At 36.7% G+C, this 72,089-nt stretch overlaps 1 protein-coding gene and 2 long non-coding RNA genes across 3 annotated transcripts; 1 reads left to right on the top strand and 2 right to left on the bottom strand.

The window, feature by feature from the left end:
- Positions 1-12,283: 12,283 nt before the first annotated feature.
- On the bottom strand, positions 12,284-15,028 carry LOC115920979. Its single transcript, XR_004062643.1, has 3 exons — positions 14,905-15,028; positions 12,986-13,152; positions 12,284-12,298 (listed from the first exon to the last, which is right to left on the bottom strand). It is a non-coding gene; the product is annotated as an uncharacterized LOC115920979 (long non-coding RNA).
- A 2,054-nt stretch (positions 15,029-17,082) lies between these two features.
- On the top strand, positions 17,083-29,578 carry LOC115918422 (cell surface glycoprotein 1-like). Its single transcript, XM_030977821.1, has 4 exons — positions 17,083-17,504; positions 26,754-27,534; positions 28,259-28,327; positions 29,199-29,578. Coding segments are annotated over exons 1-4 (855 nt in total). The 5' UTR covers positions 17,083-17,501; the 3' UTR covers positions 29,201-29,578.
- A 24,559-nt stretch (positions 29,579-54,137) lies between these two features.
- Positions 54,138-57,328, bottom strand: LOC115920978. The gene is made up of 2 exons (XR_004062642.1): positions 57,193-57,328; positions 54,138-55,648 (listed from the first exon to the last, which is right to left on the bottom strand). It is a non-coding gene; the product is annotated as an uncharacterized LOC115920978 (long non-coding RNA).
- Positions 57,329-72,089: the final 14,761 nt, after the last annotated feature.

The raw sequence follows: 72,089 nt of genomic DNA, 5'->3' as shown, positions 1-72,089 counted from the left end.
GAAAAAATAGAATCTTTATGTAAATTATTATCAAGAAACATTGGTTTTCATACATCATGTTAAAAATACGTTTCCTTCACCGGTTTTATCATCACTGTATACAACCCTTATTTTGCCTTACCTAAATTATGGGATTTTAGCTTTGGAAATCCTTGTAAGACTTTAATTGATCGAATATTAATTTTGCAGAAGCGTGGATTAAGAATAATCCATAATGCCTACTTTCGTTCCCAAACTAACCACTGTTTTTTACAAGACCTAGGCCCTTGAATCATAACTGACAGTAATGAGGATTAATGCCTCATAAGAGGGCACTAATATATCACATCGACACCGTTTTGATCCCGGGGCCTAACACTTACGAGGCCACACAAATAAAATTAAAAAAAAAGAAAGAAAAAAGGAACAGGCAATAAACTATCAATAATTTATTGCATTTTCCCCCGGACCCGAACATGACAAAATTCCTGTGTACGGCCATGCATCATGATGGTTCAAGGCATGGCCGGTTTTGTGTTGCTAAAAATGTTTTTCCACAATTTCCCCAAACAATATCACAATAAATTAGGTGTGAATACACTAATGCAGACCATGTAGACCATTATTAACGTCTATTTATTCATTAATTGCGTGATACTTTTGAGCATATGCAATCCCGAATTCGTTTTCTTTTGTACCCGTTGATTTGATCACGCCAAGAGAAATTTTCATCAGTCATCACCCCAAGATGTCTACATGTGTGAACTCTTATTAAAGTTAATACAAAGTTTTGGCATGGGATCATGAATTTGGTTCAAATGAACATAATGAAGTATATGCAATTTAACAATATTCAGTGATCGTTGTCGCGGTTGAAATCGAGTCTAAATTGATCATGAAATTGTAAAAAATAAACTCTTTATGTTGTATAGCGCCCTCTCAAGATATCACTTTAACCTTAAAACAATGTTTCTAGACTACAATTGATTAATTTGCTTTTTCCGTTTAGAAATTATATATCAGAACTGCATATTCTGAGATTTACATGGTCGCAGTTACCATGGAATGGCCTCAGGCGCTATTTGAAATACTTGAAATTTACCGGAAGCAGCTGCGGTAAATTGTTATTATTCAATTTGCTCGAAAGCAGAAGTGTTTTAGGGGGCTAATTTGTTGTGCTTATAATACATCCACAGGGGCATCCAACTATTTTAGCATTTTAAAGAAAGACCATCCATCCAATTTTCTAAATTTACCAAAAATTTGCATTACCTTTAATTTGGTTCAATCGTTGCTTTGTACAAGTCACAATAAATTTAGTTTTGTTTACATTTAAACTGAATTTAATTGTGATCAGCCATCTCCTAACATATTCAAGGTATGTACCAAGTCCCTGGTATTGGCGTACATATATCTTTTCAATACAAATACAGCAATGTGTCGTCAGCATTCATACTTATTTTACAAAAACAGAGTCATTTGGGTAAACTATTAGTATATAATACAAAAAGGAGGGGCCCCAGGATTGACCCCTTTGGGTATCCCACATTTTAATGGCAAAAAGTCAGAACAGGTACCATATATCGCTTGTGTTCTATTACCTTCATAACTTTCAAACCAGCGAAGAGTTCATTATTCATTCCATACCGATCTAATTTGTCTAAAAGAATATACAAATTTACCATATCAAATGCTTTTTTAAAGGTATAGACCAGTTTTGAAAACGACCCCTCTCAAAAATGAAATGGAAGCTCTTATTACCAATCATGTGAAAGAATACGTAATAATACAAATGTTGCCTGGAAACTGGCCGCCTACTAATTGATATATTTGACAATTATCATATCGATCTGGCCTAGATAGATATCGCAAATACACTTCAACATTGAACACGAATTTAGGTTGAAGTATTGCCATCTACACCTCTGAAGGCAATATCTAAACAATATTGAATGGATATTTTGCACCCCAAACCACAATTTTACCACTGCCGGTCTATATCTTTAAAGTCAAGCATTTTATAATGCAATTACTACGTTTTTATCATTGATACCCTTAAGCCAATCATCTGTGACAATCGATAAGGCTATGGTTGAAGAGTGTAGATGCCTTAAAGACCGTCAATACTACTGGGCCAGAAGGGATTAGACCACACAACGAGGTCACTGACAGGTGGCTATCTCATTAACTCAGCTCTTAACTAACATGAGAAAAAGAGGATCATGGGGGACCAACAGGCACCGATTGGGGAAATCTTCTACATAGAGGGAGCAAGTACCTACAAGTAGGAAAGTGGGGCTTTAAGTCTGATTGATATTTACTTATAAGACAATTGAGTATATATATATATATATATATATATATGATCTAAAGCAATTCTTTCTAATATTTTGGATAAAATTTGTAGAGCCGAGTGTGGCCTGTTAATACACTGATGCCTCTCTCGTTCTCCCTTTATGTAAAGCAAGTACACGTGTAATCTTCCATTGATCAGGAACAACCCCGGAAGTAATAGAGTTCATAAAACCATCGTGTCAATGCAAGCAGTGTAATTATATCTGTCTTTTTAAACATGAATTTAATGTAAATGCAGTTGCTTTGTATTTAAAAACTCTCATATTGTCTAAACATCTTTATTTTTTAACAGAGGGCAACTGATTACCTTGGCATTCTCAGAAGTTCAAAAGTCCACGGGTTTAAAGGATGATAAGTTGGAAGATACCTGTTTTCAGCAGTTGAGTAGAATGATTGCATGGTAGTTGAAAGGGGCAAATGTAAAAGGGCACACTTCTTACATTTAATAGAGATGGTTTAAAATCATTTGAAAACGAGCATGATTATATTTTTAAAAGGGACACGATTCGTTCTTATGTCATCTGGCCCACTGTGCCCCCCTTCAGCTCCACTACCTTTTACGTGGTTATAGAAAAAAGGGTTCTTGTTACTACACTAACTGCTTCGATCCTTTGAAACTAGATATATACCTTTTTAGATGACCGAAAAAGAAACGGGGAAATATATTTTACAATCGAAAAGTGCAGGGTACTCAAAATACTCATAAAATATTAAAAGGGGCATTCAAAAGAAGGAAAGGGCACTTTATGAAAAAATGCAATTGTATGTAAAAGGGGCGACTATCAGATTTTTGAAATTGGACATTTATCAGAGTTGTAAAGGGGCTCCACCCCTCTTTAAAAATGCAACGAGATTTTGGTTGGCAGTATCTTAGAAAGCATTTTATAATCCTCAATTAAACGTCGCAGGTAATGTGTTGGTAGTATCTCCTAAATCGTCTTTGAATTTTACAGGGATATACGTCAAAACTAATATGATAATCCGTGTAAAACGTACCATTTTTCAAATGTTACGCAGAGAGCGTGCACAATTGAGTAGCATCAGTCCACCACCAGTGTACTCTTGTCGCTTCTTTTCGCAAACTCAAGAGAAGGGGGAGAGAAAGAGAGAGAGAGAGAGAGAGAGAGAGAAAGAGAAAGAGAGAGAGAGAGTGAGAGAGAGAGGAAAAAAAGATAGAAAAAGAGAAAGAGCAAAAGACAATTACAGAAAATAGAATGAAATGGAGAGAGAGAGAGAGAGAGAGGAAGTGAAAACAGAGAAGGAAAGAGAAGAAAGGGAATGCGTATGAATACAGGATTGAGCTTGGAAAGAAGAATCAGTGGGCATATTTATCTACAGTCACGATTCAACGAGCAAACAAGCTTTTTAATACCCCTTTCTCTCGTTCATGGGGTGCATTCCTAAATTGAAAGATTCTATTCAATACATACCATTGCGGTTTAAGGCTGTTAAGGGTTCATATGGTGGGCGGGGTAGGCACAATCTTTTACTACTCTACTTGAAAGTTGAATTTTTCATTACCATACAGAACAACATTATTTCGACAAACCAATTCTGTCAAGGATGGTTTATATCTGAACGGCGGTCCAGAATACCCTTCAATTAGGACCCTAATATTTTAGAGGTAAGTACAGCTTGATTTGAAGATAATTTATAATTATGCTAATGATTTTACACTTAGCCATTGGCGATGTCATTTAGACGATATGTCATACGTGGCATCGTGGTTTTCAATTATTGTAACAGTATAAGCATATTTGCGTGTGATTTTTTACTCATAATTATTGTAAAAGAGAGCAAGGCGATATTGACAAGACCATCTGACTACCTATGGCTATGATTTAGTAATTTACTCGATTTTAACAGATTCAGTGTGAACATAACTGACAGAGAGAGATAAAAAAAAATGTCATCATGATAATGGAGACAAAGAGAAAGAGAAAGTGACAGAGATAGAGAGAGAGAGAGAGAGTACATAAAACAAAAAAGAGGAAGAAGAGAAAAGATAGAGAGCGCTCACAAATGACCCGTTTTTCCAAACAATTGAAGAAGTTTGGAACTTAGTATAGTTCAGGTAATGTCTAGGTATCAAATTTACATCAATAAAAGATAATTTACTAAACCTTTGCTTGAAGCAACGAAAATTCGCTGGAGGTGTAACCTTGGATTTTTGCACTTGAGGCGTCAGCTGCCTGACGTAAGTGTGCGTCAGGAAATGACGCAAGTTTGACGCGCCGTGTACGTGAGGGCAATATCGTACACAAAAGTGCAAATATGGCTTGTACTGTATATTTACTCATTGCCTTCACAGCATTTATAAGCGCAGGTAATAACGCAATACAAATTATGACTTATGTATGAAGGGCGTTATGTTCACCACAGGAAAAGTGAATCCTTACAGGGAAAGTTTACTCTTATATTAAGTTGTAAATAGAAACAGAAATATGAGAAAAGTGAAGGTTTGAGCAAACTCCTATTTAACAAAAATTGTTATGAATGTTTGAAGTTGTTATCGATGAAACACAAATTGGCAACTTTACCCTGTGACGTATATTGCGAGTTCTCCTCCCATTATAGCTAAATCAATCGCAAGTCCTCCAATCACAAGTTAGCAGTCTCCCATCTCTTATGTACATAGGTACGATTGATATCAGCTCCTTATAAGACGGGGCCCTGTACTAACAATAATACAAAAATATTTTCCCTCAAGAAAATTTTCAATCATACATGCACCCTAAATATAACTATTGCAAATATTTTTCTACACCACCCCTGTATGAAAACAAAAATGTATTCCGGCATCATTAACTAAGAAAATGAATGGAATGGATCTGACAAGATACGTCACAGTGTTGCCAATTTATGTTGGATTGATTGCTCTTAATCTAAACATACCTAACTTTCTTACTTGTGTTCGCTGTGTTACGTCACTCGACCTATCCCGAGTGTTACATGCATTATAAACAATTGCATATCTCGATACAAGTTAATGCTAGCCCACCGAGACTTAGTCCTCTAGCTTTAACATCATACCTTAATAATAAATGAATACAATTTACACACTAAAATGGTTTGTATATCCTTTAAGGGTATGGTATTAAATATACATGACCTCTTGAGAAGACCTTTTCAAGGGGGAAATCTGGGGGGGGGGGGGGGTGGGTTAACAAATGAATGCAAGAGCTCTCAAGCTGTCACAACCCTCCAAAATGTCGTGGTCGAGTGGTTTAAGCACTTGACTTGCAATTCAAAGGTCGTGGTACGATCCCCGACACGACACTAATGTCCTTCGGCTAGGCATTAATCTTCATTAGCCACACTCGACCCAGGTGAGGTAAATGGGTACTTGGCAGGAATTAATTCATTGAAATGTTAGAACGCTGTAATGGCAGCTAGGCTAAAGCCGGGGTCATAAGTAATGCGCCTCGGAATATAATTTCTAGATAGACAGCGCTATAGAAATGCCTATAATTATCATTTATTAAAGGCCTCCTTTATAGAACCGCGGATGCCCTTTTTCTCAAATATCTAAATTATTTTTTCCAAAAATACCCCTAGTTTTTTGACATGCCAGTAACAGGCATTCCTTTCCATCTATAGGTATGAACATTGCGGGGATGAGGTGGGACAGATGTTTAGTCACAATTACTATTCTTTAACTTACATTCGGCAGGGAGATGGTTTTTGTTTATTTTTTTTAAAATTTATTTAAGATTTACATCATTCTACCTTAAATTACTTAATTACACAAAATGCGTTAAAACAAATGTTCGAAAACTTCTTTTAACACAATCAATTTGACTTGACAGAAAAAAAATTGATTGCCAATAACTAAGATTTTAACCAGTCACCAATCAGATGGCATTTTTTCAGGATTTAGCTCTCATCGTTTAGTCATTACAATTTTGTTATCTCGTTGCTGCAGCTCAAAATATTAAGAAAATGAAAAAAGCCCATTAATTTTTCGGATAGAAGAAAATAGCCCTTAGCAAATAACTATTGTCCCCAAATATGCCCGTGATGCTTTTGGAAGAAGTATATTCAGATCGGTCACGTTATAAGATAAAGATATGGTCGGGGTCATGGAACAAAACGATTCAACGTGCTAGCTTATGACCTCAGTTACACCCTGCGTCCCCTTTGACCAAAAAAACCGACCTAAGTTGGGGGCCATTCGGCGTAATGCGAGTTTTTGTTCGATCTGTTTTAAGTTTTGTGTCGGGCCTCTTTGGTGTGACTGAGGTGCGAGTGAGAAAAATGCAAACAATATATATTTTTTACGTGGGAGGTCATTCGGCTTAAATCCACCCTGATAATACAGACATTGTAAAGCCGCAAGCAAGGAATTCGATTGAATAAATGAAACACTTGTTCAAAAAAGTATTCATTCACTTGATGACCACTTTATGAGGTCGAGTTTCCTTTGAGATACCCCCATGCGGAATTTGGCCGATTCAGTGTATGATTTCTACCGTGTCGAACGACTGGACCTATATCACAGCTCACTTATTGTACATGTATACAGCCCGAACAAAACTGTAATATGCGAGATTGATTTGTTTGCCTTTTCTAAATTAGTTTTCAACTTGCTCGATTGGTAGAAAATGAGGTGGTTACGCGGGGGGGGGGGGGGGGGGGTATTACTTAGTTTCCTTTTTGGGGGCCCTATTACAGTCCAGTTATACGGCCACGGTAACACTTATTCACATACATAATGCATAGAGCGGCCATAGGCCAAGAAAGAGAAAGGGTGTTAAAACTGACACCATCGATAGTCAATTAGATCTTGAGCATGATTTAAGCAAGAAACACCAAAGTTTTTTTTCTTGTCTCAAGGCAAGATAACATATGCGGGCAAGGTGCTCAATACAGATACAAAGCATAATCCTTTAAAAGACACACCTCAAAAAGGAAAATAAAGAAATGAAAATTACCTTGACTGTAAACAGTGTTTACTTAAAGGAATATTTCCAGTGTTCTTGCTGTATACGAGATCAAGCTTAACCCATCATTCCCATATTTGGATACAGGAACCACCCGATTCCATCAGGCAGTGGTTTTTTAACGAGCTATTGAAGTTCAAACTAAAAGCGTGATACAGGAAAACAAACATACGTTCAAAGTTCCTATTTGGAGAACTAATACACATGTACACATACGCATACATATGTACACACACATACATGTAGTGTTGATGAGTGCATTTAAAGGGGACTTTGGTGTACATGATTTCTCGTATCTATCTCATTCCCCCAATATTAATTACTGTAATGACTTTCGTCTCCTCCCCTCTCTATCCCTCTCTCGATCGGTTTCTCTGCTAGATTGTTTTAGTCATTTACTTATCAATATATTTGCCTATACAAGTTAACTGTCATTTTCATAAAAGCGATAATGTATAATTAAAGATAAACTTGAGTTCTGGTAATGCGATTGAAAGAAAAGGTGTGGAATGGATCAGAAAAGTTGATCATATAGCATGTAAGTAATGGTGTGTAATGCAAGGTTCTGGAGTCATCAAAATCATCATAAATTTGGCAGAGTCTTGGTAAAGTAACAATCACTTACACAGAAAGATGTATATGGGACAACACACATGGTGTCGGGGCTAGTACTACTCTGATTTCCTTATCTTTCTATGCTCGTTACTCAGCCAGTATACATTTTCTTCCAAAATTGTTTGGCACATGATATTTATTTGTAATCTTGAACATTCAATGTAAGTTTCGTTAGATCCTGTAGGAATTCATTTTTTTTTTTTTTTACAAGAACTCAAGTTTATCTTTAAGCTCTAATATTTTGTACGAAAACGCTGCTCCGCAATGATATGATATAGTGGTATTCTCAATTCTGGACTCGCCGGCCGCTTTGCCTCACCCTGTACCTGCAAACAGGCCCTGTGTTTGATGATTATAGGCAAATCGACTTTTGAAACTCTTTTTTTACAAAAGGGCCAGCACCCTGATAGCAGAGACTGGTAAATATCACGTCATATTTACGTCTTGTACTACGTCTTTAAGACGACATAACACGACGTCAAAAAGACATGATTTTGCACCCGCGCACGTCGTCACGAGGACGTCATATTTTGACGTGATTTTTACGTCTTATTAGTCAAAGAAAGACGTCTTTAAGACGTCAACTTGTACTATAGGAAGACGTCACATGGACGTCATATTTACGTCTTTTAGTTAAAGAAAGACGTCTTTAAGACGACATAACACGACGTCAAAAAGACTTGATTTTGCACCCGCGCACGTCGTCACGAGGACGTCATATTTTGACGTGATTTTTACGTCTTATTAGTCAAAGAAAGACGTCTTTAAGACGTCAAGTTGTACTATAGGAAGACGTCATATGGACGTCATATTTACGTCTTTTAGTTAAAGAGAGACGTCTTTAAGACGACATAACACGACGTCAAAAAGACTTGATTTTGCACCCGCGCACGTCGTCACGAGGACGTCATATTTTGACGTGATTTTTACGTCTTATTAGTTAAAGAAAGACGTCTTTAAGACGTCAACTTGTGCCATAGAAAGACGTTGTATGGACGTCATATTTACGTCTTTTAGTCAAAGAAAGACGTCTGTAAGACGTCAACTTGTACCATAGGAAGACGTCGTATGGACGTCATATTTTGTCGTGATTTTAACGTCTTATTAGTCAAAGAAAGACGTCTTTAAGACGTCAACTTGTACCATATAAAGACGTTGTATGGACGTCATATTTTCTTTTTAGGTCTTATTGGTTAAATAAAGACGTCTTTAAGACGTCAACTTTCACCCAAGAAAGACCTGTATACGTTGTATGGACATCAAATTTTGACGTGATATTTACACCTTACTGGTCATTTCGATGTACCTTTTATCCTTACATGATCTTTACGTCTTTGTTGTCCTCTAAATAACATCTATACGACCACCTGATCAAGGAAGAAAGTGTAAAAGTCACTTCATGTACACATTCTGAACAATCACACAGTAAAATCAAAGCAACAAATATTGCATCACATAATATATATATACATGCCAAACAGAAAGTTATTTTCATATTTTTAATGTACACGTATATGGTATGAAAATGGATAACAAAAATATAAAATACGTATTTCTATACCTTCTTATTCTATCTAACTTTGTTTTCCATTGGTACAAAATCTTTTCATCACTATCCTGACACTTCTTCCAAAACATGCTGTATAAATACCTAGTGTATTTCTGTCAGTCTCATAATTTATTTTAAGAAAGTTAACAGGCCATCACAAAGATATCTGTTTCGTTATAAATTGTGCTACAAGAAACTATGACATATTGGCTAAACTTATAAGTCTTACGGTTGTGGGAAGCAGGTTAGCAGCATAGAGACTAGGTAAAGCTATACTGATACCCGCAGTATTTTAGTAGACAAGCAAACAGCACACTGGGGAAGTTCCTCATATTCAGCAAAACAGCATAGTGGAAAGCTAGGCATTCATCAGTGCAGCTCTACCTCGTCTCCATGCTGCAAAACCGCTCCTGACAACCCCAAGACTTTAATGCAGATAAAGACTATCACATAAAACAAAAAGTTGTTGGAAAGAATTTCTGAGCATGAAAGATCAATTCTTGTTACATACAAGGGGAATATCTAAGTTCATGGCAAGAATTCAGTATAAAGTATAAAACTATACAATCTAAATCACACACAGGAGAAAAATGGCACAAATGATAAACACATGGCTTAGCTAAGTTATTTCTTACACTCAAAAGGAACAAGTTGGCAGCAAGGGGAACAGGGAGAGCTTCACTGATACCTGCAGAGTTTTCTGATGATGGTTGCTTGCCCGTCAAAACCATGATGTTCACATTTGGCGATACAGCATATTAGGAAACTGTGCAGAAATCAGCTCAACTGTACCTATTCTCTGTGCTAGAAACCTGCTTCTTACGGGCACATGACTTAAATATAAGAAAAGGCATTAGTGGCAACATTCATCTTTATAAATATCAAAAAATTAGTTTTGTTGCAAATACAGAAGCTGAAGTTCAAGTATAAAATACAATTTATATCAGATAACATTCCCGCCAGTACGATTGGCTCAGTTGGGCAATTCCAAGGTGACGGTGGAATAATTATTCAGAAGATATTTCCCAGTTTAAGATAAAATAGCAAACATGCTGAAAAAGTTTAGCACAAAGAGATATATTCCATTGCTAATGTCACAACATTCATTTGGCAAGTCCCAGGAGTTTCACAAAAGAATTAAAATTTAACTTAAATTTTAACAGCAAATTCAATATACATGTAGGTAAGCCATATTGTGCTTTCAAAATCACAGATACAATCCAAGAATTTTTTACTTTTAACTACCAATTTTTTTCAAACCACAAGGTATTTATGGTTTTCATTGAAGGCGCTACTGTGTGTCACTCTTTAACAGTTAATTCTCCCAACAAAATTTTCAATTTTCCCCAACCGTTTTTCCATGAAAATAAGATATAAAACAGGCCTTTAAAAATCTTTCAACGCCTAAATTTGGAAAAGGTATTGGAGCTAATTCGTTGCTTTGTGATGATTTACACTCACTTCAATTTAATCAAATTATAAAAATATAGTTGGGAGAATTAAGGAATGGATTAGATCAGTTTTCCCAATTTTAATCATCAATAGTGGTCTATTTTTAACTCAAATGTTCAGATTATCTTTAAGTGTACATACAGTATAGCATTGAAGTCAATACCTTAGCATCATTTTCTCTCATATGAACAATGTTACCAAGTCCCTTTAAGGCTCGTTCAGATATGATGCTGCAAAACAAAATCTCAGAGTTTTTTTAATGTTGACATTCAATATGCTTGAGTTCAATATGCTTTACATTTCTGTATATTATTTTAAAAAAAGAGCTCACTGAATATGCGCAGTCCAAAACATACAAAGACTTGTTGCCATTCGCTTTACACATAAAACCAAACTGCATCATTTTCGAAAATTGTTGGCGGTTCACGTTCCGTATCTGAACAAGTCTTAGTTGCTTAATAATGGAATCGATTTGTATTGTATTTAACTCACTCAATTTTTCTCTATTACCAACTTATATATAATTTGCAACAGGTTTTAAGAACTGATAAGAAGCGGATGGGGGGTGGGGGTGAGCATGAGACTGAGCATATCAAGTCTACTACATTTAAGCATTATGAAACAGGTCAACCTCATAAATAGTAATTACAAATATATGCAAAATACTGGAATCTTTTACTCAAACTGTTATTATGTCAGTTCGTACACCCTGTAATTCATTAAAATTGTAAGTGACATGAATGGGAATTTTAGTTCCACAGCTTAGCCATTCAGGTTTGTGGCTACACCTCACCTCTCCCCCTCCCCAATCTCTCTCTATAAATTATAATGAAGTGAAAAAAAAACCTTTTTTCTAGCAGTTTAACTATCGGGTGAGTGTAGATCTACATGTAATTTTGGACATATTCCTCTTCAGCTTGGACTCATGGGTTAGCTTTTGGGTGGAATCTCTGGCATTATGCACTGCTTTCAGATCCAGGGAACATAGACGCAAGGAATTCTAGTGCATGAATAAAGCAAAAAGAAAGGAATACAATTTGAGACAAACTTTTATATATTTTAAAACTGGAACGTAAACAATGAATTAAATAATGAATTATGTCAGAAAAGTACTGCTTGGTGAGATTTATCAGAAATAATTTCTTATTGCTCACAAACATAAAGTCAACACACCTTTGGATTTTAAACATTTGTGGGCAATGCAAAACGTGATTCAGGATTTCGTTTGGTAAATTATCAATACAATTGTAGTTTGCTGATGAGGGCCATGACTCACCAGTCGGATTAGTGGAGCCATCGATTTGGAAATATTCCTCTTCAGCTTGGACTCATGGGTTAGCTTTTGGGTGGAATCTCTGGCATTATGCTTTGCTTTCAGATCCAGAAAACATAGACGCAAGGAATTCTAGTGCATGAATAAAGCAAAAAGAAAGGAATACAATTTAAGACAAACTTTTATATATTTTAAAACTGGAACGTAAACAATGAATTAAATAATGAATTATGTCAGAAAAGTACTGCTTGGTAAGATTTATCAGAAATAATTTCTCATTGCTCACAAACATAAAGTCAACACACCTTTGGATTTTAAACATTTGTGGGCAATGCAAAACGTGATTCAGGATTTTGTTTGGTAAATTATCAATACAATTGTAGTTTCAGGGATGCCAGTTAGAATTGATCAGAGGGCCTGAAAAATCACCTAGAATGTGCTAGCTTGTACACAAAAAACCTAAACTATGGTATGAAAATAACTCGCCAGGGCCTGAATTCAGGCTATTGCCTGAAAACTGGCATTCCTGTAGTTTGCTGATGAGGGTAGAATGAAAGCTCCTTGACCTATGCTGAAGGGTAAAAAAACACTGTTTGAAACTCACATAATATTGTCGGTTATTGCAACATACCTGCAGGTTTTAGTGATCTAAAATTAATTGAATTATAAATATATTTGAAACTCATGACAAATAACTGAAATAAGCCTTTCAAATGAAATGAACCATTATGTAGTGTCTAATTGGTCAGTGTCTCAGTGATCATGCACAATATGACAAATAAATGTACAGAAATAATACAAGTACATGTACACATTTACCGATAATGGCTTCAACTGTTTCAAGAGGCTGCTGATCCTTAGGGAAGTAGGGAACATCCACAAGGTTGAGAGAGAGTAGCATTTTCTGCATGGTTTCACATCAATATACTGAGGCCACAATGTGCTTTGAATCCACTTCTTTGACGAAAGATGTTAAAAAAGGATGCCTACAAATAAATGAGAAAATGAATAAAGAACAAAATGAATGGTTGATAATGTATGCATGTGCAACACATATACTACAAACTTCTTTGAACAGCCTGTGGGGAAAGAATTTTGTTTACCATTTACAGGTCTAACCGATTATTTCCAGATAAAGATTTCTGTATACGCGGTAGCCTATAAGATAAATTTGCTGTCTAAAGACTATAGAAACGACTTGTTTAAGGTTACATGTTTGTGACACAAGTCACTGCTTTATTCCTCTACGTATCGACACGTAATGCTCAATTTCCAGACATCTGGGCCCGGGCCGGTAGTACACTTTCTCACAGGTTTCACTTTCACTGCAAACCGCTGCACATTACAAGTGCATACCGATGGTGGTTGCGGGCGGGCGCACGCCTGTGTGAAGTTATCTACCGTACAATGAGGAGGTAGATCACTTCACGCAGACTTACGTGCCCCCGCAACCCTCCATCTGTATGCACTTGTATTGTGCAGCGGTTTGCCATGCAACCTGTGAGAAAGTGTATACTACTATCAATGTTTTTCCGAAAAAATACTCCCCCCAAAATAAGAAAATTGACCAGAAACAGGTTAGAAACATAACGACTTTTAAATCATGACCGGCATTATTTGAACATTTCATGAATATTTGCTTGATTTGGGGTAGGCCTAGACCGAATTTTCCGTCTCTTTCGTTCGTTAGCCTCTTATTGGGGTAGGGTCGGCCGGCTCTCTCTTTAGAGACGGAAACCGTCTATACACATTCCCTTGATAACGCCACGGCCATTTCAGGTCGTAGGGTTATGCCCCCAAAATCCCCCAAAATGTCATTTTACCTCGTCCATATCCAATTGTAAATTAGGCCTAGGCTATAATACATCGGTTCCACTTACTAACTTGATTGAAATAATCCGTTTAATGGTCCCTTTTAAGGAAATTATGGGTCAAAATCGACATCCATGTTGAAAATCTTGCAAGCCGTGTTAAACTCTCGCTGCCGGAGTCATCTAAATCAATCTCATCCTTTCTAGTCTACGCCGAAGGCAAAATGATTATGAAGGAAAAACTGTGCGCCATCTACACGTTCGTAATGGCGTTAATTTACATTAACGTTAATTTTTTACTTATTAATTTTTACTTTACTTACTAATTTTTAATTATTTACGTTAATTTGGCGGAAATTAGATCTAAACAAAGAAAATCGGGGAGAAAATGTCGTGGACGAAAATATGTACATAGCCACCCCCACGGTACGAGATCTCTGGGTTGCCATCTGTATTGGGGAATGACAACAAATGTCAGTTTTATTAAAGAAATGACCCAAATCAGATGGTTATTGCTGTCTAATCTAGACGAGTCTACCTAGATCTAGTGCCAAAGCTTTCATCAGTTTGCTTCTCTTATTTTTCTGCTTTCTTTTAGTTTTAGTCTTTTAGAGCAGTTGTATATTCGAGTTAGATTTCCCTTTAAAGCCATGCAGCCCATGTGTAGGCAAATGAGTAAACTGTTTTGCTTTAAATGATGCCCCATGCCATGCATACCTTCAATCAAGACCCTACATAAAAATACATATATGGGATCATACATTCCAAATCTTGTCACCAAGTGTTGAAAGTCCGAGCTCACTATCACTGACATTATAGTGACATAAGATCATACATTGAGTCTACATATCAACTTTTCAGAACAAAAAACAGTAACTATAGATTTATGTACTTTTTGTAAATAAATTAGGTAATTCTAGGACTTACCCATACTGTAAATTTGCAGGAGAAAAGGAGAGTATTCAGGAGGATGATAATTGATGCAACGGCTTTTTTACTCTGAATTCAAATACATTACATACACATCGCATAGTGCATGTAGTCCTACGCCTTGCATGCCTTGATTACTATGCATCTGTACACACACGTACACACTCCCGTTTGAACTAGATGCGAGCATGTTTAGTCTTGATCGATATTGCAGACCTTGGTGCGTGTTAAGATGTTGCACAATCTATAATGACTAATGACATTTGAGGGGGGGGGGGGGGGGGGGGGGGAGTTGTTCCCTAATTTCAATTCTGATAATTGCCCTATTTACTTTGACTTATGCTCATATTAGATGTTGTAGTCTTTACCCGATTATTATCTTGGAAATGATTAGGTTATTAGAGACGTCATAATGACGTCGTTATAACGTCGTCCTTACGACAAAAAATATCTTGGAAAAATAGTCTTTAAAAGAGGTCATAATGACGTCGTAATGACGTCGTCAATACGACAAAAAATATATTGGAAAAAATAGTCTTTTAAAGACGTCGTAATGACGTCGTCGATACGACAACAAGTATCTTGGAAAAAATAGTATTTTAAAGAGGTCATAATGACGTCGTAATGACGTCGTCAATACGACAAAAATTACATTGGAAAAAATTAGTCTTTTAAAGACGTCATAATGACGTCGTTATCACGTCGTCAATACGACAACATTTCATTGGAAAAATAAGTCTTTTAAAGTCGTCATAATGACGTCGTTAGCACGTCGTCAATACGACAACATTACATTGGAAAAATTAGTCTTTTAAAAACGTCATAATGACGTCGTCGATACGACAAAAATTAGCTTGGAAAAAATAGTCTTTTAAAGACGTCAAAATGACGTCTTTATGACGTCGTTAATACGACAAAAATTATCTTGGAAAAAATAGTCTTTTAAAGACGTCATAATGACGTCGTCGAGAAGACAAAAAATATCTTGAAAAAATTAGTCCTTTAAAGACGTCATTATGACGTCGTTATCACGTCGTCAATACGACAAAAATTAGCTTGGAAAAATAGTCTTTTAAAGACGTCAAAATGACGTCTTTATGACGTCGTTAATACGACAAAAATTATCTTGGAAAAAAGAGTCTTTTAAAGACGTCATTATGACGTCGTCGAGAAGACAAAAAATATCTTGAAAAAATTAGTCCTTTAAAGACGTCATTATGACGTCGTTATGACGTCGTCAATGCGACAAAAATTATCTTGGAAAAAATAGTCTTTTGAAGACGTCATAATGACGTCATAATTACGTCGTCCATACGACGTACGACGTGTTTACCACTTTACGACCAATTTATGACGTCTTTAAGACGTCAGTCTGCTATCAGGGCAGGCCTTTCAGAATGTTGGTCGTACCCCTGAAGATCACTTTGTACAACTGTGACGTAACCTTTTCCACCTTCAATTGCTTCATCTTTTAAGTACACTCTTTAATCCTCCCTGTACACACAGCCCACCTTCCTTATTTTTTTTTTTATAAATTCACTTTCATTTGTGCAGGCCTATACCACGCAATTTACACTCTACATGCGACTCCCCGCTACCCCCCTCTTTACCCCACCCCATATCTCTCTTTTTCTCTCCTACCGCTCTCTCCCTCTGTATCGTCCCTTTCTCCTAGCTCTTTCTCCCTCTATCCTTTTCAACTTTTTAATTTCTCCTTACCTCACTCTCCCCACCCTCTCTCTCTCTCTTTATATCTCTTCTCTCCCCCTTTCTCTCCACCTGACACACGCACCAGTCTCTTTCCTTATCACTGTCTTCCACACCCACGCAATGATCTAAGTCTCTCCCTCTGTCTATATATCCCCTTCTCGGTCTGATAATTCTAAACTATGCTTCTCTTTTCTCTCTCTCTCTCTCTCTCTCTCTCTCTCTCTCTTCTCTCTCTCCATGTACGGGAAAAATATCAAATTCTCGTAAGAACCTGTTCACTTAACCCGTCTAGTACTACTGGCAGCTATTACGTTATGGATAACGTAGGAGACTACCCGAATCGGCGGTAACAAATAGTTGGTAAACTTCCCCACACCCATGTTCTATTCAACTCATCCATGCCCGAATGCTCCTATTCATGACTCCTCGGCGATTTTAGCCCCGGCTTGTATTAAATCAGGGATCGCTTTCTTTAGGGACCGCAGAAAACGGTCACACAACGACTCTATTATACTCTACGAGACAGCTCACCCGGTGATTCATAAGATCTATTGATTCTTCGTAGTCCCGTTCTCCCACATACGTCCTCCACAAATATGCGAATATAATTTCTACAATAGAATATCATTTTTTGTTGTTGTTCTTGTTGACACACCTCTCTCGGCATAAACAACATGAAATTATCGAGCCGGTAATCTAAAGTTCAACTCGAGTGCTGACTTCAAGTAGTAGGTGCTTCTTTAATTGTAATGTGCAAATGCCACGTAAGTATTATACGTGAAAAGACTATACATACTGAGATATAGTACACTGCATACGCTAGACAGTAGGAGGTTGACACTAATCGGAATTCCATCTTTATTCTCGCAAGACTTTGCATAAATATGGTAAGTAAAAGACTGCTCTTATTGCATTTAACCTATTATTTTTTGTAAACGTGTTTAGTGTCATATTTTCTCTATTTATTCGTCAATTTATTTTCATTGTTGATTTTCTATGCGGTGATGGAATCAAAGAAATGTATTGGTGTGTCAGTACTAAAAAAGACCAACAACGTAAAGAAGAAAGCAGGATTAGAAATTGTAAGATGTTTAAGTGGGACGAAAATATAACCCTACAGATGAACGTACAATTGACAGTAGATGTGGTATTTGTGTGTGCGTGTGAGTGTGTGTCGGTCAATCAGGTCATGAACATTACATCTGCAGAACGACTTTGAAAGTAACGATCCGAGTGACGTTACTCAGGGGTAGTGATCCTGGAAACTTGTACATACAGATCAAATAGAGGTGACCACTATTCAAATCGGGATTCAAATGCAAGTATGAGGAGGAATATTAGCTGAAGAGCCAATATCAAGTTGCTTATGACTTCGAACACATCACCATAGACTCATGCAGAAACTTCTTCGCATTCTTATTCTGCTTGTACTTCTTCCATTTCTTCATCTTCTCCTTCTTCTTCTTCATCTACTTTTTCTGCTTCTTCACTTTCTTTGTATTCTGCCTCTTCCTCCTCCTCCACTTCTACTTCTTCTTCTTCCTACACTTCTGCTTCTTCTCCTCCTCTTCTTCTTCTTCTTCTTCTTCTTCTACTTCTTCGTCTTCTTCTTCTTTGCTTTTTCTGCCTCTTCTTTTTCTTCTTCGTAATTTGCTTCTTCTTCGTCTTCTTCTTTTTCTTATATCTGTTCTTCTTCTTCTGCTCCTTCTTTTTCTTCTTCTTCTTCTTCTACTTCTTCTTCTTCTTCTTCTTCTTCTTCTTCTACTTCTTCTTCTTCTTCCTCTTGTTTTTCTTCCGCTTCTTGTTCTTGTTTTTGTTTTTGTTCTTGTTCTTGTTCTTATTCTTCTGCTCCTTCTTTTTCTTCTTCTTCTTCTTCTACTTCTTCTTCTTCTTCTACTTCTTCTTCTTCTTCTTCTTGTTTTTCTTCCGCTTCTTGTTCTTGTTTTTTTCTTGTTCTTGTTCTTGTTCTTGTTCTTCTTCTACTTCTTCTTCTACTTCTTTTTCTTCTGCTTCTTCTTCTTCTTCTACTTCTTCTTCTACTTCCTCTTCTACTTCTTCTTCTTCTACTTCTTCTTCTACTTCATCTTCTTCTTGTTCTTGTTCTTATTCTTCTACTTCTTCTTCTTCTTGTTCTTCTTCTGCTTCTTGTTTTTGTTCTTCTACTTCTTCTTCTTCTTGTTCTTGTTCTTCTTCTTCTTCTACTTCTTCTTCTTCTTGTTCTTCTTCTGCTTCTTGTTCTTCTTCTATTTCTTTTTTTTTCTTCTTCTTCTTCTTCTACTTCTTCTTCTTCTACTTCTTCTTCTTCTGCTCCTTCTTCTTCTTCTGCTCCTTCTCCTTCTTCTGCTCCTTCCTCTTCTCTTTCTTCTTCTGCTTATTCTTCTTTTGTTTTTCTCCTTCTTCTTTTTCATCTTCATCTCCATGTTATTTATTTATTTTTCTTTTATTTCTTCTTCTTCTTCTTCTTCTTCTTCTTTTTCTTTCTTCTTCTCCCTGTACTTCTTATTCTTCTCCCTCCGTTGGAGTCGAAAATCAGTATTCCTTCTTCTTCTTCCAGTGCAAGTACAGTCCTCTGGGTAGAGTATTTTCGTACTGCTGTGTAGTTCTGTGAGGGGAAAACCTGCAAATTGACAGGTAAAGGGTAAAACACGAAGAAAGTACCAATGTCCTTTATTTTCACGATTGGAAGGATTGTAATTTGATACATTTGTTGAAGCTAGAGAGAGAGAGAGAAAGAGAGAGAGAGAGAAGAGTTCAAAACATTTGACAAATTTGACATCGATCATTTAACGAAAAGTTAGATAAAAACCTCAATGTGATCTGGTTAGGAATACATTTCTAAGTCTACAAAGTCCATACGCCAAAAAATAAGAATTTGGAATAGAAGGAACATTATGATCCAAATGAAAACAAACACAGACATTACTATTTTTACAAAATAATGAGCTCTGAGAAAAAAAAAACTTCTTGTTTGTTTAATACTTAAGCGCATGTTGGAAATATTGTTTTGCAAACATTTTAATGCGAATTTTGTTATAAGTAAGCAGAATATGCATCGCTGGCTCTTCTGAATACAATAATACCTCGTTAAATTGTATTTCGTGTTGCAAATCATGTGATTAGTATTAATTAGAGGCTTGATCTTGGGGAACGGTAGAGTGATGCATTAAAAAGGTTTCATCAGAGGCTTAGTTATTTGGTGATTGAGGTCATTTCTATTCCCAAACAATTGGTATTAACAGAAACAAAATGGAAACACAAAAAAATAAGAATAGAAACCCCCAAAAAAAAAATCAGACATCTAATTTAAAAAGTGCTTTCGGGAGGAGTGATCGATCAGACATCAATGGAATTACCTTAGTGTCTACCTTACCAAAGGTCATTGGTTCGAACCCTAGACTTGGAACAGATCGGTGCAAAGAAGATCCAACCTATGGTGATCAATTATACATAATTCTGCACTGTTCAATTCAATTCAATTCAATTTTATTTCGCAATATAAAAATCAAAATATACAAAGTAACAGTAAATTTTAACTATGTTTACAAAGGTTATATGCGGGGCTTTCCATGAAGGATGCGAGAACCTGTGAAGTTGGATCGCCCAACTGTTAAATGTACAATAAATGATTGAACAGTGTACTTTTTAAATCAAACAAAGACACATATCGCATTATATCCTTCGTTTCCTACCTCAAATAAACAACCAATGTAGATTATAATCATTTCATACACAAAAGAGATGAAAGGATTCATGAAATAAGGATGCATTTCCAGCCTTTCCTTGGAGTTGGATTTATATCTTGTGATTTAGAGCGTGAAATATTTAGTAACAACTTCTATATACACCGTGACCACGTGTGTTTAAAGCCTAACCCATGTTTAAAGATAAACTTGAGTTCTGGTAAAAAAAGAAAATGAATTCTCACAGAATCTAACGAAACTTACACTGAATGTTCAAGATTACAAATAAATGTCGTGTGCCAAACAATTTTGGAAGAAAATGTATACTGGCTGAGTAATGAGCACAGAAAGATAAGGAAATCAGGGTAGTACTAGCCCCGACACCATGTGTGTTGTCCCATATACATCTATCTGTGTAAGTGATTGTTACTTAACCAAGACTCTGCCAAATTTATGATGATTTTGATGACTCTAGAACCTTGCATTACACACCATTACTTACATGCTATATGATCAACTTTTCTGATCCATTCCTCACCTTTTCTTTCACAATGCAATCGCATTACCAGTACTCAAGTTTATCTTTAATGACCTGTGAAAAGCCAAGTTTCAACCTCACATCTTATGTAGGTCTATATTACATTAAATCGTGTTAAAAACATTTATTGTCCCAAACAGCCTATTGTTCATCCTCTCTGGAAAAAAGAGCAAGTAAGGTAACACACAGATACATATAAATATATAAACATGCAGATAAACAAAGATACAAACCAACGTACAATCCAATCGACCTACCAACCACCAAACCAACCAACAAACCTTAACAAAAAACACGAACCAATTACATCACAAGCCATATTGGAAAAGATTTAAGATATGTTGTATTTACTTTAGACCTGCGTCGTCTATAAAATGTATTTTATATGCTTTTTCAGAAAATATTTTGTTGACACTAATCCATCCTAAACCCATTCTTTTCAAAACGTGTTCTAGAAATGGAATACATGTCGGGGGAGATGTGAGCACATGTAAACATAGACTTTGAAAGACGCTTCATATAAATATGTAAACTATTTCTTCATTTGCGCATTGAAGGGATTTATTCTTAAAGGTGACATCATGTCAGGTTTTGACATCGCAATGCTATATTCTTGCTCAAATAATGAGCGATGAATGCGTTTTTTTGTTATCTCAGACAGCTTTTTATTATAATCATTCTACATATCCAGACAAACGATCATCTCCCATAAAACACGTCACTTTATGTTTTAACATTCTCGTTAAGGAAAACATTAGCAAAAGAATTTCAATACTGTAATCTTTTCGATATGCCTACAATTCTAATGTGTTAATCGTCGAGAAATTTCCAGATATTAAAGTTAAAGCACGACTAACATTCGTGTGAAGGTGCACTGGTTAACGTCTGAGGATTTATGGCACCATGCATATAGCATAAACTAAGTAAATTTCATGAAGTTTTATATTTTTTACAAATCAAGGCAGAGCCTCGCTTTCTGGTTAAGGAAACATACTAAGTAGTAAATTATAATGAGTACCAATGAAACAGTTCTGTAATAATCTTCTTTTTTTGGGGGGGGGGGGATAATGGTATATGTTTTAGGAAACTTTTGTTTTAATATCGTCGAGTCTATATGTTTTTATAAACAGGACTTCATCGGTAGACTGCATTGTCCGACAATACATCCTCTTTAAAATTATAATACAATGTGGTACATGTAGAGCAGGAATAGAATAATTAACTGTTATTTTCCCTTGCCAAAGATAATGTTGAGTTCTGGTCTTGCGATTGCAGTGTGAAAGACACTGTTTGCAATCATTTGGAAGCGGGCTATTATGTAGAAGATACGACTGTGTGTATATTGTTGGGCTTTTCCGTGATTAAGTTAAGGAATTAACTCAGTTTCGTTAACTCTCAAGAACTGTACACAGTCCTAAACATCTACAAAGGACTACACAAACGTGTGACATGAAATTGTGTTCTACAAACTCAAGAAATGTCCAATCATATTCGGACATGACGGCATTTGTAGAGCAGTCCTCTCTAGGTGACATATTCTACAATTTTCTTCAACACTACCATACAAAAGGATGAGAAATCCCACAATGTATTATTTGACCTTTCTCAGAACTCAACTTTCTTTTTCCTTACGTCGGTTCTATGTATAGAAACATGACTAGACGTTGCTTAAAGGCTTTGTTTAACAGCGTTAAATATGAGATGCATGGCTCTACGTGTCATCAGTGCCTGTAAAACATATTTGAGTGACCGGTTTTTTCCATACTCATTTTCCCCAATAGACAGCAGTAAAAAAAAAAAAATCCGTAAAAAGGTAACCTTTTTTTGAAATTTCGATTTCCAATCACAAATATCTTGATAATGAGAAAGGATCATGAAGTGCCTCACAAAAGTAAACATATTTGAGTGACCGGTTTTACCATACTCATTTTCCCCAATAGACAGCAGTATTTAAAAATCCGTGAAAAAGGTAAACGTTTTTTGAAATTTCGATTTCCAATAACAAATATCTTGATAATGAGAAAGGCGATCGGCTTGTACAAGTCATGGGGTTCCTGACTGACCTAAAGGTTTCTAATTATGATTGCAGCATGAGCAGGATTTTGTTTCAGAATCTGAGGCAATGTTACCGAGTCACTTTAATATTGCTCGACTGATTGTTGTCTAGTATGCGGTAACCAGTCAGGTGTATCCTATTGAGATGTAATCCAGTTGTCAATGAGAAATCCTTCTTCTTTCATTCATGTATGAATACATGCTGAGATTTAGTCGCTCTGTCTGGATCCTAATATGATCATCCACCATCAATCATGTCAGTGTATGGGGGCAGTATACAAATGACTTTGTCTCAGATTCTGAAACAAAATTCTGGATTTAAATCATGCTGCAATGATAATTATAAACCTTTAGATCAGTCAGGAACCCCATGACTTTCTAATTATCAAGATATTTATGATTGGAAATCGAAACCAAATTTGCGTTTTCATAATGATTTCCATAACTGCAGTCTACCGGGGAAATCTAGTATGGTAAAACCGGTCACTCAAAAGTTTTTACTCTTTTGAGGCACTTCTTGATCATTTTGAAGCGCAATTTCTTTTCTAGGGCTTCAATATTACACCATATCACACAAATTGATAACAAATAGGGCCGTGCATCTGAGATTTAACATTGTTAAACGATCCCTTTAATTTAAGCATGCCTTTTCACCAGAAACCCTGGCTACGAAATATGAACTGCTATTACTAAAGGCACGTCTATACATTTATTCCTCTTTGCAAACATTATTTGTTGGTACGGTTTACAACTAGACTACTAGTAAATTTGATGTGTTTTGTTTGTTTAAATGTTATTGAAAAATGAAAGGTGAACTGGTTGACTTAGGGCCTTTGTTGAATACTTGATCATGCAGAGCGTATACATAAAAGTGTACTTTGGAGGCTCCTGATTAATAAATTACTATCAATATGACCTTGGAATCTACATAATGATTTAAAATAACTTGTTTTCCGTTCTATGATTTTCTTGTTTATGATATTTCTGCCATGTGTGTCTGGACACTAGGGCTTTACAACAGTTTGATCAAAATCGCCTTGCACCACGTATGGGCTAATGGAACTAATTCGGGTCAGACCATCTGCATATGCTTTTTTGTTCTTAAACCCATTTCAAAATTAAATTATGTCCCGTGCTTCAGTGCTAAATTGGTCTTCACAAGGCTTTCACAGAACCTTGTCTCAATTTATAGGATAACCTTTAATTAATTTGAACAGCCTACTAACCTCTTGTCTCACGATATCTAAGTTCTCTCTGCTCACTTGTCCGCTGCGCCGTTTCATGCAAAAGGAGCATCGGGTGGTTATCTCGAATGGCGAATGAAAACTAAAATGCAAGCAAGAACGCATATAATAACAATAATAATAATAATCATAATAATCATAATGATAATAATAGTGATAATAAAAGTGATAATAATAGTGTTAATAATAATGATAGTAATAATTATAATAACAGTGATAATAATAATGGCAACAACACTTAAAATCCGCACACATCCAACCCAATGGAGGCTCAAGGCGCCTCAACAAATTTAGGAAATTATTACCCTGGCTTTAGCTGTGCTGAAAATACGGCCCTCTAGCATTTCAAGGAATTAATTCCTACCAGGTACCTATTTAAATCACCCTGGGTTGAAAGTGGCAAATGTAGATCAATGTCTTGCCAAAGGAAATTAGTGTCGCGGTGGGACTCGAACCACGGACTTTGTGATCGACAGTCCGGTGATGTATCCACTCAATAAAGACACCTCTTTGGTGATAATCATCAAAGAAATTGACAGTAGACTTTCATAAAATAGACAACATCCACACAATAATTATCCATTTTGTATCACTCCTTGAAAAGGGTAACCTTAAACAAGGGATGCGAACGAAGTAAAGATTTTAATCATCATAATGAAGAGATTATCATGAAATGTGTTTGTAATAAGCATTTTTTAAACATTTGAGTCTATATTAACACTTAACTTTTCACATTCCTATTAGTCAATGTAAATAAGTGAACAATTACTTTTGGAATGCTTCAGCCCAAACGTGGTTCAAGTAGATTTTGACAATACTTCTTGAAAAGCATGTTACTCAGTCATCCATGGCAGCACAAATACGAATATGGTTGTATTAGACAGGATATTAGTTACTCTTTATCGTGAAATACGTTCCAAGCTTTGTTATAACGTTTTAATTAGAAGCCATCAAATGTGGGTACACATTTTATTGATAAGCACTGTATAGCAAAAAGGTTGATTCAACCTTAGGGCCTTTTTTGAATGCTTGTAGATGAAAGCTTTATATGTCACATTCTCAAGAAGCATAAATCGAAACAAATAAATTTTCACATTCTTAAAAAAGTTATAAAATTTTTTGGTAAGGATATTACAAATCTAGTTGTTAACTATATGCCTGGCATGCAATCTTCTAGCGATTTGGAGTTGGGAAGGGAAATATTTCGTCAAACACTAATAATGAAGTTATACTACGTTCTACAACTAATGATACAGTTAACACCAACATTATTCATACCACTTGTAATTTTGACGTTTTTTAATATATGTTCCATATTTCTCAAGAAGGAAAGGTGGACTGGTTGAATAAGGGCTTTTTTCAAATACTTTTAGATAATCAACTTTAAAGTGTCACATTCTCAAGAAACATAAATCGGGACAAATTAATTTGTCACATACTTAAAAAAGTACACAACTTGGTATAAAGGGTATGAATAATATAACTGCATAGTACTGATTTCACTTTACGCTATAAAAAAACAACATAACAAAGTACTTCTGTTTAAAGGTAAAGACCAGTTATGGTCATGCGATTGCATTGTGAAAGAAACGTTGTGGAATCGATCAGAAAAGGTTGATCATCTAGCATCTAGCATCTGCAAGGTTCTGGAATCATCAAAATGATAAGAAATTCGGCCCTTTCTTTGTAAAGTTACAAGCACTATACACAGAAAGATGTATATGGGACTACCCTATATCTCTCACAGACCATGAGAGAAACACATTTACCAAATATATGAATTAGTAGGCGGTTTCCCGGCAAATTTTTTATCATCATGTATTAGTCAAAACATATTCTTTCACATGATTGGTAATGAGAGCTTCCATTTCATTTTTTGAAATTGGGGCGTTTCCAATACTGGTCTTTACCTTTAACGGAAATATTTCAAACTTTGGTCGTGCCGTCTTTTCAGATAACATTATGGATGGCAAGGTTGTCAAAATATCAACCTGTTCATTGCAACAGCCTTGATCGTCACCTAATGAAACGTGCGAATATGACACTGACATATTTGCACATTTCCAGTACCGCAGATTTTAACATGATTTGTAATAGCCAATATAATATTTAGGAGGTGCCGTTGTCTAGTGGATACGTTGATGGACTTTAACTCTCATGGCTCGCGTTTCGAGTCCCACTGCGACACTTATGTTCTTTAGCAAGACGTTAATCTACATTTGCCACTTTCCACCCTGGTGTAGTAAATGGCTAACCGATAGAAATATTTCCTTGAATGCTTGAGCACCTTATCATGGTTGCTCGGCTAGAGCTGGTGAAGCATTATGATTACAAAGCCCCCATTGAGAAGAGTATTTTACTGCTGAGGTTACCCTGGAAAAACGAAACATAATAATATTATCCTTATTTTCTTGTATTACTATTATTATCATTACTATTACTATGATTATGGTTATTATTGTTATTATTAATAATAATACTATTGTCATCATCATTATCACTATTACAGGATACTGAAATTGTCCTTTTGTTTATTTCATTGTGTGTGGTTAAAGTGAATTCAATATTCTTTAAATAAGGCATTCTTATATCCATGTCGTTATATTCTTTCATTAACAGGAAGTAGAAGTGCATAATCCCGTTTCGACTGAAGAGAGTATCCCTCCAGAACAGCCCGACACAGCGCCACCAACGGACGTGACAGGAGGAGTTGAACAAGACACCCCAGAACAGCCCGACACAGCGCCACCAACGGACGTGACAGGAGGAGTTGAACAAGACACCCCAGAACAGCCCGATACAGCGCCACCAACTGACGAAACCGAAGGCGTTGAACAAGACATGGATAGTCCGCCCGCTGATGACGCAATAGCTGGTGAAAGCGACTTTCCTCCACCTCCAGAAGACGTAACCTCCCCACCAGAACCCGACCCCAGCGACGAGGTTGACCACGAAGTCAATGACGTCACCGACCTTATAGACAGTGCTGTTGAACCGGAAGTAGATGACACCGTCGAACCTACTACGACTGAAAACGAGGTCAATCCGCTAGACGAGGAGATTCAACCAACTTCTGAAGTCACAGAACAATCTGAGCTCGATTCTCCAGAGTTAGCCAACGGAGAAAGCACGCCTCCACCGATGTATGACGAAGCAGCTGAGACTGAGAAGTCTTCACCAGTTTATCAGAACGGCATGGTCGCTGATGACCCGGATGGCATCACAAGTCTGGACGATGAAGTAGTTCCCAATGGTAACGGCATGAATGGCGATCAGGATCCAATCATTATGATGTACTCCGATGACAAGACGTCGTCGACGAAGGCCAGATTGATCTGTTTCGTCATGTGTTTCGTCGTGGTGGCCGTTACGGTTATTGCTCTTGTCTTCTACGTTGTTGGTGAATATAAAAGTCTATTGATATAAAAATATATTGTGACTGATTGCCAAACAAAATCAAATCAAGAAGGAAATTTGAAAATATCAAATAATATTGATTTGACCATTTAATGTTAGTGTTTCAAGAAAGAACAATTATTCGAAGGTCAGATCAGGTGGTTTCATTTTTGGATGACAAAAATTGATAAAATAAAGTGGCAAATGTCGTAACAGATATATTGCACTGAATCCCTCTATTAATGGGTGTTAGTGCATCGACAAGTTTCAATCAACATGATTAACCCGTCTCCCCAAAGGACCCAAATTAGACTTAAATTTAAAAAAAATACGATTATGTTAACAAAATGCAGTGTTTAAAAAATGTATTTGATTGTAGCTGATTACCTCTATTGCAACGTCTATATTCACGGTATACGGTACAGCATAGGGCACGATTAAAAAATGGCCCGCCTTATAAAAGCCCTTCTCGCCCAGAAAATTTCGTGGGATAACATTACTATTTCGTCTTCTTTAAAACATCACCCTACTCTTTCTGATATGTTTTGTATCCATCTCTGCCCTACAACTTTGAATGTTTCTGCATTCTGCATTTCTCCTAAAAAAAAGATTAGTATGGTAGCGTAAAACATATTATTTATTGCTCTGCTGCCATACCATATTTCTACAGGGAAAGTTATGTCTTCAATGCTGATACAGTTTCCTTTCATTTCCTCTCTTTGTTGCAGTTTATTTGGGCATTGGGGAAAGTTCAGACGGTTCAGGAGACACGATGACTACAACACCTAGTATTCCATGTAAGTACGCCAGGATACACTTCTGAGGTCATTCTAAAGCCTTGTTCGGTGAACCGTCGCTCTGTGATTAAACAAAATATTGTGCCAAAAGTGTAATGCACTTCAATGATCACATTCTAAAAACTAAATATGCTCAATCACCATTTAAAGGCATCGCTTAACAACGTTAAATCTGAGAAGCACGGCCCTGCGTGTAATCAGTGTCTGTAATATAGCGTAATATTGAAGCCCTAGCATATTTGCGCTTCAAACTGATCAAGAAGTGCCTAAAAAAAGTAAACATCTTTGAGTGACCGGTTTTACCACACTCATTTTTCCCAATTGACTGTAGTGTCGTGAAAAACCGTTAGGTAAACGAATTTTTCAATTTCGATTTCGAATCATTCATATCTTGATAAGTGTAAACCTTCAGGTCAGTCAGGAGCCCCATGATTTTTACAAGCCGATAGCCTGTCCGATTATCAAGATATTGAACAAAAATAAAAGTACTGGTATAATAATATACACTGTGAGAAAACTATTCTTACACGACAGATTCTGCCATTGCATTGTTGGTGTTTCGTTTCTTTATTTATTACAGTAATAACGCTTTAATATTGCGAGGGAAATGCATACAAACATATACAACTCACCCAACAATTAAAAAAGAAAAAACAAATTTGGGATAGATGGCCGAAATTCGGAAGAAGATCTCAAGATGAAACAAAAGAAATCTGTATTAGAACAAAATAAAATATCTACGAATCTCATTTTTGTTGTTTTACATTTTTACATTTGCCTTTACCAAAAAAGTTAAGTTCTATGATAGTCCGTTTTTTTATCAATGCTTGCTAACATTCCAGGGTGTACTTTTATTATTTCTTCTCTACAGGATCCCGAGCAGAGCAAAACCAGTATTGGTCCTCGTCATCACCATGGGAACAAGGAATTTTCAGGTTGTAATATTGCCAAAATGGAGTCATGAACATTCACCATTATACTCAGTGGACATATTCTGATAAAATCCCGTCAAACGTACGTGTGGTGCCTGAAAATACTTTAGAGTGAGGACAGAATTTGAAGTGAAGCGAAGATATCCTGAGAACAGTTTTAACTTTATTTATTGAAACTTTTTTTGGTCATAACAAGTTTCCATTTCTAATTTTTTTCACCGCCGTTGGTACAAATGCGTGCATCAATGATGCGATCATAAGTAAAGATTTGTTATGACAATTATTTCACGAACATTACAAATAGATTAATAAAAAAAAATCTCTAATGATACAATTCAAGACGTACTTGGCTAAAGAGGCTTGGAGTAATGGACATCACCCAGACACAACTTGAGAAAACCGAGTACAGAGGAATACCTGGAAAACTGCGAATAACGTGCAGTGAATTGAGAGCCCTCAACGTTCAATTCAAAACAGTTTGTATAAAATACACGGGGGAATCCTTTCAAAGTCAACGCAATGTTGATGTGGGTAAACTATTTTAAAAACCCTGAAGAATTGGTCATTTAGAAATAACTTCAAAATTGCAAACATATGAAATAAACGTGTCCACAGCAGTAATTCTTAAAACAAAAATGTATTTGACTGTAGATGATTTCCCATGCATTTGACAAATTACTAGACATGGAACTGTAAGGGCGATACATATAATGTGTGTTGTTTTCTGTTTCACAAGTATTTACTTGTACTGAGTTTTTCCAAAGCTGTGTTTGAATGGTAATGGTAATTGCAATGGTAATTTGGAAGATATTTTTTTTTTCTTTCTTGAAAACTTTAAGTTAGGCAAAGATCAATAGGCTGATATAATACCAATGATTTGAAAATTGTATATTGGTATGTAGATGGGCTGAGCAGCATTTCTTGAAATACGACCCCTGAGAAACGTACAATATAATCAATTTAGTTCCAGGATCAAGGAACTAAAAAAAAACACATATTAAACGATAAATCAAACGTTGTTTGAAATGTTACAGCTCACATTTTCCATATTTTGCATATATTTGATTGCTTTTACATGTATGTATATACTTTACAGTAATTTTTTTATTATCAATACTCCCCAACTTCCTGTTTTTATAGAATAGTTGTGCTTAACTGGCTTACAGTTCTCAGTATATTTAGTATATTTTATTTGTGTGTTGTATTAAAGAACAAAATGCTTTACTTACATAAGCATATGTCAATGCATTACTAAAGGAGGATTTATGGAATTTATATATATATACATCTCAATGGAAAGTTTGTGTAAATAAGAACAAAATAACGTCGTGTCAATGGTAATTACTATGTATTTCACCCTGGGGACAACGTCCCCCTTGGGGGGGGGGGGGGGGTCAAGAAGTTTTAGATCTTAATACCAAGTGGCAGATCGTGTGTCCATTGATGGAATGATTGGGGGGGGGACAGGTCTGGAAAGGATAAAATACAGTTGCAAATCACCACAGAGACCGAGGGCGGGATGTTATCGCAATTGACTCCTCTTCGTCTCACCCATTTCCCCTTCTTCATTACCCCTCCCCCTCTATTTCTCTCATTTTTCAATTTTATTTTGAAGTTTGAAGTTTAAAGGTTTATTTATTCCACATTTTACAAAGAAAAACATTTTATATTCTCTTTTTTTATACAGGCGAATATTATTATAAGAATAGATTTCACACAAGAAAAAAAAAAAGAAATAGAGATTTCAAGTCAAATATAATGTACGTAAAAAAACTAAGAAACTTTCAAAATATGTATATTTAACAGGCTGGGTAGAACAATGTAAAATAAGCGGGGTAGGGAGGGGGGGGGGGGGCGTGCTTATCACGCCCCTCTGGACATTGCTTGACCATGTTCCTAGACGTCATGATTTCGTTCGTATTTTGTCCCATCCCAGGTGACGTTATAGCATACTATATAGTCATGTTAAATAGAAGAGTTTTAAAATAATAGTTCATAACAAAAAATTGAAAGCCCTCAGATCTCGTTATTTAGTTTAAATGCACTTCGGTTAGATGTCATATTTATTACTGTCATTAAAAAGGAAAGAAAGTTCATGAATTCCCTATAAGACGCTAATATCATATAACGAGTTTATAACTAATATAATTTTATTTGGTCTTCTTCGTGTGAAAGAGAAGTGGCGAAATCATTTCACTCTGTAACTGGGCCGTATCAAAGACGTTCGCCAGTTAAGACCTCGTCCATATAGTCTCATCATGCTCGTGAGATGTTGGCCTCGAGAGCTGTTGCCAAATTTACATCGATAATGTAAAGAAGATTTGTGGTGTGAAAGTGTCCGATAGAAAGAACACAAATGAACTTTTGGAAAGGTTGGGTCTGGAAGAAACTGTAGTGGAATTGGTTAATCGAAGTGGAGGTGGATGGGTCATGTGTAGGAAAGCGATGTTAATGAACCTGTCAAAAAGAGCATGGGAATTGGAAGTGGATGGCATAAGAGGGGAAGGAAGACCCGAGATATTATGAAGCGAAATGAGGAGGATGCTCCAGATAAGAAGAAGTGGAGGGTGGGAAAAATAACAACAGTATTTTAAGTGAAAATGTCTTTCATTTTATGTAAATTGGGATGTACATGTGTTTGTACAATTATTTTAGGTACTCGATTGGAAATTAAATGTTGAGTGTTTGTGCGTACTATGGAAATGTAATAATTAAAATTGCCTTGTTTTGGAGGAAAATTTGGAGAGAATGAATCGACTTATTACATGCTTGTGCAAAAAATAAGAAGTATTAGAAATAAAGATATTTACTTTACGAAAAGATATTGATGGTACGTGAAGCAATTCTTGGGAAATTATAACCTCATGACTTTTCATCCTGGACTGTAGATAAAGATAATACATGGCATCACCAAACCCTGAATTCTTTCCCCAAAAGATTTTCTCCCTTTCCTAACGAAATAGATATTATTATTACTGTCATTAAATTATTGAAGCAAAGAGGGCGGTATGTGTCTATTTTGATCTTATACTTTCGGAAAAATACATTATTTGTATAATGACCTTTGACCCAATAGTTCTTTCATTCGTCATTCCACTATCTCGATTCTTTTCAAATACCTGCGCAGCCAGCCGAATAACAATACTCTTGAAAGGCTTTGTGTAGAAATAGTGGCCCCAATAGTGATCAATTGAAAATCGTAGCTGCGAAAATATTTTCCCACCAGTTGAAATGTACATGATAACGTCAAAAACATGACTGTGTCTAAATATAGTAGTTGATCTTTGCTCATTTAATTGTATTTCATTGTGGAAACGGTGAAAAGTGTATCGACTGCTCAAATGTTGTTTTGCCAGATACTATGCAGGATGGATATAAAAGTAAGCTCAGCTTTGATGTACATATGTCAGAGGTTTATAGTTTAATGTATTTCAATACATTTAGGTTATGCACCAAATCATTTAGGGCTAGTTGTAAGCAAGTGAATGAGAATATATTTTTTGGTTGGCTTGCATAAAATTTGCTGTTGACTTTATTTCGCAATTCAATAGAAAGAGCCAGAAACAATGAACTTTAACGGGAGAAAGGTTACTAGGAATATAGTAACTAAAATCGAAAAATATAAACGGTATAATCTGAGAGTAAGGATTTATGTAGTAAATGTTTCAACATGGGCCTTCGGTATTCGTATGGATAACTAATAGGTTTCATAAAGGAAGAGTTAAGATAAACTATGAAACACAAATCACACACTGACAAATGACAATAATTTATCTAGTCTGTTTAATTGAAGTATGTTATTTAACAAAAATCTGTCAATCTTTAAAAGGAAAACAAAATTAAAACATGAGATAAATTTTGTTTTGTATCTATTTTTAAAGGTTATAAATGGTATTAAGTCTGCACGGACGAGCCGGACTTTCTGTCTTACAGAAGAAAATCTATCATTTTTAGCATGGATTTTGTTAGTGAAGCAAATGTTATTGCCAAGTGCAAATTATCATGAAATTAAAAAGATATTAATATTTTCTCAATGATTACCAGTTGCATAACGTGATACTATTCATTAGGGGCCCTGGAACGATACGATACGATGGGAGTGAGGGGGGGGGGGAACCATTTTTACTAGAACAATGAATAGCGTTTGTACTTGTATAAGAATACTGAATTGGGGGCGGTGCGATAGGTGGTCCATTCGTCTTCTTTTCTCGTCATATTCCCCTTCTCCTTTTCCTTTATCTTTTCTTGTTTTAATGTGTTCTGTATTTCCTTGTTACTATTCGATGGGGAGAGGGGAGGGTCATGTTGGACGGGGTTCCAGAGTTCTGAAGGGGGAGGGGGAGGGGAGCAATAAGTCACAACCATTGAAGTAAATTGAAACATTCCTCGTTAGTTGACATTTACAAATGATAATTGTTTTCTGTATGCTTTGGTTCTGTCAGAACTGTTCAGAAAAATGTGCCCCCAAATCATCCGGGTATTAATTATGATCCTTCATTCGGCGGAGAAGGAATATGTTAACATTATTTAAAAACCTATTCCTTACCTGTTTTCCCAGTCTAATGCAATTGAATACCCAAAGCAACAGATTCAAAAGTTCAAAGCCGAAAATGATACAAACAATTACCAAAGGTTTATTGCCACCCTTATGTCTAACCCATGGCCTTTTATTCGTAAAAAATTACAATGGGGGGGGGGGGGTGATGCGATGGACGAGTAAGCATAGTTTTAATTGTGGTTACGTGATACCAACGGAATACAGATTTTGTACAGTTTGAAGGGTGCGAGGGAGCGAGAAGGTTGTCTTTTCTTCATTTTTCTTAGTCTAAACATTTCACTCTTCGTCACTCCAGAGCCTAACATTGTGTTGCAGTCTAGGGAGGGGGACGATCCCCCCTAAACAAATTGAGAGGGACATGTCCCCCCCCCCCCCGTCCCGCGGGATCGCCGCCCCTGCCACCGTCACACCCCAAATTTACACCATGACGACTCCCCACCGACTGATTCCTGACTATTTGGGACAATGTTATGTGTCATGAAGGGTGTGTTCACAAATAAAATGATACCTGTGTAGTTGAAGTTTATTTTCCCGTTATAACAACAAATGTGTATACATATACCTTGTAAGTTTTTAAAGTTATTTTTAACTTGATTTTACATTGTATTCGAATTGTTAGGGGCCTCTTCTGTCATTTCAATTGCATTTAATATATTTTACACATTACAGTCATATCAAATAAATATAAACATGCAAATACAAAACAATTTGCATGTTAAAATATAAAGGAATACAAACATAACGAGAAAAACAAGTACGTGACAAGGGGGGGGGGGGGGATAGAATGATAGACCAGTATGCAGAGGGGGGGGGGGGAACGAAAAAGAAGCTGCTTGTCAGTGTTAACCCCCCAAATAATCATAGCACATTGTAGAAATAGTACAGCAATGAAGGGGAGGGGGGGGGGGGGGGTCATTGGATTACAGGTATTACCATTGCTGAGCTACGAAGAGAATTGCATATTTAACAAGTGTTTTTTGAATTTTGTTTTAATGCTTCGTAGTAATACAGTTTTGAATTGACAAAGATAATTTTATCTTACCTGACTTTAACAAGATAATGTAATCACCCCGACTTGACAAGGATAAAATGATCTGACCTGATTTGTAAAACAATAATACTATCTGTTACATTATATACACACATATTGTCCCTATTTTCACGAAGTCGTAACGCAAAGTGAATGCAATTTTTGTTCACTACCGTCACTTCGAGAAAACAGCGACGATATATAGGCTATATCAATGTGATATATTGCGTTCCGTTGAGTGACTATGTTGTTTTGCATTTCCAGGTATTACAATTTTGAAGATAAAGAAAACCTGTCCGAATGAGGGATTTTTTTTAAATTAGAAAAAGAAACAAATTAGCTGAAAATATATAAACGTTAGCTTGGATAAATTGAAAAAGAGTAGTGAATTTTATTCAAACCTTTAAAGAAATGAAAATAATGCTTAAGAGACGTGAAATTTGCTTTCCCAATTTTTTGCTCATGGTTCATTTTGAAAAAGATATACTGTGACTCTGGTTTGTTGGTTTACACACAACAGCAATAATGATTTGTTTTACCTTTTGTAATATTTTTATACAATGAAAGTCTATATCACCATTACAAACATCTAAATCAACGTGTTCTTTTACAATGAGCTTGTAATTTGAGAGTACACCAACTCCAACACCACGACTCTCTCTGCTTTTGCCATACAATGTGTAATTAGGAAATGTTTCCAAGGAATTCAGGTTACCTATTAAGTAAGGCAATAACATCAAATTCAACTTTCAACCACTGAAGGTACAAAGATATAGCTTAATGGTTCCTATTCAATGGTACAATTCATTTGAACAGATGAAAACTTTGCTAGAATTTCGGACATCAACGATCATATAATTAAATTGTCAAATTAAAATTGAGGTACAATGTATCTGTTTCACACACTACATGAAAGTTGTCATCAACTGTTAAAGATGATTGAGCATGCAAAACACTCTCTTAACAGTTCTAAAAAAGACCAGATATTTATCAATTATTACATATAGATATGCAGGAAATATAATTCCAAAGACAAACAAATTCATGTAAAAAAATAGAAAACAAGGAAAAGGCCAATATATCCTTTAAAACTGCAAGTAAAATGTCCTATTAGAGATATTTCTTGGAGAAATGGTGCAGTTGAAGATTACTCGTAGACTGCATCAACCAGGTAAGATAACTCAGTTTCATTGCTTTAGTACAAATCACGATTTTTATGCAAGTTTTGTCAAATCTTCTTTGAAGTTAATGAAGTTCCTGTTTTGAGTCCTGGCATTGTTTGGGACCGAACCACAAATTCTTTCATCGGAAGACCAAGCGCCCTAAACTCTGCCTATTAATCGCAACTATATTGATTGGAACTGTATACATAATAAATGGGAGAGTGCAACCTTACGATTGATCACAGGAATTGCGATTACTCCTGATAATACGGGGCCCTTTAATCAGTCCGTAAGCGTCCTCGTCAGACTGTCTGTGGTGTAAGTGAGACTTTGATCGACTGAGACTCTGATAAAAGCTCCTCTATGCTTTTGTCATACACAATAGTTTCTCACCCACCTAATGAAAATATGAGTGAGTGGAAATCCCCAGTTCTTGAACGTGTAATACTGTTGGGATAACAATACGAAGCGTGCAAGAGGAACATATTATATCTCATTTCACCTAGAGGCAACAGGCAGTGAACATAGGGTAAGTTGCCTAGTTAGTTAATTATCTTTTAATCTAATTGTATTTAGAAAAAATGTCTACGGTCTCCATAGGGGACATTGTGGTAAACTTATAAGATAGGTTTGTAAGAATGATGATCATCACGATTTCATTATTTTCATGTGTGGATTGTACTCGCTTTTCCAAACAGCTTTGAAAAGAGTTACCCCGCAGTTACCCATGCCTTTACCGTGAAGTAGGCAAGAGCATTAACCCTTAATACTGCCACCAGCTCCTCGTGGATATCATTCGGTTCCTTCGGCTTCAGGAGCCCCATGAAACAGACGACTGCACGTTGCTCAACGGTATCCATTGATATATGTCATTTACCCCAGGTGCTCCGATTTGAACGGCTGCTCTAATCTTCTTCTTCTTTGTTTGGTATTATAATGGCTATTAGTCAAATTTGACTATTGTTGTCTATGTCATCGCATCTCTTTCTTTTAATGTCTTGGTAAAATAAGAAAATATTTTTTTTTTCCCAATCTCATTTTAGTCATAGTCTACTCAGTCTACCTACAAAAAAACAAGAACAAAACATTATTTCAAATTAAACCACGATCCGCACACAGTTCCAACTCACGCTGACCCTGTCCTTTCTATGATGCCTTCTTACCAGCCCAGCGAGTTACGTTACGCCGTACGCTTCTCGGTTGATAAACTCAACCTAGGTCACTCTGGCATAGACAAGGGGGCCTCGTGTACCAGTATGTTTAGAGGGTTTATTTATTTATTTGTTAACGTATATTAGGAGAAAAAAAAACTGCAAAACAGGTAAAGGCAAAACGCTTGTGGGCTTTATTAGTTTATATGAGTTAGTACATGAGATTTTTTTATATAGTGCATGACTTTAAAACTACTATAAGCATTTCGTTTGTTTTAAATATTTGTTTGTTTTATTTTTATTTTAGTTTTTTTCAAATAAATTAAAAGATGCCTAAATAAGAGATAGGCCTGTAGAATCAAAACTTCAAATAATCAATACGCTGATAGGCCTATATATAGTTATACACACAATACCTAATTTCTCGTCTATTCAGTTCAAATTGATTGCGGTTTTTGTTTTTCTCTTCTTTTTTCATTTGTTAAATTTTTAGTTTTGTTGTTGTCGTTGATTTTACTCTTTACATAATCGCTTCGTTCTAAAAACGACAAGAGCAATTGCCATTTGTACACGAGAGTCACTTTTTCGTAAACATATCATAATGTCCTCTTTCTTGGAAATATTAACTTCTGACATTAACATGGCCCTTTCTATTATATACTTTGGACATTCTTTCAAAAAATGTCTGACCGTTTCTATTGATGGACAGCTGTCACAGAAACCTGTAGAGTGGATGCCCAAACGTAGGAGGTCCTGGTTGAGTCCAGACACTCCCAGGCGTAGTCGTCTAAGAATAGTTTCAGTTTTTCTTCCCAATATACAAGAATATTGTGAGATCACATTTGGCTGAAGGATTTTTAATGCCGATTGGGTGTCATTCCACCTTTTTTGCCAAAGTAACTTTGAACTGTACAAAATTAAACTTGTCTTTTCAAATAACGTCAATTTATTATGCATTTCAATTTTCTGAGTTAGAGCTTTTTTTGCGTAAAAGTCTGCCTTTTCATTTCCCACTCACTATGAATATGACTGACAAAGAAAGCGGACAAAACATACAGTTCCTCAGGTACACAAAGGAACATCCCTTCACTGCTATTATGTAAAAATGTGTAGAACAGGTGTCACATGCACATTCACCTTTTTACATAATAGCAGTGAAGGGATGTTCCTTTGTCTACCTGAGGAACTGTATATTTTGTCCGCTTTCTTTGTCCGTCATATTCATAGTGGCTATTCCACAGTGACCTGGAATCCATTCCAAAGAGATTTCGATCCCTCTATATTTCAATCGGGTTGTTATTATAAATATTTCTGTGACAAAGGATTCGTCACTGAAATGTTTCAAGGCTGTGTGGGCACTTAAGCAGTCGCTAAAAATGACTGCATCTGTATAGATATTTGTAAGGGCAAGAACAATGTCAGCCAACTCGGCTTTATACGATGAGGTGAAATTCGCTAATCTTTGACATTGGTGTACAGAAAAGTGTGGGATATAGAAAGCAGCCGAGCATTGGCCCTTCTCCGGAAACTTAGATCCATCTGTATATATATGCAACTGGTTCGACCATTTTGAATTAATCAATTCTAAGCTTTGTTGCTGTAGTTCATTCGGATGGTCGGCTTTTGAGATCCGAGAGCTCAGCTCGGTCGAAACAAGTGGGGGTTCAAAAAGCCATGGCAGGAATGGGGAAGATACGGCAGTTTCTGTCATGAAGTTTTGTATTTTACTCTGGGTTCTATACCCGAAAGGTTTATTAAGAAAGTCTTTTCCCTTGAGATAATCAAATTGCCAACATGGCCCTATGTTTTGTGATAATGAGTGGTTTGGGGATCTTTCGATACTTTGTCTATATTTACTTGACACAATTTGTCTCCTTAGATCCAAGGGAAATTCACCCATTTCCACTTGTAATGATTTTAGGGAAGTGAGAGGTAGTCCTCCCGCACAAATCCGTAGCGCCTGGTATTGCACCGAATCAAGTGCCCTTTTTTGTAGTGGTAGTAGCGCTATCGTTAGCCTCACATCCATAGTCGAGTAAGGATCTTATGAGTCTCCTGTAAACCTTTACGAGGGATTTAGAAGAGCTCCCCCATTTAGTTCCCGTTAAACGTCTAAGGATATTCAATTTTCTTTTACATCGCTTTACAACATTTTCCACGTGTGGCTTCCAGGTCAATTTCTTATCAAAAGTTACCCCCAGAAAATGATGAGTATTCTGAAAGGGCACTTTATTCCCTTCTAATTCTACTTGCGGTGGTGAGAGATTCATTGAATTTTTTGTAAAAAATATAGGGACTGTCTTATCAGCCGAAAGCCGAAATCCCCATCTGCGAAACCAAGTCTTGAGCCTATTTAGGTATTCCTGTAGTTTGTTTGATATTTGAAGGATATCCCTACCTGATGCCCATATGACAAAATCATCAGCATATACAGCTAAAGGCGCTGAAGGATCTATAGGGATATCACTAATCATTAAATTAAATAGCAGTGGACTCAAAATACTTCCTTGCGGGAGTCCATTATGTATTATGTTTTGGATTCAGTATTATAAATTCTCACCTGAAAGGTACGTCCTGTCAAATAATTTTGTAGATATTGTAACAAATTTCCTTCTATTCCTTTTTGGGCGAGTTTGTATAGGAGTCCATTTATTCATAATTTATCGTTAGCTTTCTCAATATCTAGGAACACAACTATTATGTGTTCATTACAATTTATAATTTTTTGAATATCGTTTTCTAGGAGAATTATGTTGTCTATGGCACTCCGCCCTTTTCTAAGCCCGCTAATAAAATTAGGCAGTAACTCATGTTACTTTTATCCAACGCTCGATTATTTTGGCGAAGCATGATGTAAGTGAAATGGGTCTATAAGATGAGGCTTTCCGGGGATCTTTTCCAGGTTTCAAAATTGGTATCATAGTAGAGTGCATCAGTGGGAGGGGTATTTCCCCTGTTCCCCAAATCCTGTTTATTATATCTAACATAACCTTTTTAGTTCCTTTAGGAAAGTTTTCATACACCTCATAAGGAATGTTATCTTGACCAGGGGCAGTCCGCTTTTTTGACTGTACTGCCTTTTCTAATTCAATGAGTAAAAAGGGTTCATTGATAATTACACTCTCCTGAATATTCATGCTATTCTTCACTAAAGCTAAATACTGTTCATTTACCCTATCTTCTTTCATTCCTAAAGATTGAAAGTAGCGTCCAAAAACATCCACCTTTTCATCCTCCCGAGTTATTTCTTTAGTCATTTTCTGTCAATGATGACATATTTTTTGTCCTCACACCTGAAACACCATTTAGTCGTTTTATGCAGGTCCAGATGTTTTATTCAGGCATGTAACGATCCAGTTTCGTGCAAAAGGCTTGCCAATATTTTTGTTCTGCTTGGCGGAGAACTCGTTGTGCCATTGTTTTCTTGTTACGATAATCATCTATATTCTTCAGCGTTATCATTCTACTTTTAGAGAGCTTGTTACTCGCTTTATTTCTTTCTTTAATTTAAGCAGAACATTCTTTTGTCCACCAAAGGACCGGGTTTTGTTTCTTTTTACTCTTTTGGGGAACAGTTTCCTTTATAACTTCTTTTAGGTACTCCATAAATCAGGTGTACATTTCCTTTACATTTGTGTTTTTTAATGTAATCTGTTCGTTTAATACTTCTTCACATTTCTTTGCAAAGTTAGACCAGTTCATATTCTTAAAGAAGATGTTCATTGATTTTAAAAACTAACTTTATTTTCATTATTGCAAAGTTGAAACTTTGATTCGACAAGGTTATCACAATTAAATGCTTGGAAACATTCGAAGTTATGATTATTATAAATTACAAAACGCTTAAATACAGCCCCGGCATAGCACCTGAATAGCTCTCCGAACGGGTAACCCGACACATGCTCCGCCGACGATTGCTCCGCCGACATTTACTTCGCAAAACGCGACAATTGCTCCGCAACATTTGCTCCGCGACATTTGCTCCGCCGACAATTGCTCCGCCGACATTTGCCCCGCCGACAATCGCTCCGCCGACAATTGCTCCGCCGACAATTGCTCCGCCGACAATTGCTCCGCCGACATTTGCTCCGCCGACAATTGCTCCACCGACAATTGCTCCGCCGATAATTGCTCCGAAAAACGGGACAATTGCTCCGGTGACAAATGCTCCTCGAACGACAGTTGCTCCGCCGACAGTTGCTCCGCCGACAGTTGCTCCGCCGACATTTGCTCCGCTTGAAGCGACACTTGCTCCGGTGACATTTGCTCCGCCGACAATTGCTCCGCCGACATTTGCTCCGCCGACAATTGCTCCGCCGACAATTGCTCCGCCGACATTTGCTCCGCCGACATTTGCTCCGCCGACAATTGCTCCGCCGACATTTGCTCCGCTCAAAAAGTGCCCCGTAAAATACAAAGGCTACTACGACAATAATTGTTGCTCCTCCCCAAAAGTACCCCGTAAAAGACAATGCTCCGCCGACAATAAAATTGCTCTCTGATCCAAAAGTGCGGCCTCGTGGAAGACATGAATGCTCCTCTGGCAATGAGTGCAATAAATGCTCAGCCGTTTTTTGCTTTTCCCCATAATGTTTGATTTTTTTTTTAAAAATCAAGGTATAGCTCCTTAAGCAAGTTCGCTGGCGAAAGATAATTACTCCGCTCAAAATCTGTTTCATGTATTACTCATTAGCTGATCCAAAGCTCAAGGCTATCTTTCTCTCTCTCTCTCTCTTGCTCCTCTTTTTCCTTTTCACACCCTTTCTTGTTTTCTTAGCTCTTTGCTTTCCTTTCATGCTATTAGTCTTCTTTCATTTTCATCACTTCTTCTCTTCTCCCCCTCTCGAGTTCTATTTCTCTCGTGAATTTGTTACGTCGTGTAGTACATGAAGTACATTTTTTTTTAGAATAGTATTTTCAATAATATCCAGTCCGTTTTCTATAGGTTCCTTTCCTTCAGTTAAGTGCTTTACTAAATATATATATATTAGTGTGTAAAACACCCCGTCTCATTCGAGTACTTTGTTTTCACTGACTTTAAGGGACTCACGGAACCACCGGAAGAAGAGCAATGGGCTTATCATGAAGAACTAACATCAAACTGCAACAAAATGATTTGTATAAATGGGAATAAGCAGAGAGGCTGCCATCTAATTTTCCCGTCTGAATGAGTTCTCTTCTTTACATATAAGTGTCCTCCAAAGCTTATTTTGATCCCTACCCTGTTGTTTTCTAGAACTTCCATGATGACCTAGTACATTGTATAATGCTTTACTTGCAGATGGTTTACCTAGTAAGATGCATGTGATTGCATGCATTGAGGTCAGGTCTTACATATTGATGAGCTGTTTGAAATTAACTAGGAGGTATGCGCGTATTGGGGAATGTGGCTTGCTGCTCTACTTTTTAAAAAAAAACTTCCCATGACATGTAATGAGTGTTTAGAGTACATTATATGGGACGTATAGTGATAGATGGAAAGTTATTTAAGTATATTTGAAATGACTTTTAGGTAACTCCTTTTTCCTCCCACATCATCAACATTCATTCATTTAATTTCATCTACATTATTTCATGAAATGCATTCAGAAAATGAAGAAAAAAAGACACGAAAATAACCCGTGATAACAAATATTGTCGGCGAATCATTTGTCGTAGTACTAGTATCATTTGTATTTTATGGGACACTTTTTGGGCGGAGCAAATGTCACCGGAACAAATGTCGCTTCATGGGGAGCAAATGTCGTCGGAGCAAATGTCACCGGAGCAAGTGTCGCTTCATGCGGAGCAAATGTAGGAGGAGCAATTGTCGGCGGTGCAATTGTCGGCGGAGCATCTGTCGGCGGAGCAATTGTCGGCGGAGCAAATGTCGTCGGAGCAAATATCACCGGAGCAAGTGTCGCTTCATGCGGAGCAAATGTCGGCGGAGCAACTGTCGTTCGAGGAGCATTTGTCACTGGAGCAATTGTCGCGTTTTGCAGAGCAAATGTCGGCGGAGCAATTGTCGGCGGAGCATCTGTCGGCGGAGCAAATGTCAACGGAGCAAATGTCGGCGGAGCAAATGTCGGCGGAGCAAGTGTCGGCGGAGCATTTGACGTCGGAGCAAATGTCGCGGAGCAAATGTCGCGGAACAATTGTCGCTTTTTGCGGAGTAAATGTCGGCGGAGCAATCGTCGGCGGAGCATGTGTCATGGAACCCTCCGAACGCTACTGAGATGTGTGAGATCACAGTATGGACATGACTTGCACAAGCAGACGATGTCCCATGACATCTCACACATTTTCAGTGTCTGTGTTTTCATCTTCTCTTGAGTTCTTTCTCTTACTTCACTACCGTCAGGCTAAATGTATAATCTATTGCCTCACTCTATACCCCGCGCATGGTTTTATTTTGATGAAAAATGCAGCGATACAAAAATAAAGGAATCTGACGCTTGTAAACAAAATAAGACGCCATTGTATATTCAGCTGCCCACATCGGTGTATGTTCGGCGTTTCAAGCGGGAACAAATGCCGTCCTTTATCATTCCGGGTTTTTTTAATTTGAAAGTCTGGTTTCTTTGATTGTTAATTAACCCCTATCCTGAGTATTTATAAGCAAACGATTTTAGTTATCAGAATCGGGTCATACCCCCTTTTGAATGGTTTGACATACCATTACATGCATATACACTAAACTCATTATAATTTGAAAAATAATATCTTTGCAATTATGTTCATTCTCTATGGGATGTCGTCTGCTTGGGCAGTGTTGGTCCATATAGTGACGTCATTAAAACATCGTTATTTTTCCGGCGAATCTCTCGTATATCCCAGCTGCTATGGAGGTGGTTGTATTTGTATGTTTATAAATCACCCGATATGTAGTTGACCTAAAACTTGTATGATGGCCATCTGTTAGCTTACCAGTTTCTAGTGATACATTACTTGACATATTTGTGATCTTCTTTGAATTTCACCTTTAAAAGAAAAAGTCTTTTCTACCACATTTCCATTAGGCATTCCTGCATTTGCTCTATGTGGATCTGTATTTTTGTCAAGAGACACTTGGAGAGAGATTGGGAAGTGGTCACTACCAAAAGTTCTCCGCATGACTCCCCATGTACACTTACACGCTAAAGAAGGAGATGTGATACTTAGATCCAGACATGATGTTTTCCCCGTTCGTGGGTCTAATCTGGTCCCCTCTCCATTGTTTAAAATAATCAAACTGTTCTTATTCAAAAAAAGTTATATTACTTCACCGTTTTTGTCTGTTTTCTCGCTGCCCCATAACACATTGTGAGCATTAAAATCTCCCATTATTAGGACGTTTTCCTTAACTTATTCGTAATATTTTCATTCAGTTTATTACAAGAGTTATAATAATTAATGATTGACAATTTTTCCCCCCTATGTAAACACTCATTTGCTGCAATTCTAAGTTTGCATATGTGAAAGGACCCTCGTACTTAATCCTATCATGGACATTTATAGCACAGCCTCCTCTAATGTTATTTTGTCTGTTTCTAGGAAAGCATATTTATTCTGGAACATTCAAAATTATGTTATTATGAAACCAAGTTTCCTGTATGCAAATAAAATCATATTTAAAATCATCGTGTAAGTTAAATTAATTTAATAATTCATTGCCGTGTCCTAAGAGTCCCTGGGCGTTCTAGTGTAAAATGGAAAGTATCATGAATAACTTAAACACTATCATTTGTTCTATCATATGTACTATTTTGTTGCAGCGCCCTAGGTAGGGTGCTGCTGAAGTTGAATGGTGTCACCGGGAATTGAAAAGATGACATTTTCATAAGACATAATAACGTCAGCCAGGAGCGGAACAAGCCAGCGACAAGAGAGGGGGGGGGGGGGCAATTCGTGAGGAAATATTTAGTGGCGTTAGAGGACTAGGCTATTTGTTTTTAAGAATTAAAACAAAATTGACCAGGGGGGGGGGAGACCGCTTAATATTTGTTGTTTAAAAAAGGTAAAATGTACGTAACCATTTTAATTATTTACCTGTTTGGAGCTAGGGGGGATGCCGGGCCCGACATTGTGGATCCGCGCATGACGTCACCCTATATCTGCTCCTTAATAGTCGGGCTATGAACTTATTGAGCAAAACTCGTAGTTGTTGATAGATCGATAGAACAACATATTGTATACCTTTAATTTATTATTTTATATCCACTTTTACGAAAACCACAAATTGACTATTGCCTTTTAAGAGTTTTCTCACGTTGCTGCAGATTCGTCGATTCAAGATCATATCCATGAACGTCCATTTAATATTTTGTCTCAACTTTGAATTCACGAATAAGGTAGTCTTTCATTTGATTTTCATTATTTGATTGAAATTCAAAAGCACATGAAAGAACAAAGGTTACAAAATTGCCCAGTGGCAAATGGGCCAGCAATTTAATTTTCATATTCTCATTGCATTTGATTGTTTTTTTCCCTTCTTTTTCTTTCTGATTTGTTTTTGCAACAATTCAAGTTATGCGCGCGCTTTTTCAACGTTAGATGTGCCTTGTTTAGTGTGCAGTCAGTGACATTGCACTTTAAAGAGCGCACTAGTCGCTCACGCAGTACCACGTCACACAAAATTAATAGAATATATCATTTATTGTCTTCTTCCAAAACAAAAGAAGAAACTTTCCATCCAGGTGAATCTTATTACATAAAATTACACAACTTATGCAAAATTTATAATATGAATACATTCATATCAAATGTATACAGAATATGACGCCTCGTGTGCAACGGATATATCTTCAGAAAGCGTTAACACCCTTCTCACACTCGTCAGACGTCAAACAAACTATCACAATAGCGTAACTTGTATATTTTCAACTTTGGTTTTCCGTTTATATTAAATCCAATGTTTAGGGGTATCAGCATATCTGTACAGCGCTTACATACATCATAGATGTATTAAGCACCATATAAAAGCGGAATTATTATTATTTATATATTTGTAAACATTTGATTCGCATTTATGAGAGTACATCGAATTCCTAAATAAAAGGAAGTATACACGGGTCTATCTGGATATGACAGTATTTTGATTAAAACAGAAGTTGTATGATGGGACTATGAAAATGGATGGATTAGCCATAACTTCATCTTAAAATGGGTGAACCAAAATCGGCAATTTTCACCGAAATCTTTATTGTTTTCATGTTACAAATGATAGTATCATCACTGTTATGTGTTTACTAGCATGCCTTTTGTGAGAGCGCAATGTATAGCTAAAAGTGTCTTAAACAAAAAAAGTCACATATTGTTTTGAATGGATTTTCATTCTAACACTAAAATATTGATCAACATCGTTGATAAAATTGGCTTCAAAATAATAATCTTACGTTTAGATATGTATATACATTGTAGAGTTGTGATTGAAAACAGCATTTCAAGTGAAGCATTTCTTTCATGTTGTGTAAATTGGGATAAACATGCATTTTTACAATCGTTTTAAGAACTTGATTGCAAATGAACGTTACATTTCGGGGGCGTACTATGGAAACATAATAATCAGTTTTGCCTCCTTTTGGAGGAAGATTTTTAAAAATTGGATCGACCTTCTATTTACGTGATTGCATAAAATTAGAAGTATACATAAAGATATTTTGTGTTTTTGATTGTATGTGAAGCGATTCATTGAAAATGGTAACCTCATTACTTTTCATCCCAGAATGTCAATGATAATACATGGTTTTCCCAAACCCTCAATTCTTTCAATTGTTCCCTCTCTTTCTAAAAGAAATAGTTGTTATTGGTATTACTATTATCATATTATTAAGAAAAAAGGGTGGTGTGTGTCTTTAAAAAAATCTTATTCATTCGGAACCACATATTATTTGTATAATGACCATTAATCCAATAGTTCCTTCATACGTCATTCCACTATTTCAATTATATTCAATGAATTTCAGCTCAGCCAGCCGAATAACAATACTCGTGACGGCTTTGTATAGAAATAGTGGCCCGAATAGTGAAAACAAAACAAATCATAGGTGCAAAAATATTTGCCAAGCAGTTGAAAAGCCGTGGACAAATAAAATACATGCTTGTGTTTAATCAAGGTAGTTGAACATTGCTCATTTCATTGCGTTTTATTGTCGAATCGGTGAAAAAGTTTTGACTGGTCATACATTATGTTTTTGCCAAATTCTTCACAGCATGGATACACAAAATAAGTTCTGCTTTGATGTAGATATGTTAGAGGTATTTAGTTAAATGTATTTCAAAATATTTTCCCACCATCTGAAATATACATGATAACGTCAAAAACACGACTGTGTCTAAATGTAGTAGTTAATCTTTGCTCATTTACTTGTGTTTCATTGTGGAAACGGTGAAAAGCGTATCGGCTGCTCAAATGATGTTTTGCCAGATACTATGCAGGATGAATTTAAAAGTAAGCTTAGCTTTGATGTACATATGTCCAGGCACGTAGCCAGAGTTTGATGCTTGGGGGGGGGGGGGCACCTACATGTAATCGATCAAGGTAAAAAAAAAAGGGGGGTCTAAACAAGTTCAACCGATCTTGGATTTTAAAAAAAAAATGTGGGGGGGGGGGGGGCACGTGCCTCCCCCCCCCCCCCCCGTGGCTACGTGCCTGCATATGTCAGAGGTTTATAGTTTATTGTATTTCAATACATTTAGGTATGCACCAAATTATTTAGGGCTAGTTGTAAGCCAGTGAATGAGAATATATCTTTGTGTTGGCTAGTATAAAATTTGCTGTTGACTTTACTTCTCATTTCAATAGAAAGAGACGGAAACAATGGAAATTCATAATGGGAAGGTTACTACGAAAATAGTAATTAAAATTGAAAATATAAACAATATAAACTGAGAGTAAGGATTTATGTAATGAATGCTTCAACATAGGCCTTTGGTTTTCATATGGATAACTACTATGTTACATAAAGGTAAAGGTAAACTAAACATTAAAACACAAATCACACACTGACAAATGACAATAATTTATTCAGTCTGTTTACTTAAAGTATGTTAGTTAATAAAATATGTCAATCTTTGAAAGGAAAGCAAAATTAATACATTAATATTATTGTTGTTTGTTTAAGGTAATCAATCGTATTCAGTCAGCACGGGCGAGCCAGACCTTTTGTCTCACAGAATATAGGCCATAATTTTTAGCATGGATTTTATTAGTGAGGCAAATATTTTTGCCAAGTGCGAATTATCGTGAAAAAAAGAAAAATATTAACATTTCCTCAACCATTACCAGTTGCATAACGTGATACTATCCATTAGGGGCCCTGGAACGATAAGATACAATGGGGGGGGGGGGGGGGGGAACCAGTTCTACTAGGACAATGAATAGCGTTTGTACTTGTATAAGAGTACTGAATTGGGGGCGGTGCGATAGGTGGACCATTTGTCTTCTTTTCTCGTCATATTCCCCTTTTCCTTTTCCTTTATCTTTTCTTGTTTTAATGTGTTTTGTATTCCTTTTTTACCATTTGATGGGGAGAGGGGAGGGTCATGCTAGACGGGGTTCAAGAGTTCTGAAGGGGAAGGGGAAGGGGGGTGGTGAACAATAAGTCACAACAATTAAAGTAAATTGAAACATTCCTCGTTAGTTGACATTTACAATTGATAATTTGTTTCTGTTTGTTCTGGTTCTGTCAGAACTATTCAGAAAGAATGTGCCCCCAAATCATCCGGGTATTTACTATGATCCATCATTCGGAGAAGGAATATGTTGAAATTATTTAAAAACCTATTCCTTACCTCTTTTTCCAGTGTAATGAAAGTGAATACTCAAACCAACAGCTTCAAAAGTTCGAAGCCGAAAATGATAAGCCTTTTGCTAACCCATGGCCTTTTATTCTTAAAAACGAAAAAAGGACATGGGGGGATGCGAGATACGAGGCCTGGGAGCATAATGTAAACCGTGCTTACGTGATACCAACGGAATACAGAAGGGTATCGTGCGAGGGAGTGTAGCGACCGAGCGAGAAGGTTTTTTAACGTTTTTTTCTCTTGGGCCCTCCAGAGCCGAAGCGTGCGTTGCAGCCCTTTAGTCAGTATTTGCTATTCATTTTTTTCTTTCTCACTTTTCAAAGTTGTCGGGAGGGGGGGGGGGGGAGACGACGATTCCCTCAAAAAAAATGAGAGGGACTTGTCCCCCCGTCCCCGGCATCGCCGCCTCTGTCACTGTCACACCCTAAACCGACACTATGCCGACTCCACACCGACTGATTCCTGACTATTTGGGACAATGTTCAGTGTCTTGAAGGTTGTGTGCACACATAAAATGATACCTTTGTAGTTGAAGTTCACTTTTTGTTCGCTATTAACAAAATATGTATACATATACCTTGTTAGTTATATTTATTTTGTAATTTAATTTGACGTTGCATTTAAATTGTAAGGGGCCTCATCTTTCATTTCATCTTCATTTAATATATTTTCCAAATTTCAGTCATATCAAATTAATACAAACATGCAAATACAAAACAATGTGCATTTTTAAATACAAAGGAATACAAACATAACGAGAAAAAAACAACAAGTATGTGACAAAGGGGGGGGGGGGGAGGGGAACAAGATGATAAACCAGTATGTAGAGGGGGGGGGGGGACAAAAATAAGTTGCTTGTCAGGGTTACCCCAAAATAATCATATCACATTGTAGACATAGTAACACAAAGAAGTGGAGGGGGAGGGTAGAGGGGGGGGGGGGGGGGGGGTCATTGGAATACAAGTATTACCATTGCTGAGCTACGAAGAGAATTGCATATTTAACAATAAGTGTTTTGAATTTTGTTTTAAAGCTTCGTAGTAATACAGTTTTGACTTGACAAAGATAATTTTATCTTACCTGACCTGAACAAGATAATGTAATCACCCCGACTTGACAAAGATAAAATGATCTGACCTGATTTGTAAAAAATTAATACTATCTGTAACATTATATACACACATATATAGGCTATATCAATGTGATATATTGCGTTCCATTGAGTGACTATGTTGTTTTGCATTTCCAGGTATTACAATTGTGAAGATAAAGAAAACCTGTCCGAATAAGGGGATTTATTTTTTTAATAAGAAAAAAGAAACAAATTAGATGAAATTATATAAACGTTAGCTTGGATAAATTGAAAAAGAGTAGTGAATTTTATTCAAACCTTTAAAGAAATGAAAATAATGCTTAAGAGACGTGAAATTTAATATCCCAATTGTTTGCTCATTGTTCACTTTGAAAAGATATACTGTGACTCTGGTTTGTTAGTTTACACACAACAGCAATTATGATTTGTTTAACCTTTTGTAATATTTCTATACAATGGAAGTCTATATCACCATTAAAAACATCTAAATCAACGTGTTCTTTTACAATGAGCTTATAATTAATGAGTACACCAACTCCAACACCACGATTCTCTCTGTTTTTGCGATAAAATGTGTGATTAGGAAATGTTTCCGAGGAATTCAGGTTACCTGTTAAGTAAAGCAATAACATCAAATTCAACTTTCAACCACTGAAGGTACAAAGATATAGCTTAATGTTTCCGATTTAAGCCTCTACTATTCATTTGAACAAATGAAATACTTTCGGATTTCAACGATCATATTATTAAATTGTCAAATTAAAATCGAAGGACAATGTATCTTTTTTAACACACTGCATCAAAGTTGTCATCAACTGCTAAAGATGATCGAGTATGCAAAACACTCTCAGAATTCTCAAAAAGACCACATATTTAACGATTATTAAAATGTATGTTAACAAAAAAAGTAAACAAGAAAAAAGTAATGTATCCCTTAGAACTGCAGGTAAAATATCGTATTAGAGATAAGTAATGGAGAAATGATTCAGTTGAAGATTACCCGTAGATTGCATCAACCAGGTAAGACTCAGTTGCATTGTTTTAGTACAAATCAAGGTTTTGATGCAAGTTTTGTCAAATCTTCTTTACAGTTGATGAGTTGCCTGGTTTGGGTCCCGCTTTTGTTTGGGGCCGATATAAAAAATTCTTCCATCGAAAGACCAAGCGCCCTAAACTCTGCCTATTAATCGCAACAATATTAATCGGAACTATATAATAAATGGGAGAGTGCAAATTTACTTTTGATCAGAGGAATTGCGATTACTCTTGATAGGACGGGCTTGTCATCAGTCCGTTAGCAGTCTCGTCAGACTGACTGTGGTGTAAGTGAGACTTTGATCGTCTGGGATTCTGAAGTGCTCCTCTCTGCTTTTGTCATCTACAATAGTTTTCCACCCACCTAATGAAAATACGAGTGAGTGGAAACCCCAGTTCTTGAACAGTCTCCACAGGGGACATTGTGATAAACTCATGATAAATGTTTTAAGAATGATGATCATCACGATCCCAATATTTTCATGCGTGGGTCGTAAACGCTTTTCTAACCAGCTTTGAAAAGAGTTACCCCGGAGTTACCCATGTTTTACATTGGAGTTGGCAAGAGTATTGTCCCTTAATACTGCCACCAGCTCCTCATGGATATCTTTCGGTTATTTCTGGAACACAATGAAACAGATGACTGCACGCTGCTGAAAGACATCCGTTGATATAGTTATTTATTTAAGTCTCGGGTACTCTGATTTGAACGGCTACTCTAATTACTATGTGGGGATGGCGCTCAAATGTTAATATCATAAATCATAATATCAATCATGTCGATCATATTTCCTTTACCTTATATTATTAATATTATTATTATTTCATGATATTCATACGGTTGTGCTGTTTAAGTGTTAATTTATTTTCTTCAATCGTTAAGAGTCATTTTACTGTACAAATGTTGCCGTAATTATATCTAGCATTTATAATTTTGAAATATGAATGTAAATGTATTTATTCCTGTTATATTCTGGCCCGTATCCTTGGTACAGTGGTCTAATAGCCAGTGACCCTTGTTCGATGTCCGGCGGACTCATTTTTCCAACATTCGCAATCAATTCCGAAAAGGGATGACAGCAACTCGAAGTATTTAGGAAATCAATGTATTTCCCTGGCGTTGAATTTCGTTTCGTCTTCAATATTCTTTCTTTCTTTCAAGATAGTATTTCAACCTTAAATTCCTGCAAAATTCAAAACCATCTTATTTTATGAAACCACGGACGTAGTAAAAAAAATAATTTCAAGTATTTGTATTTCAATTGTTTTAATCAGCATTTATGTACTCTCTTAGAGTAGGTTGGATAGAAATTTTATAATGAAAAAAAAAATGCATCAGTACAAACAAACTGGACACTTCTGTGGCGTGGGAATCGGTGTACCCTATTGTTTAGGGGAAAAACAAATCCTGATCGATGAATTTTTCGTCAAATTATTGACGTTTGCATGTGTCTCTTTCGATTAGAAGCCTTTTCATTATAGAGGACAGTGCTACCGTAAACAGACAGAAAGGTGGCAATTACAAAAATAAAATATTGACTAATTTCATATAGCCTTTCATTATTTTCAAAGTACATGTTCTATTAAACTGGAGTGAAATTCAATCAACCTCTGTATAATTGAATAGGAATTATTTTGACAATGATTCATTCCTGATAGATCTAGATAATAGTATATACTCTCCATAGAGATATATACTTAATAAGGCTAGAGTGCGGACTCGTCATACGCGCCCGTTCAAAGCTCTGTGCGCGCATGGAGCGCGGTCCGCCATTACTAAGGAGGGCACAACTTCGAGAAATACCCGGATGTTCCCTTCGAAACTGTGCTACTGATATGCAATGTGAAGCTTCATTTTTCGGGTTGATTTATCGGTTTTCGAGTATGAAACGTTATAATTGTGGTATTTTGCATAATGCATGAACCCTACTCATGCCTCAGTCATGGTATCCGGTGTAGGTCAAGATTAATTACGGATGTTATGGTGAGGTAAAAGGGACACAAAAAGCTATTTATATTTCAGTATATCTTCAATTTTTTTTCCTCTTTGTCAATATAAAACTGCGATATTATGACATTAAATATTACTAGGCTTTCAACCAATCAGAATCAAGCATTTGGGACTTGTATTTGATATTTATGTCATGATATTGAACAAAGTTTTATGCTACAGGGCCAATGCCGGGGGCCAATGTCTTTCTAATTCAGTTATTATATGAGAGCCAGGGTTTATTGATTTAAAATGCTTTAAAGGTAATATATTCATTTTATGTTTATGGCTATTATAAACAGATTGATACTTATAGATTTGGGATAGAGATGGGTATGTAGATAGCTAGACACATAAATAGATGGATAGATAGATATAATATAGAAGGATAGGTAGATAATGGAAATGCAGATAAAGGACGATACTGAAGATAGGAAGAGGGGGAAGGAAAGAATTATACACATTTATTTAAAAAAATTATGTTATTTACTCGTCCAATCATTCATCCATCCATCCAAACATTCTTTTTCTTCTTCTCTCACTCATTTTATATCAAATTCACACCTTATGTCTTTCACCCATTCTCTATAAAATCTCTATTTTTGTCTGAAAGAATAATTCAATTTTTTACAGTTCACTATAAATATATATGAATATTCTTTAAAAACGGCTGATCATTGATGTAATAATTATTTATTCACACCACTTTTTCTCTCCATAAATAACATTCTCCTTGATACAGTGTATTTCTTATTTTCTTCATCAACCAGTTTTAGAGAATAAACTTATAATGAAATTTGAAGAAAAAAAAATGAATAAATTAACCTTTTATTACCACACGGCACACGTGTGTTGATATTCTACAGCGTAGGCATTTAAGTTTTGACATTTTATCGGACATATATACTGCAATAATACATCACAATTGAAAGGACAGACTTTGCAAAAACAACACCTCAGATTTTAGCCCCAAATTTACTGTCACGGATCATAGGCAACACAACCACAACAAATTGATTCGCCACCAAAGACAAGCATTACACATCCCAAAACCGCCACAATAACTCCCAAAACATAAATGTCAGGAGGCCAATGTCTATGTGTCAAGATGTCAGCGATAACAAACACTTTATTAACTAGCCTTGGCTCCAAGCGCACGCAGGCGCGTCACATTTACTAATAATACAAAGACATTTCATCGAGTAATAAATGCAAACCAGAAATAGTAATTGAGCATATATATTCCAAGTCACCTGTATTGCTATGAAGAACTATAATTGAAGAGACTTACATCTCAGGATACTGCACTACACTATTCAGTGAAACCTCATAGTAACATGGTCTTTTGACATCATTATTCATCAGGTATAATAATAAATTTGAAACTGATTACCCAGAATGTACACAGTAGATACAACAAGCCAAAGAGTGCACAATCTTATGGGTTTACATCTAGTGACATTATTCCATATAATTTTTCTGTTATCAAATCTCTTCAAAAGCAGTTTTCCATTTTGGAACAAAAGTCAAACCTATGTACAAAACGATCTATGGGTGTGTATATGGTGTGCATTACACAGGCTTTTCAATTGCCACACATCTGTGAATTCTTCTCGTTTATTGAAAATGGGCTCACTTGATGTGAATTTCTTGCTTTTCATCTTTAATGATATAAATCACTTGGTTGAGAGCAATCCAATGTTATAAAAAAAGGTCTACATGTTTATCTCAGGTTATCCATACTGTACCTGCAGAATCAAAGCACATGTAGAGTGCAAATAATTTGCAAAATTTATAGCAACTGAATCAGATACAGCAGGTACAATCATGAAGCTTATTGAGTAAATATTCAAATACAGTGTACCTCACAACAACTCAAAATTCAAGTACATTTTGTTTAACCCCTAATGTAATCAACTCTTCTAAGTTCCACTTTAGTTTGCCTTCGTGTAAAGTTAACAAACAGAAAATTATGGTTAGGTTGTGCAACTGTCACAATGTGTCCCCCAAATTTTATTTCATTACACAGAACAAAAGTCTCAGATTGTTCTGTTTTTTAAAAAGATTATTGAAAGCTCTCTCCAGTTTTAAACGGCTTCACAGTCAATCATCCAGTGGATAAGCTATGCAGACAAGAGGCAAAATATAAAAGACCGATCTGTCTTTGTAGTTTGTACGAATGAAGTTCTATGTTTCGTTTTGTTTTTCCTGAAAATGCGTTCTCTCCAAAGTTGTGTTGAAGTAGGTCAAGCTGATCCTGGCTAATGAGCTTGCTTTCGTGGACTTCCTGCAAGAGAGTCCTGGTTTTTCCATCTTTCCTGTTTACCTTGTTTTACCACTTTAAGCTGTTTCTTGGCATCCTGCACTTGCTGTCTGGTTATATTCAGTTTCTAATCAACTCAGACAGAAAAAGAATAGTCATGTTCTTTTGTAATGTCATAGGGTTTCTTTGGAGGCACGGGAACACTTTCGGATGTTGTACATGGTTTTGCTGGGAGTCTTGAGCCATGGGTTTGTTTATAGGGAGGATGTCCAGGAAAGACAGTAGGCACAGCTCTAGGAATGAGATGTGGTGTGTAACATCCTTTCCTCTCTTGAGTGTATTCCTGCATTACAATAAAAGCAAATGGAAACAATAATGAGTTTTTTCTCATAACATGACAATTGTTCTACTATTCATGCTATTTCATGTGATTTTTAAGACTGAAACTGAAAGCAGCTTCCAGCCAAATAAATAAAATAATAATGATGTCAGCAAGTCATAAGCAAATTTGATAGAAATAGTGTAGTGTGCGGTGGGATTTTTAGGCTAGCCTAGCCTAGTTGGATAACTCCTGTGATGTGAAATATGGCAGGCTAGCCTGGCTTAGACCAAAAGCTTCAGTCTCTCTATATTGTCGGTTGTTCTACTGAGACTGCGTCTGGCTCCACTAGACCTCTGATTATATTATGGGGAATGTCAACAAATGTCAGTTTTATTAAAGAAATGACCCATATCAAACGGTTATTTCTGTCTAACCTGTCTTTGCCTTTCGGGCTTTAGAAATTAGAGACTAGAGTTTAGATCTAGAGTCTAGAGTCTAGATCTAGATCTAGAGTCTAGTCTAGTTAAAATATAAAGAAGTTGACATTTGATTTTTATCTTGAAATTAGATAAGATAAAATTAATTATATCATTTTATTCTAGACTTTTCTTTAATAGAATCAAGCTCATGGAGTTATATTTCCGAGTTGGACTCTCTGGCTCTTGGAGTTGCGAGCGACTCCAGCGCAGCAGAATTTTCCCATCACCATCCCCAGAACCTTAACCCATGCTTGCCCCGGGCGTGGACTGGCGCGCTCCGCTGCTGCAGGAGCTGCGGTGGCTTGTCATGAGACAACCCGGGTACAGACTACAGTCACTCTAGGAAGAACAGAGCCATTTTAATAATGGCTCTGAATAGAGCTTTCCAGCCGTTTATTTTTTTAATTCTTGATTTGTATTATTTGTAAATTGTATTCTTGTATGTATTGAATTTTTTTTATACGGAAAATAAAACCAACCAACCAACCACTGCATAAACTAAATTTTTAGCTCTAAAATCTCCTTATTAATCAACATAACATTAAGGTTAATACAAAGTTTTGGTATGGGGTCATGAATTTGGTTCAAATGTACATATTGTAAGCATTATGTGATCCTACTATATTCAGTGATCGTTGTCGCGGTTAAAATCGAGTCTAAAGTTATGAAATTACGAATATTAAACTATTTATGTTGTATAGCTCCCTCTCAAGGTCAAGATATTAATTAAACCCTGAAATACACACACACACACACCTGAAACAATGTATCTTGATTAAAATCGACCGATTAGCTATTACCGTTTGGTAATTATATATTACAACTACATATTCTGAAATTGTCAGGGTCGCAGCTACCACTGTACGGCCGTAGGCACTATTTGAAATTTATCACAATTTACCGGGAGCACCGGTAAATTTTTATATTCAATTTTTCTCGAAAGCAGAAGTGTTTAAGGGGCTAATATTTTTGGTGTTTATAATACATCCACAGGGGCATCCAATTATATACAAATTGTAAAGAATCACTATCCGCCCAATTTTCAAAATTTCCCAAAACTTTGTATTACCTTTAAGAAGAACTTACTTGTGAAATATTATGCAGTTCCCTTTCTTTCTTCGGTTCGAACATCCAAATGCAACGCACGAACCTGGCTTCTCCAATTTTTTCCACGTATATTGCGCACAGTATCTTGTTGGGTCGTTCGTTTTTCTGCCCTCCTTAGTAATGGCGGCCACCGCTCCAGGTCCTCACAGCAATTTGAGCGAGTACGCCCTCTAGTGTTAGTAGTTATATATCTCTATGATATTCTCAGATTTTATTGAATAATAATTTGCAAGTGTTTGACTTGCGTGACAGCTAAAGCATGTGTGTGCTACTATGGAGGCATACGTCCTTAAGTCATAACTGACAGTAATGAGGATTGATGCCCCACAAAAGGGCACTAATATAGCACATCGACACGGTTTTGATCCTAGAGCCTCAGAGTAACGAGGCCATAGCTTAGCCACTGAATCATGACTGTAAGCAGCGGGGGCTAGAATACGGGGCCGCCCCCACAAATACAAAAAAGAAGAAGAAATGTAATAAATGATCAATAATTCATTGCATTTTGCCCCAATCCCCAACATAAACAAATCCTCTGTGTGGCAATGCCTTTAACTAAATTGGGGTAAAAAATAATTATTCCACCTTTATGACCTACAGTGTATATAAGTCATTGCATAATCAATCCCATTGGCAATGGGCCAGTATAAATTCAACATTTCATATGGTCATTGCGTTTGACTGTTTTTTCCTTCTTTTCTTTCTGTTTTGTTATTGTTACAAACCAAGCTGTTATGCGTTTGCTTTATTAACGTTAGGTGTGCATTTTTTAATGTGCAGTCAGTCACATTGCACTTTAAGAAGCGCACCGGTCGCTGACGCAGAACTACGTAACACAAAATGACTCCTCGTGTACAACGGATATACCTTTAACAAGCGTTAACACCCTTCTCACACACGGCAGACGTCAAACAAACTATCAAAATAGCGTAAATTATATATCCTGAACTTTAATTTTACGTTTATATTTTTGTATAAATTTGGATCGTATTAATTAGAGTGGCCAATCATGATAAAAGCGTGAAGGTATTTTTGTAAAAGAAAACATGTATGATGGGAAAATGAATATGGATGGATTGGCCATAACTTTATCTTAAAATGGGCGAACCCAAATCGGCAAATGTCACCACAATCTTTATCGTTTACATGTTACATTCGAGAGTATCATCACTTTTATGTGTTTACTAGCACGCCTTTTTGGGAAAGCGCAATATATAAGCTAAGAGTGTCTTATTTTGAGGCAGAAACCTGAAAAAGGTCACATATTGTTTTGAATAGATAGATAGATAGAAAGATAAATGGTATTTTAATCTTTCATCTTTAATCTTTCCTGAATAGCAGTTTCACAACTGAATTGCACATGAATTACACAAATTGGATATATAGATTGTTAAAAAAAACTTACAGAACATTTAGTAAATAATTATTTAAACGTGTCATGTTACTACTGCCTAAATACCATAAACATTTACAAAACAGTTAATGAACATAATTTATCACTCAAAAAACGATTCCTCCGATGTCGCTATTGCAATTTACACAAAATAAACAAATACGAAATTTGCAGAGAGACCAAAAGACGATTCTGCTGCCGGTCAAGCGCTCAAATAATCAAAATTTAACCCTACAATATTGACTAATATCCAGGAGTGCCAAGTCTGAGATACATGAGCGCTATATAAGAACCCACTATTATTATTATTATTATTATAAGAAAGGTATAACAAAATAATAATCTTACGTTTTGATGTGTATATATATTGTAGAGTTGTGATTGAAAACAACATTTAAAGTGAAACATTTCTTTCATTTTGTGTAATTTGGGATAAACGTGCATTTTTTTACAATCGTTTTAGGAACTTGATTGCAAATGGCCGGTAAATTTCAGAGGCGTACTAAGGAAATGTAATAATCTATTTGCGTAAAATTAGAAGTACAAAATAAAGATATTCTGTGCAATGTTCTTTTATTATATGTTAAGCAATTCATTGGAAATTGTAATCTCATTACTTTTCACCCCGGAATGTCAATTAAGACAAGAGTATTATCTTAATTGACATGTATTACATGGTATCCCCATACCCTGAATTCTCTCAAGTTTTCCCCATCTTTCCTTAAAAAAAAATAGTCGTTATTATTTATATTACTATTTTCATATTATTGGGGAAAAAAGGGTGGTGTGCGTCTTTAAAAAAAAATCGTATTGATTCGGAACAACATGTTTTTTGTAAAATGACCATTAACCCAATAGTTCTTTCATACGTCATTCCACTATTTCAATTTCATTCAATGAATTTCAAGTCAGCCAGCCGAATTAAAATACGCATGAAAGGCTTTGTATAGAAGTAGTAGCCTGCAGAGTGAAAAAATTAATTAATTAATAGCTACACAAATATTTGCCAAGCAGTTGAAAACCGTGGACAAATAACAAACATGCTTGTGTTTACCAAGGTAGTTGAACATTGCTCATTTTTTGACGTTTCATTGTGGAAACGGTGAAAATGTATCGGCTGCTCCTACATTATGTTTTGCCAGATACTCTACAGCATGGGTACACAAAGTACCCATGCTGGCACTTTTATAGGTTTATAGTTGAATGTATTTGAATACATTTAGGTATACTCCAATTCATAAAGGGTCTATCGCATGCCAGTTGAAAGTTTTGGTTAACGCCTGTCTTATGTCTTATTTTCAAGAAAAAACAGTTGGGAAAATTCAAAAATGGTTAGGTGAATTTACTGTTAATCACTATTAGAGGGTGTTGCACGGTGACGCCGTCAGAGAAAACCATAAATACCTTTGTGGTTTGAGAATTATTCAGGATATTGTGCATGTTAGAGAGTAAGTACAGTAGAAGGAATATAATAAGTAACATTCCATACAAAAATTACGCTATTTTTTCATCAACCTTACAAGAATGTTACCGAGTCACTTTAAAGGTAATACATCCTTTTCAGTCAGCACAGCCGAGCCGTACTTTTTGGTAATAAAAGATAAGCTTTTGGCAAATATACTTGCCAAGTGCAAAGTTTCGTGGAAGAGCAATAAATTCACACAACCATAGGCAATGGCATAGCATGATTCCACCCAACGAGGGGCCCTACAACGATGCATTTTTAAAACTTTTGTTGTTGTTGTTGTGGGGGGGGGCAACATATTTACTCGGAAAATGGTAAGCGATTATACACGATGAAGGTTACTGATTTGGGGGCGTTACGGGATGTTGTGCCTTTACTTTCGTCACATTCCCCTTCTCCTTTCCCCTTGTCACTTCTTGTATTTCATTTTTGCAATGCCCTTTCCACCACTCAATGTGTGTGTAAGTGGGAGGGGGGGATGTTACTATGGATGGAGTTCCGGGGAATATGGGTGGGGGCGATGATACACAACTATTGAAGGGAGTTGAAACATCCCTGGTTAAATACTCCATTTTGTATTTTGTTTCTGTATGTTTAATCAAAACTGTTCCCAAGAATGTGCGCAAATTCCTCCTGGCATTGACTAAGAAGACCATGTATTCGGGGAAATTATGTGTGTACATGAGCTTCAAGCTATTCCTTACCACTTTTCCTAGTCTATTTTAGACTGAATACCAATCAGAAAACAATGAAAACATTTACCAAAGGTGTTTTGCCCTATTATGCCTAACCTTAGGCCTTATATTAGTAAAACTGAAGAACAGAGATGGCTTCCTCTTTATGGTCCTATTTATTGTGCATTGGACTCACTTTTTTAAACAAGTATTTACCACCGGCACGCCCCAACCGACTCCACACAGACGTCACACCGGCTGAGTGCTGACTATTTGGGATAAAGTAATGTGTCTTGGTGGGTGGGTATACATATAAGATGATAAAAGCCGTAGTTGAAGATCATTGCTTTTTCTTTTGTTAAAAAAAAATAACTATACCTTGTAATTATTTTTTCTTTTTCTACATTTAATGTTATATTGTTTTTCAAATTGTTAGGGGCCTCGTGTACCAGCACAAATTGCTCCTTAGCAGTCATGGTCTTCTATGTATTCTGTATTTATGATTTGTACTTTGATGCCAAATAATTGAATTGATTGTATTTGTTATGGTCAGGCTAGAGCCTCGTCTTACAAAGAGTCAGGGGCGGCGATCCCGGGGGGGGGGGGACACTGCAACACACTTTTATACCTTGGAGGGCTCAAGAATGAAGCGTTTAGACAAATTAAAATGGACAAATCTTCTTGCTCTGTAGCTATGCTCCCTCGCATAATATTCTTCATGGTGTAGGCCTACAAATAAATACTGAAGCAAAATGATGTATGAAAAAGTTATATTGCCTGTTTTATACTATTGTTTTGCTAAGAAATGTAATTTGTTAAAACGTCAAAACCTGTCACTACCGTCACCTTATCCCCTCTCGTTCACAATGCTCTCCCGCACTGGCGTAATGATGGGGGGGGGGGGGGGGGGCTTGGGGCAGTTTTCCCTAATACAATCCAAACGTGTTTTTTTTTCTAATTCGATACCAGTGATTTACAAATGTTGCTGAAATGACATGGTTTTTCCCTGTGCACCCGGGGGCTCTGCCCCTTGGACCCCATCAAGAGCCCTAAGACGGCCCCTAGTTCCTCTTCTGACCTTAATTAAATGCCTAAAAACCCTAAGCTCCCGGGGGCACCGCCACCTGGATGCTCATCTGACTGTTATTGAATGCCTAAAACCCCTGAGCTTCCGGGGCTCCGCTCCTGGATGCTTATCTGACCCTTCTTAAATGCCTATAACCCGCGGGCTTCATGAGGCTACGCCTTGGACCCCACGCCAATTTACGCTCCACGCTTCGCTCTACATGATCGAAAATATTTTAGCCCCCCCCCCCCCCAACTTTGAAAAACGTTCCGCGGGGCCTGCATGTACCATGTACGAGTGGGCGTGATGCGAATTTTAGATAAAATGTCCTATTAGAGATATTTCATGGAGAAATGGTGCAGTTGAAGATTACTCGTAGACCGCTTTAACCAGGTAAAGCTAAGTTTCATTGTTTTAGTACAAATCATGCTTTTTATTTAAAAGGACACTTTTCTTTTCTTTTAGTCTCGAAATTTACACATTTGACATTTTGTTCCGTAAGGGAGGGGGGTGCAAAAGCCATTGGCATAATTTTTTTATTTTTTTATTTTTATTTTTTTAATTTTTTTTTATTAAAAAGAAAAGAAAAAATCCGCAAAAAGGGGGGGGGGGGGGTCGATAAAAAGTACACACATACACATAATAAAGGGGTCCCCCCCCCTGCGTACGCGCGTCTCTGCTTTTATCATACACATTAGTTTTCCACCCACCTAATGAAATATGAGGGAGTGGAAATCCCCAGTTCTTTAACGTGCAATACTGTTGGGATAACAATACGAAGCGTGCAAGAGGAACATATTGTATCTCATTTCACCCAGAGGCAAGAGGCTGTGAACGTATGATAAGTTGCCTAGTTAGCTTTTTATCTTTTTAATCTAATTTTATATAAAAAACATGTTTACAGTCTTTAAAGGAAACATTGTAATAAACTCATGATATATGTTTTAAAGTGACTCGGTAACGTTGTTGAAGTTTGATGAAAAAAATTGCTTAATTTTTGTATAAAATGTTACTTACTATACTAACCCTCTGACATGCAAACAATCCTGAACAAATTCTCAAACCACAAAGATATCTATGGTTTTCTTTGAAGGCGTCGATGGGAGGCACCATCTAACAGTGATTAACAGTAAATTCTCCCAACCATTTTTGAATTTTCCCAACCGTTTTTCCATGAGAAAAAAAAATAAAACAGGCTATACAAATCCGTCAACACTTTACTGTCTGGAATGGAATGTAGAGCCATTTATTGCTTTTTGACGATTTACATTCACCTAAAATGTAATTAAATTGTCCTTGTCTTGATGCTAAGCAGGCTTTGACAAGTAGCAGAATAGAAGTAGAATAATATAGTTGGGAGAATTAAGGAATCGATCAGATCGGTTTTTCCCAATTTGTACCGTGAATAATGATCCGTTTTCACTCAAATTTTCAGATTATCTTTCATTGTGCATCCAGCATTGAAGTCACTACCTTAGCACCACTATCTATCATCTGAACAATGTTACAAGGTCCCTTTAAGAATGATGATCATCACGATATCATGGGTCCTAAACGCTTTTCCAACCAGCTCTGAAAAGAGATACCTACCCATATCTTTACTGTGGAGTAGGCAACAGTATTGTCCCTCAATACTCCAACCAACTCCTCATGGATATCATTCGGCTCCTTCTGGAGCAACGTGAAACATATGACTGCACGTCGCTAAACGGTATCCATTGATATAAATCATTTTTTTAAGTCCCGGGTACTCCGATTTGAACGGCTGCTCTAATTACTGGTTGGGGTGCTGCTAAACTTTAATCGTGTCACCTGTAATGGGAAAGATGGAATATTCACAAGACATAATTACGTCACCGTATACCTGCTCCTTCTCAATCGGGCTATGAACGTATAGAACACAAATCTAAGTTGTTGACCAATCGAAATAATACAATATTTGATATCAATGATTTATCATTTTGTATCCAACTTTACGAAAGAATGAAACAGCCCGAAATATACCTGATCTGCAAAGACGGCATATTCGAGAAACCGCATATTGAACATTAATTGTCAAGAGTTTGTTTTCACATTGCGGCAGACTCGTCGATTTAAGATCATATCCATGAACGCCCACTTGATATTCTGTCTGAACTTTGAATTCACGGATCTTAGCTGCGAAAATATTTTCCCACCATCTGAAATATGCGGCATGATAACGTCAAAAAAACGACTGTGTCTAAATATAGTAGTTAATCTTTGCTCATTTAATTGTATTTCATTGTGGAAACGGTGAAAAGCGTATCGGCTGCTCAAATGTTTTTTTGCCAGATACTATGCAGGATGGATATAAAAGTAAGCTCATCTTTGATGTACATATGTCGGAGGTTTATAGTTTAATGTATTTCAATACATCTAGGTATGCACCAAATTATTTAGGGCTAGTTGTAAGCCAGTGAATGAGAAGATATTTTTTGGTTGGCTTGTATACAATTTGCTGTTGACTTTACTTCTCATTTCAATAGAAAGAGACGGAAGCAATGGAAATTCATAAAGGGAAGGTTACTACGAAAAAAGGAACTAAAATTGAAAATATAAATGGTATAATCTGAGAGTAGGGATTTATGTAGTGAATGTTTCAACATGGGCATTCTGTATTTATTTGGATAACTCGTAGGTTTCATAAAGGAAGAGGTAAGAGAAACTATAAAACACAAATCACACACTGACAAATGACAATAATTTATTCAGTCTGTTTAATTGAAGTATGGTATTTGATAAAAAATCTGTCAATCTTTTTACCATTCGATGGAGGGGGGGGGGGGGGGGAGGTGGAGGGTGTCATGCTGGACGGGGTTCCAGAGTTCTGAAGGGGGAGGGGGGGGGGGGGTGAGTAATTAGTCACAACCATTGAAGTAAATTGAAACATTCCTCGTTAGTTGACATTTACAATTTATAATTTTTTTTCTGTATGTTCTTTTTCTGTCGGAACTGTTCAGAAAAATGTACCCTAAAATCATTTGGGTATTAACTATGATCATTCATTCGGAGGAGGAATATGTTAACATTATTTAAAAACCTATTCCTTACCTTTTTTCCCCCAAAAAATCCAAATGGACGACCTACAAAAGATGACCTAATCCCCCCCCCCCCACCTAACGGAACGGAATGTCGATCGGTCAAATTTCAGGACCCCCCCCCCCCCCCATCCCCCCGCTTATTCAGCGGCTGGTTGAGTCGTTGCGAAATTTTGGGACCAAAAAAAAAAAAAAAAAAAAAAAAGGTCCTCTTACCAACCCCCTCCCCCCCCCCTCCCCCGCCTTTTCAGCGGCTGGCTGGGTCGTTGCGAAATTTTTGGCCCGATTTCAAAATGTTAACACCCTCCTCCTTGAAAAAATTCTGCGTACGCCAATGTATGGATGTAATCATTTGATATATATATATAAATCGCTGTACCTTTGAGGCAAATACATGTTAACACATTTAAACATAAAGTCACCCTATTGTTATTGACATAATTGAAAGACAGTTCGTTTACTATATTTGTAACAAAAAAATATAATCTGTTAACAAGAAATTTTGAACTTTTGGCCCACAACACTTTAGACTAATAAAAAAAAACTTGTTTATTTAATATTCATTTTTAAATCAATGTTTTCAAATCTGATTCATTTAAACGACACATTTGTGTCATCTGCAAAGATGATTTAAACCAGTACCTCTGGCATATTATATAGATCATTAACATAAATGAGAAAAAAGAAGGCCCCCAAAATAGAGCCCGCTTGAAAGTTGCAATTCGCTAGAATGAATACCTTTATAATTTACAAACTGTTTTCTATTTTTTGTAATAATCTTTAATCCAATCCAATACTTATCCCCTAATTCCATCAAATCTGAGTTCGGCAAATAACAATTGAACATTAGTTCAATCAAAGGCTTCTGAAATGTCCAAGTACAAAACAGTAGTTCATTCTTTTATTATCAAGAACAATCATTACCTGATCTATATAAGTCAGTTACTGCATGCATAGTTGGATGGCCCGTTTTAAATCCATATCGAAAGCTAGATAGAGTCTTATTTTATCCATATATATCAAACGCATATCAAACGCATATAGAATAAACGCTGAAAGGCTTGTTTTAAAAACACTGGTACAGTGGTAGTACTGATATAGGACGGTTATTTACAAACTGATCAATATGACCCTTTTAAAATATGGGTGATACCCTGGCCAGTTTGAGACTTTGTGGAGCTTGACGAGATCCAAAAGATTAGATAAATATATAATTCAAAGGTAATATCAATAAATATATGTTCTATTTCACAATAGTAGTACAAGTACTATCAAGACCTGGGCTTTTCTTTAGTTTTATAAGTCATTAAAAACATTGAGTAAGATCAATGTCCAATGTATCAGAAGCTTTGGCTCTAATACTTACAGAGTATCGAGAACATTTATTTGTTATTTTATTGGAATCTGAAATAACACAATTTGAATTTTCGACAAAACTGGATGAGATATTTACTCATCCATATCTAGATGGATTAAATCTAGTAAATTCAAGTTAAAATCTTAGAGTACAGTTTCGTCAACCTGTTAAATTAAAGTGCAATGTATCTGCTTCTCAAAATCCATCAAACTTGTCATCAACAGTTACAAAAATTGAGTATGCAATACATTCTCTTCAGAATTTTCAAAAAGACCAGGTATTAAACAATTATTACATATAGACATGCAGGAACTATAATTTCGAAGACTTGTAAGAAAAATTTGGTAACAAAGAAGGAAACAAGAAAAAGGCCAATAAATCTCTTAAAACTGCAGGTAAAATTTCCTATCAGAGATTTTTCATGGAGACATGGTGTAGTTGAGGATTACTATTAGATTGCATCAACCAGGTAAGATAACTCAGTTTCATTGTTTTAGTACAAATCAAGGTTTGGATGGAGGTTTTCTCAAATCTTCTTTGCAGTTGATGTGTTTCCTGTTTTGAGTCTCGTTTTTGTTTGGGACCGATACACAAATTCTTCCTTCAAAATACCATGCGCCCTAAACTATGTCTATTAATCGAAACTATATACATACTAAATAGGGGAGTGTCAGGGGCGGATATAGGAGGGAGGGGGGTGTTTCGGCGGTTTAAACCCTAAGTGAAAAAGAAAATAGTAAAACGGCGCGATTTTCGGAAAAGGTTTTGGTCACCCCCCCCCCCCCCCCCCCCCCCGCCCTGGCAAAAAACGAGGTCCGCCCCTGAGTGTAAACCTACGATTGATTAGAGGAATTGCAATAACTCTTGGTAAGATGGGGGGGGGGGGGGGGGTTATCAGTCCGTTTACGATCTCGTCAGAATGAATGTGGTATTAGTGAGACTATGATCGATTGAGAGTCTGATAAAAGCTCCTCCCTGCTTTTGTCATACACAACAGTTTTCCACCCAACTTATGAAAATATGTGTAAGTGGATATCCCCCGGTTCTTGAATGTGTAGTATAGTTTGAATAACTATACGAAGCGTGCAAGAAGAACATGTTGCATGTCATTTCACCCAGAGACAGCAAGCAGTTAACATTGGTAATGTGCAATTATCCAATTATCTTTATTTAAAAAAACATGATTACAGTCTGTACATGGTACATTGTCATAAACTTATGATGAAAGTTTTAAGAATGATTAATTTATCATTACGACGATCTTAATAGTTTCATGCGTGGGTCGTAAATATTGTCCTAATCAGCTTTGAAGAAGGTTACCAATGTGTTTGGTGTCGAGTAGGTAAGAGTATTGTCCCATAACGTGCCACGAGCTCCTCATGGATATCATTTGGATCATTCTGGAAAACCATGAAACATATGGTTGCAGGTTGCTCTATTGATAAAGTCATTTTTCACATTTCAGGGAACTCCGATTTGAACGGCTGCTCTAATAACTAGGTGGGGTGCTGCTACTTAAATCGTGTCACTCGTTTTGGGAAAGTAACATATCCATAAGACATTATTACGTCACGGTATACGTGCTCCAGTCATGTTTAAAATTTGAATTTGAGTTTCTTCGTTGCCTTCTAAGCTAGATATCTATATCTATAAAGAATATATTTACAGTCTCTACATGGGACATTGTGATGAACTTGGGATTAAGGTTTTAAAAATGATAAATTTATCATCATCAGGATTCCAATATGTTCATTCGTGGGAAGTAAACGCTTTCCCAACGCTTTCCCAACGAGCTTTGAAAGAGAGTTCTTCTTCTTTCTCCTTTTCTTCTTCTTCTTCTTCTTCTTCTTCTTCTTCTTCTTTTCCAAGGAAAGTGCTACAGTTGCCCATGTCTTCAGTTTGGAGTAGGCAAAAGTATTGTCCTGCAATATTTCCACCAGCTTCTCATGGATATAATTTGGTTTCTTACGGAGCCCCATGAAACAGATGGCTACAGGTTGCTCATCGACATCCATTATATGAGTCATTTGTTAAAGTCTTGGGTACTCCGATTTGAACGGCTGCCCTTAAAACTTATCGAGGTGCTGCTGAACTTCAGTCTTTCACCTGTAATGGAAAATATCAAATATTCAAGATCAAATGATAAAGTTCTGTTTGTTTAAAGTAGTGCTTGCATTTCCATAATTTTATTAAACGAATTCGTTTTCACTGGCTGCCTGCCGTAGCAACTAACGGAACTAACAAAAGGCTTAACTCCGTTTCGTTGACAATCAGCCGTAGATGAAAGACGTCATGCATGGCTGATTGCAATAAAACGGAGTTAAGTCTTTTTTCAATTTAGCTTGTTGTTACGGCAGGCAGCCAGTGAAAACGTATTCGTTTAATAAAATTATGGAAATGCGAGCACTACTTTAAACAAACAGAACTTTGTTATTCCTAGCTCATTTTTCCTGACTGAGGTGTCATATGAAAGGGCAGAAACTCAATTTTCTAGAAATGGGATTTTCTCTTTGAAATTACCCCAAATTAATTTCCGGTTTCCTCTCTTCAAATTCATTTTAATCACTCATGCGTGAAATACACATTACATGAGTTGCATCAAATGAAAGAAGAGGATCTTAGTATTCCAAATATGTGTCATTTATCAATTATAATTGTTATTTAGGTATGATGAAACATCGATCATTCTCGGTTCCTTTTTTGTTGGGACATACTGTATATACGCATTTACTTTATCTGTGCAATACTATCACTGTTGTAATGTCATATTTTGCATGTTTGTTAAATATATATATATATATATATTATGTTTAATACATGTATAGGTCTATATGTTTGTTAGGGTTTAATGTACACCTAGCATTAAAGGCCCGGTAACACATAGACGACGCACGGCCCGAGCATTGAACATCTGTAAAGGCCCGGTCACACAGAGGGGATGCATGGGGAACGCACGGCCAGCGCATTGGAATTTTGCGATTTTGTCCAGTGCGTTGTCGTTCGCTAGGCGTGCGTCATCATTCGTTACTCGTTCGTCGAGCGCGCCGGACCCACGCTATGCATTCGTCGTCATTCGCTGTGTGCGTCGGGATTTTTTGAGCATGCTCAAAAGTGTGCGCGGAACTCGACGCATGAATGTACACGCCAAAGGCACGCCAGACATGCGCGAAGCGCGCTAGACCAGCGACAGACAAACGCGGAGCACACGCCCTGTATACGCACAGCGCGCTAGCTACACGATGCGCATTTTGTGTCAGCTAGCTATCTTTTCCAAAATCGTGACAAAAGTTAGGGACTCAGCCTTTTTCAATTTCCAATGCGCGGGCCGTGCGTCGTCCATGTGTGACCACCTCCGTTCAGAACGCGGTGCACGCGTAGACCATTCGTCCAGCGCGCTAGCAACACGCTGTGCATTCGTGGAAGTTGTTATCATGTGCGCTCTGTGTATGGTCTGTATGCGCACTGTATGCGCCATGTATGCGCTCAGCGCACTAGCAACACGCTATGCATTTGGACAAAAGTTGGGCGCACGACAACGCACTGGCCAAAATTGCAAATTTCCAATGCACTGGCCGTACGTTCCCCTTGCGTCCCCTTTGTGTGACCGGGCCATACAGGTCGTGTGCCCGACTTTTGTGAGGATTTGATAGAAGCTAACGAGCTGACACCGAATGTGTAGCGTGTTGATAGCGTGCTGCGCGCATACAGGGTGTATGCTCCACGTATGTCTGGCGTTGGTCTAGCGCGCACTGCGCGGGTCTCGCGTCCGTCTGGCGTGTACATTCAAGCGTCGAGCTCCGCCCACTTTTGAGCAGGCTCAGAAAATCCCGACGCACACAGTGAATGACGACGAATGCATAGCGTTGGCCCAGCGTTGGTCCAGCGCACTCGACGAATAAGTAACGCATGATGTAGTATTAGTAGTATTTATTTCCGTTTACAAATATAATAACAATGTATAAGATTCGGTGGTTTACCCACATTCAGCTTACCCGACATAGGAAAGCTGGTCTTCCATGGGGTCCGGAACAATCACATAAACAAAACAGAACATAAATACATATCTGAACAACAGTACACACATTTTGAGGAAAAAAGAAGAAGAACAAAAGAAAAAAAAATCATTTCATACGAAACAAGTAATCATAACAAGATAAGGAGGGGGACCATGTGCTACTGTAACAGGTCTGCAATCTTAGATCTGAATGTATTAACACTAGGGGACGATTTGATATGAGGAGGAAGTGTGTTTTAGGCCTTTGCGTTTCTATACTTGAATGATCTTTTAAGGTAATTTGTTCTCGGTTTGGTTAATTTTATTTGAGCTTCAATTTGGGAAGGGTAGGAATGGGTTCTCAACTCAAAATCATTTCTTAAATACTTAGATGATGACGAACACCTAGCGAACGAAATTGCAAATTTCCAAAGCGCTGGCCGTGCGCCTATGCAAATAGGGGACGCATGGGCATTGAAAATGTGCATTTTTTGCCAGTGCGTTGTCGTGCGTTAGGTGTGCGTCATCCTTCGTTACTCGTTCGTCGAGTGCGCTGGACCAACGCTGGACCAACAATATGCATTCGTCGTCATTCGCTGTGTGCGGTTAGATTTTTTGAGCGTGCTCAAACATGTGCGTGGAGCTCGACGCATGAATGTAAACGCCAAAAGAACGCCAGACATGCGCGGAGCGCGCTAGACCAACGCCAGACATACACGGAGCACACGCCCTGTAAACGCGCAGCGCGCTAGCAACACGCTATGCATTCGGTGTAAGCTCGCTAGCTTCTCCCAATATCTGACAAATTTCGGGCTCACGACTTTCATACTGCCGGTGAAATTCACTCGCTCTGGCGAGCCCTGGCCGGAAGTGAAGAATAATTGCGCAATCGCAATGTGGAAATTCAGTGAGAAAGAAACAACATTTGCGCGATGCGATAAACAAAAATCCATTGTACTTCTTTTACATTGTTAGTAGCCGGTTTTAAATATTTTTTTGTTCACTATTTGGTCTAATAAATAAATAATATTTAATAAACATTTTATCATATGTAAAAATATATATTAATGTTGGTTTTTTACAAAGCTTAACATTAATGTAAAATACAAAACTGGTTACGAAAAAACGCTCTTACACTGCGACATTTGATCATTTCCATCGGTGTTTTAAACGCTGTTTTCTCCCGAACCCACTCACAGTGGCAGTTTCATCGGTGTCACAGGATAGAAAGAGAATTTATCCTGCTCTTGAGCAGGAGAATGTAATCGCCTATTTCTCTTCCTTTCATTGGCTATTTCTCCTCTGTAGCATGCATAGTGGCCGTTTCATCGGATGCGTCCGGATACATCCGATGAAAATCAGGCCAGTTTGAAAGGGGTATCATAAAAGTATAATAATACGTTTCGATATGTATATACTTGTAGAATTATGAGAGAAATCAGTATTTAAAGTGACAAATTTATTTCATTTTTTTTTAAATGGGATGCACATGTATGTTTACAATCATTTCAATATCTTGATTGCAAATAGTTGTTAATTTTGAGCGCTTGTGTGTACTATTGAAATGTATAAATCTAATCCACTCCATTCTGGAGGAAAATTAGGAGAGCATGATTCGCTTCGACCCTTATACATGATTTCGTTAAATCAGAAGTATTACAAATCAAGATAAATATACTTTTGAAATTATTATTGACTGTATGTGAACCAATTTATTTAAATTGTAACCTCATGACTTTCCACACCGGACTATCGATTAAGATTACACATGGTATCACGAAACCATGATCTATTTTTTAAAAGTTTTTTTTCAAATAAATAGGTATTATCAATACTATTATCATATCATCGAAACAAAGAGGACCTTG

Source organism: Strongylocentrotus purpuratus, unplaced genomic scaffold (genome assembly GCF_000002235.5).
Source record: "Strongylocentrotus purpuratus isolate Spur 01 unplaced genomic scaffold, Spur_5.0 spur5_scaffold_1, whole genome shotgun sequence".
Taxonomy (NCBI): Eukaryota; Metazoa; Echinodermata; class Echinoidea; order Camarodonta; family Strongylocentrotidae; genus Strongylocentrotus; species Strongylocentrotus purpuratus.
Note: the sequence above shows the minus strand (reverse complement) of the source record. Positions and strands in the feature narration are given on the sequence as shown.

Bases quoted from the DNA above. Each gene is read 5' to 3' on its own strand.
- LOC115918422 (XM_030977821.1), top strand. The intron at 27,535-28,258 runs GTGAATATAAAA...TCTTTGTTGCAG, and splicing joins TCTTGTCTTCTACGTTGTTG to TTTATTTGGGCATTGGGGAA.